This window comes from Malania oleifera, chromosome 3 (genome assembly GCF_029873635.1).
Source record: "Malania oleifera isolate guangnan ecotype guangnan chromosome 3, ASM2987363v1, whole genome shotgun sequence".
Classification (NCBI taxonomy): domain Eukaryota; kingdom Viridiplantae; phylum Streptophyta; class Magnoliopsida; order Santalales; family Ximeniaceae; genus Malania; species Malania oleifera.
The window spans coordinates 98630670-98702758 of NC_080419.1; the positions used below are offsets into that span (position 1 = coordinate 98630670).

The 72089-nt window shown below is 36.3% G+C and overlaps 1 protein-coding gene across 1 annotated transcript; it reads left to right on the forward strand.

Annotated features, from left to right (window-relative positions):
* Positions 1 to 7914: 7914 nt before the first annotated feature.
* On the forward strand, positions 7915 to 17225 carry LOC131151141 (probable 2-oxoglutarate-dependent dioxygenase AOP1). The gene is made up of 2 exons (XM_058102386.1): positions 7915 to 8373; positions 16842 to 17225. Exons 1-2 carry the CDS (start codon positions 7988 to 7990, stop codon positions 16885 to 16887), a joined length of 432 nt encoding a protein of 143 aa, XP_057958369.1. The 5' UTR covers positions 7915 to 7987; the 3' UTR covers positions 16888 to 17225.
* Positions 17226 to 72089: the final 54864 nt, after the last annotated feature.

The window sequence follows — 72089 nt, forward strand, 5'->3', positions numbered from 1 at the left end:
GTTAGCTGTCATCCAGTCTATACCCAATATTATATCGAATCCTTGCATATCCAACACTACAAGATCGGCTGGTAATATTTTCTCCTGAATGACCACTAAATAGTTTTTAAGTACCCTTCCCCATCTCACTACTAATCCAGTTGGCGTGGCTACTGACAAATCTATATCTAACAACTGTGTTTCAACTCCAGTCGATTTGACATACCCGAACAACACGAACAAATGGGTGGCACCTGAGTAAAATAAAACAACAACTTCATATGATAAAACAATAATCTTACCTATCACAACGTCACCAGTAACTTCAGCATCTCCCGGCATCAATGCATAGACTCTCGCCAAAACTGTGTTCCTCTCCTGGATGCCACCTCTGGGTGCCTGGATATTTCTTCCAAATGCTCTAGGAGCAGGAATAGTACTATACTACATACGATAGTCCCATACTCTATGACCTGGTCCAACAGATCGGTAGCAGACATTCCTCCCTACTCGGCATTCTCCTCTATGTCTCTTTCCACATGTAAGACAAACTAGATATGCCTACTCACCCTAAACATCCTGTCTCCCTATCTACTACCTCGAAGCTCTGTCGGATCTATCTCCCCTCCAAGGGCCTTAACTGGATCTTGCCTAGAATCTCGAAGGTGTGGGCCTCTTCCTCTGACTTGATGTCTCCACATCCCTCTAGCTGCTCTCCTATGCCACTGTGGCCCTATCCACTAATTCAGAGAAATCTTGTACCTTTAGTACTGCCGCCTATCTATGAATGTCATGTCTCAAACCCCTCTCAAACATTCTCACCCTTTTCACCTCATCTGGAATGATATAGAGAGCAAAGCGTGACAACTCGATAAACTTTGTTGCATATTACTGAACCGTAAGTTGCCCCTGTCTCAAATTCAAAAATTTTGCTATATTAGCTTCTTTAACAGTAGGAGGAAAATAACGGAACATTTCCTTGAATCGGCTCCATGACATGACCACTGGTACGGGTCTTTGTTCCTCAAGAAATTTCACAATTGTCCACCATCTCTGAGCTGCACCTATCAACTTATATGTGGCATATAGGATCCTCTATTCATTAGTGCAATGAAGGACCGCCAATATTTTTCTCAATCTCCTGCATCCAGTTTTCAATAACTGCAAGATCAAATCCTCCTAAAAACACCGGAGGATTCATTTTAGTGAACTTCTCTATAGTGTAGCCCTGGTCTATAGCTAGTCCTCCTTGCTCCATAGAGCTCCTTGTAATCTCAATCATACGCTGCTAAGTCACACTACGCAAAACTGCATCTGAATCACCACCACCCACACCAGAGGGGCCTGCACCATCATCACCACTAGCGTGTGCGCTATAACCCCCAAGGTCTATCTTAAAAGGAAGATAAATATAGTCTGAGGACCCTATTTGCGCAACATAACTAACATATTTATTTAACTAAAATCTTATATCATCAATTTAATCTAACTTCCTTATTCTTCAATTTAAGATTTAGTCCAACAATTGAGAAACACAACCTGACAATAGTTTACTATGACTTTCCTAAAATCGTCACCCCAGGAAAAAAATAGAAACCACTATGGAAATCCTGCTTCCCAATTATGGAAAAAAAAAACTCTAGATACTCATCTTAATTTCCCTAGCATTGACTCTCTAAATTCCTGATCTATTCTTATACTTTGGTTTTGTTTCCGCAACACACTAAAGTCTACAAAACCTAGAAAACTTGACTCTGATACTAAATGTAATGACCCTAATTTTCTACTATATTTTATCTTTTCTACACATCATTAATACTCTGATAATATTCTAATACCATAATACACAGTCAAGGTCAATCCGAACCCATAAGTACTGGGGATTTACCTGTTATACATACATATTACCTAAGTAGCGGAATCAAAATAAACTTTATATATATATACACAATACTAGAGTTTCACTGTTTCTACATGTACATATATACACCCCAAAAATCCATCATGAGTCTAACCCGACTACTCGCCCTGCAATTGGGTAGTACCTATGAACTCCTCTATCACGGAGCTCGTTCCCCTCGTCTATCGGGATTTCCTAAAATATTTGTAATGTTAGGGTGAGACACCTCTCGATAAGGGAAACAAACTAATATCAGTGTGTGGGAATGTGAGTATTATCATACTATAAACTTATACTACAAATAATGTAACTGTAATATATACATATCTTAAGCTATAATTGATATCATATGAAAATCTCTACTTTTAAACATACTATATCATAACGAATTTTTATATCTTAAAAATCATCTGTTAAATCTGTATTTTACTGAAATTATACCCTAGATGTAAATCTGTTTATCATGACTCCACCCCTCATGATCCGAGTTGTGCGACCCATAGGCTGGACTTAACGCTGGGTGGTCTACCAAGTTAAGTTAAACATAACATAACTATGCATGATTGCCCACCCAACCTGGCCTACCCAGCCTACTACACCGACAACCTCTAGGGTTCAGTAACGTAGTGGGTATACTACTATACTGGATACACTTCCGGGTAAATTGATCACTAACCTACACTTCCTGAACAGTGTGATTGTACTGTCGGCTATACCCAATCTGGTCCGCCCAGCCTACTCACCGACAACCTCTAGGGGTCAGCACTTAGTGCGTATCCTACTACACCGATCTGATTAACTAGCTATGGTAGCGTGCTCTAATATACACAACCATCCATGTTTTGGTACTAGATAATACATTTCACATAATATATTTCTTTTCGTAAATAACAATTTCATATTTCTGTAATAAAATTTGGCTTTTACATATCTTTTGAATAAAAACTGTCTTTTCATAATTTCTAAATAAATCATCATAATAAAACTAATCACACCATCTGAGCTGGTTATCATATCTAGGCATCTGCGCTAGCTATCATATCATAATATATTGGAAATTTCTTTAACATCTGTACTGTTTATGATCTTCTAAAAATTACTGAAAAACCATACATATTCTTTGAAATAATAACATTTCTAACATACTGATATTACATTAAATTTATACTCATGCCACACGAGTGAGTACTATTCTGTATTACACCATAATATGTTATAAAACTTGTTTCCTTTGTTCAACACTAGTATTCCCAAAAATACATTAAGTCATAAATAAATTTCTGAAAATGCGTGACTTAATCTATTCCCTTACCTGATTCTTGTGAAGCCTATTAAAAGCCCTAAATCATGCCTACGACGTTCCAAACTCCAATCCCTAAAATCACATTCACCCTAATTCACTCAACTCAAACCCCAATATATTAACATCTAACACATTTTATGGGTTTAGAAATTCCAAATAAGCACATAAACCCTAAAATTACTTTCTTAACCTGATTTTGGGATGGTGCCCAAGATACTCAAATCAACATTTTACTCTGACTCAGTTGTAGAGAATCTCCCTGGGATCATCGTAGCAACTTCTGATCATCAAAATGGGGAAATATCGGGACTGGAATCATAGAGAGAAGGTGGAGAAACTGAAATGTAGAGAGAGAAAGTGAAAAGAAAAGAAATTTCTTGCAGAAAACATGATTTTTGACTATATATAGGTAGCTGTCCATGTGGCTTCGTTAAGGACACACGTGAACTCGTTGACGAACGTATGAAGAGAGTTTGTCGATGAGGGTGATCAGTTTGTTGATAAGCCAAAGGGTCTGAATTCCCCCCCTCTCGGTATCTCTTCGTCGATAAGACACTGGAACTTGTCCATGAACCACATAAGGACGTTCGTCGACGAACCCTGCATTTGTCCCTTTTGGATTTTCCTTTTCCTCCCATTAATCTCCCTTTCTCTTTATTATGCAATTACTATTATTTTTAGGGTCTCTACAGCTTGCTTGGCCAATGAAGGAGTATTTATAGTGGATTGTGGAATCCTTGGTTTGGTGCTAAAGCGTGGACATAGGCTTGGTATCGAACCATGTTAAACCTCTAGTGTTAAGCTTTCTCTCCCTTCACTCTTTATTTTATCTTGTGCATGACTTATATTTATATTGTGATATAATTTCTTGTAACTTGCTAAGAGCTTTTGTTTTGTAGGAAAATACATATTTCGTGAAAAGAGTCCATTTACCCCCCTTTTGGACTATATACTCTCGGACTAGGACATCCAATATGTGTAATAACAAGGACCAAGTATTTAAAAGGGCAATATGACATGATCTGAACTGTCCAATTTATGTTTTCTCTAGACGGTTGGATTGCTGCCACATCAGCAATTCATGTCAAGTATTCCAAATCACTCAGGAGATGTCATGTGGCAGGGTGACGTTATGGATTGTTGCCATGTTAGCAATCCATGTCAAGTATCCCAAATCACTCAAGAGATGCCACATGGCAAGGTGACGTCAACATGACGTCACCCTGCTATAGTGATTTTTTTAAAATAATAATAATAATAATAATAAATAAAAATGCCACATGTCACCACTGTGGGTAGACATGTGGCCCACTAAACTGAATGAGTTGACCTAGTTCAAATGGGCTAAACCAGTTTGTTTTCCTGAGCCACTGGTTTTTATTTATTTATTTATTTTGTTTTAGTTTATTTTTAATTGATTTTTAACTTTTGAAAATTTATAAAAAATAAAAAAATAGAAAAAAGTTAGGAAAAAATATTTGAGTTATTTTGGCTCACATTAAAAAAATATAAAAATAAAAATACAAAAAAAAAAGGAAAAGTATTTAAAAAATCCTAGAAAATTTTAGAAAAATGTTGAAAAATTTTAGAAAATATTTACAAAACTTTTGAAAAATCTGGGAATTTTTTTAAAGAATCTTTTGCTTAAAATTTAATGATTTTTACTTGATTTTTTGTGTATGCATCCCGATGATTTAACAAAGGGTTAAAAGGTATTTCAGACCTCACTTATATCAGTCTGAGGGGTGTTTATGTAATAAGATCTCATTGTTTGGAGGTCTTATTAGACATTCCTAATCGCATTTTGATTTTAATTTTTCTTTTAAATTTTTTATTTACTTATTTATGGATTTATTTATTTATTTAACTATTTATTCTAAAGGGAACATTAAAGACCATTTGATTCATTTTAAGGCTAAGTCATGATTAATTAGGTAAAGAACGGGTGTGTAGGGGGTGCTGATATCTTCCCCTTGCATAATTGAACTTTCGATTCCAACTCTGGTGAAAGCAAACTAAAACTACTGGTTCTTTGGCCTAGGAATAGTCTAAAGATCAACCAATGAGTAGTAATTAGGCGATGTAACTCCACTGAGGTAAATAATATGTTAGTGGCGACTCCATCGAATTTCAATATAATTATTCCTCGCAATTTCAAGTCCTTCTTCGGGATGTTGCGACAATGTGTATTTATTTAAACAAAATTAGATCTTTTTTTTTTTTGTTTTTACACATGGAAAAATTATATTAGATCTATAAATAGGGCCGGCTCACTGTATAGGTCATTGAATATCTTGCCTAGGGCCCCAAAATTTTGGGGGCCCCATAATTATATATATTTTATATTAAATAGATTTGGATTATTTAATATATTTTATAAATCTTAAAAGATGTCAAATCTCTTAGTTATTTAATTTTCAAAAAGCATCCCATAAAAATCTCACATTCTCATGGTAGCTTACAAATTTCTCTCTCACATTTAATTCCCAACGCACCCAACCCATGCCCTCTTTATTCTCTCCTATTCCCCAATCCCCATGCATTTTCTCTCCTCTCTTTGACTCTTTCTCATTACTCTCCCCAATTTCCAATTATGTAACGAATTTCTCACCCCTCTCTCTCTCTCAAATGCAATAAAAATCTCAATAATTGCCACCTTAAACTTATAAAAATTTATTTGCGATCAACTATGTCACAAGAAATATTAAATGAATTGACTATGTTATCAATAGAAAAAGAAATACTTGAAAATCTTGAATATAAAGCTTTAATTAGTGATTTTGCATCCTAAAAAGTTAGAAAAATTATTTTTGAGTAAAAATAAAAATTAAACAAAATATTAATGACCCCTAATTAAACCATTAGCCTAGCGCCCCATATTGTGAAGAGCTGGCCCTGTCTATAAATTCAGTGGGCCTAATATTTTCTCCAATCAATGCAAAATTAATATGCACATTAAGGGCCCATTTAATTGTAGAAAATAATTTTTTCTTTCCTATTTTAATTTTTAACAATATTTATAAAAAACTATTTTTTTTTTTTCATTTTCACAACATTTGTATGAAATAAATGAACATTAATAAACAATTTTTACACTATTTGATGGTGGAAATATTTTTATTTTCTATTTTGATTTTGCAAATAATTATAAAAAATGCCACCTTATTTCTAATTTTTCCAATTTCTATGCAAAAGTTGAAAAACATCTATTATTTTTGTAGATTCTAATTCTTACTTAACGATAATTCAGATCTTGCACTCTAATTTATGTGGATTACTCATCATGTTTCTTCAAAGTATACACGATTTCAAGCCTCATAATTAATCCATGATCCCTAATATTACCTAATATAATTTTAAAAAAAAAATTAAAAAAAATAAGTTAGTTGCATTTGAAAATATGAATTTTGGGCTTAGATTTGTATTTGTGTGGATTTCGAAAAAACTCAATAAATTTTGTATTACATTTTTTTTTCCTAAATCCACACAAGTCCAAATCAATCCAAAGCCTGTTCAAACATAGGAATTGTTTGTTTTCATTTTTATTAATTATTTTAAAAGTTAGAAATAAAAATAAAAAGTTATTTTACACATTTGAACAAAATCTTCATTTTCTATCTTTTTAATATGAATAATTACAAATGAAAAAAATAAACTGAAAATTTTTATAATTTTTAAAAACTAAAAACACAAAAAATAAGAAAAAAATTATTCTTTATAACTGAACGGATGAAGTTATTTTTTTCGAAATCTGGCTTATATATATATATATATATATATATATATATATATATATATACATATATATTTGTATATTTACAGCAGGTATATACGCATGCAGCAAGCAATATGCATGCTGGCGTACGTAGTACAGCTTCTCAAAGAAGTAAAATAAAGAGCTGGCAATCGAATGAGTATGCGTGGCCTCCAGTGTTAACTGCTACTTACGTGAAAAACCATCAATTGTTTGCCAGGTTGTGTGTGTGTGTGTGTCTATATATATATATATATATATATATATATATATATATATATATATAAATTCATTTACTTTTTTTTTTTTTTGGTAAAAGAGGGCGGCACCTCCTAGTTTTACCAGAAAACACTTCACTCATTAACAAGTCAGGGGAATGATTCGATTAGATTTGTTAGGTGTTCCTTCTATGTTATCTTTTAGAGTTTTATTTGTTTTCCAACTACAGTTGTTTAGTTCTTAGCTTTAGTGGTTGTTGGTCTTTGATTTTTTTGGTTTGGTTTATGTTGGTTTAGTTAGTTTTAAGATCTTGGAGTTTGCTTTCGTTATCCTAACGTCTCAAGATTGTAAATTCATTTACTTACATCATCATTTACTTATTATTAAATAAGTATTATTTAAAAAAATTATTAGAACAAAAATACTAACTCGGCCTACATTTTGATAAAAGCCTTAAGAATTTTTCTTAAGATTCAAAAATTCCAGTAACCTAAGATTTAAAAAAAATATATCATAAGACCATCAACCTCTCTTAAAATTTATTGAAAAAGAACACAAATATTTTCTCAAACTTTATATATATATATATATATATATTGAATTTAACATTATATTACTTACCCCTTAAGCCTTTTTTGAATATTTTTATTTTTGAGGGAGTGGTCCTCCCATTGAACTATAGCTAGCTGCCTCGGTCCGACCTCTATGTATGTGTGTGTGTGTGTGTGTGTGTGTCTCTATATATATATATATGTTTATAGAGAGCACTAGCTGCAGCAACTTCCTCAAGAGTCAGAGAGAGAGAGAGAGAGAGAGAGAGAGAGAGAGAGAGATGGGTGGTACTGAGTCTGAAATTCCGTTTATTGATTTATCAATGAAGGGTTTAGGGGCAGATGAGGAAGGGGAAGAGTGGAAGGCGGTGTGCAGGAGAGTGAGGGAGGCGTCCGAGACGCAGGGATGCTTTCTGGTGGGATACGACAGGGAGAAGATAGGAGATGGGCTGAGGGAAGAGATGGTGGTGGGGATTACGGCTCTGTTCGATCTGCCGGAGGAAACGAAGAAGAAGCACCACAGCCGGCGAGCTTACTCCTCCTACCTGGGTCACTCCCCCGTCGTCCCCCTTCACCAGAGCTTCGGCATAGAAAATGCCATCGACCCCCATGTCGCCCAAGCCTTCACCTCCCTCATGTGGCCTCCCCATGGAAACCCCTCCTTCTGGTAATCCATCATTTTTACCTACTTACTTCTGCATGTATACGATCATTATTCATCGTTTCAAACCTCTCTCTCTCTCTCTCTCTCTCTCTCTAGAACTTGCTTTTTCACTCAAAAATTTTCAGCATCGTTTTGTCCTTTGGTTTTTTTCCCAGTGAATTAAGGAGATCGATGAGCTGAGTAGTGTTTTTTGAATTATATATTCATCTCTCTTTTTCTTTGAATGTCAATGCAATAACTTAATTATTGTTCGATATTTTGGATATATAGGATGGGATACGAGTGGAATAAAATAGTAATTATATAAAATTATGAAGACCAATTCTATTAAAGTTTATAATATTACTGCATATCAAATAATGACAATTAAACTTTCATATTAACACAAATTAAGTGTGAGCTGTAAACTCTTTAGTAAAAATTTTATCAACTTCAAAAATTCAATTTGAAGAAAAAATTTAACCGGCGAGTATTAAAATTTGAATTATGTATATTTTTTGTTGTCATTTCGAATAATATATGACCTTATATGCAAGGTACATCACTCCGACTATCGTGTGTGTGTGTGTGTGTATGTGTACATATTTAATTAATTAATTAATTAGGTTTTATTCATATATTTTGATTCTTCATAAAAATGCATTAACAAAAAAAAATTTATAACAAAAAAATAAATTAGTTTTTTAAGTGGCATCTCATTTTTTGAGAAATATTGCTGATAACCAGCACATAATAAGAACAGAGAAGTAAGATGATCACATGTCCACTTGTACATAATTTTTTTTTTTTTTCTATTTTTGGCATGCAATTAAAATAATCACAAGTTTGTAATGAATAATATTATTCTAATATTTGAATTAGTCCGTATGATGACAAATTTAGAAAATCCAAAAATATTAATGATCGCTGACATATAATAAGAACAGAGAACTAAGATGATCACAAGTCCACTTGTACGCATTTTTTTTTTTTCTAGTTTTGTATGATGACAAACTTAGAAAAGCTAACTCATTAAATGCAAGGGTGCATACAGTTTCAAAGTTACTGTTCTATATATGCAAATTGAAGGGCACATGTCTTTCCATGACATGGCCATGAGAATAGGATCATTGACTTATTAATGTGAATATATGAGTAATGGGTTCTTTAATTTGTTTGCGTGTTCTATTTCTAAGGGCATTAATTAGGGGTAGGCAACCCCCATACAAAGGGACAATTCACAATAATCCACACACAGCCAAATACAGCTCTACTCTCACATGGTGTGTGCTTGACCCACGACCTAATTCCCAAGTAGATCGTTGGACTTCATCCATCAATCCTCTTCAGTTCTGCCAGCTCATTCTAGCAATTTATCTTAAAATGATTTTCATCAAATTTAAGCTTCTCTTTTTTTTTTTTTGCTTAATGGAAATTAAAATTTCATTCTTCAAGAAAAATTTGTCTTTGTATTGTTGTATGTTTCGATTTAATAGATAACTTCTAACTAATATGTGTTATTATATGTCATTTTTTTCCTCTTTCTTCTTTCTCTCTCAATTCATGACAGTTCACAGATGATTTCCATGAGCTCCAAGATGTTAGAGCTAAACCTTCTCATTTTAAAAATGATTTTTGAGAGCTACGGTATGGAAAAGTATTACAATTCTCAAGTGAAGAATTCGTCAAGCATTTTTCGTCTAATGAAATACAAAGTTCCGCCAAACAGCAATGACTCTGCCCTTGGTCTAGTGGCTCACACAGACAAAAATTTGTTGACGATTCTATGTCAAAATGAAGTTAAAGGCCTCGAGATTTTCTCTAGAGAAGGCAATTGGGGGCACGTGACCGTTCCCGAGGGATCTTTCATAGTATTTATTGGTGATATGCTTAAGGTATGTATCTGTTTCTCTCACCTTCCTTAAAAATATTGCTCTAGAAAAGTATTATGATTAGCCAATAGTGTACCCTTTAAAAAAATTAAAGAACCATTTTTGACGCTTAATAGCGAGCAATCTGATAAAAATCAGAGCAAAATAGACTAGAAGAAAAAGAAATATAGAATCAAAGGAAGAAGGAGAATATAAAAAAAAAATAACTCTATTCGATTATATTTTTACAACAACTTACAACCCCTATTTATACTTGTAATTGGAGAATGATGGAGTAAATACAAAATCAATCCTAAATAAATTTCCACGCTCTTTTCTATAATAAGAAGATTTGCTGACTTTTCTCAAAGGAAATATCACGTAATTTGGGCCTCATGGTTGCTCCTTGATTTGTGGTCTTCTTCAACACTCCCCCTCAAGTTGGTGTGGATATTTACAACACCCAACTTGCATGCCGAGTAGGTAATTAAATTATGCAAGTCTAAGAGCTTTGATAAATAAATCAGTGGGTTGCTGACTTGTGTGCATACGAATTGTTTGAATGATCCCATTTTAGAGTTTTTCTCGAATCATATGACAATCTATCTCGATATGCTTGGTTCGTTCATGAAACACTGGATTTGAGGCTGTCTGTATAGCAGCTTTGTTATCATAGTACAGTCTGACTGGTTGAGAATATGTCATTGCAAGATTTGAGAGTAAAGATTTTAACCAAGTGACCTCACAACATGTAGAGGCCATAGATCTATACTCTGCTTCAGCTAAGGAGCGAGAGACCATTGTTTGCTTCTTGGACTTCCAAGAAATGAGTGATTTTTCGAGCAGGCTGCAATACCCGGTGACTGATTGTCTAGTGTCCCTGTAGCGTGCCCAATTTGCATCACATTATGCATGGAGTTGGATTTCACTAGAAGCCGACCAGAAAAGCCCCTGGCCTTGATATTTCTTAATGTACCGCAAGACTCTGTGTGTTATATCCAAGTGTGGTATACGTGACTTGTCCATAAACTGACTGAGTAGATGTACTGAATGGGCTAGGTCTGGTCTTGTAATAGCCAATAAATCAGTCTTCCAACAAGTTGTCTATACGATGAAGGATCTGTAATGAGTTCACCTTCACTCTCACTGAGTGCAAGGTTTTTGTTCCATGGGGAAGTTGCTAAGCTTAGCTCCAAGGAAGCCAGTGTCTTCCAATATCTCAAGGGCATACTTCCTATGAGATAGAAATATTCTCTTGGCTGAACAAGCCACTTCAATTCCCAAGAAATACTTGAGAATTCCCATATCTTTGAGCTTGAAGTGGTCACTTAGAAATTTCTTGACCGCATTGATCTACTCCAAACTGTTTCCTACAACGATAATGTCATCGACATATACTAAAATGGCAGTGAAATTGTTTTTATGGGATCGAGAGAAAAGTGAGTAATATGGCTTGGTCTGTGAATATCCTATATCAATAAGGGTGGATGAGAGCTTGGCATACCATTGCCTCAAAGCTTGTTTAAGGTCGTAGAGAGACTTAATGAGCTTGCATACTCTAGTCTCCCCCTTTCATCCGAATCCCGGTGGAAGTTGCATGTATACTTCTTCTTCTGGATCTCCATAGAGGAAAGCATTGTTGCCATCAAGCTGATGAATATGCTAGTTTTGCACGGAAGCAAAAGCCAAAATGGTGTAAATGGTGGTCATCTTGGTGACTAGAGCAAATGTATCGGTATAGTCAATGCCTTCTTATTGACTGTAACCCTTGGCAACGAGGCGAACCTTGTATCGATCAATGAATCCATCTAGATTGTATTTGATCTTGTAGACCCATTTAAATCCAATAGGTTTCTTACCAGGAGGGAGATGAGTGAGGATCTAGGTATTGTTGAGCTCGAGAGCATCAATCTCAACACGCATGGCAGTATGCCAATTTGGATCGGTCATGGCCTACAAGAAAGAATGTGGTTCTTTGGCAAGAGAGATAGTTATGGTGAAGGCACAGTGAGAAGGAGTTAAGCGAGAATAATAAAGGAAATCAATGAGAGGATAAGGAGTACCTGATGAACAGACCAACGCAAAGTCAAATGATTGAGTGGGCCGAGATGGTAGAACCTGTTCCACATGAAAATCCTTCAAGTATGTCGGTGGCTGAGTGGGACGACTAGATTCTCGGGGCACTGGAGAAGGAGATTTTGATGGTGATGGTGATGGTGACGGAATGGGAGATAGGTCATTTAGAATATAGTCAAGGGAAAATACAGGACAAGGTAGGATAGGGTCTGTAGGTTCAGGTTTAGAAGAGGCAAAAAGGAAAATATCTTCATGAAAAATGACATCTTGAGAAACAAAGACTTTGTGTGTGCTAAGATTAAAGAGTTGATATCCCTTTTGACCATACGGGTAACCAAGGAAGACACATTGGATGGCTCGTGGGTCGAATTTGGCTGGGTTCTAAGAGTGAGTGGAAGCAAAATACAAGCATCCAAATACTTTCAAGTGATTATATGTGGGTTTGACACCATGCACTATTTTATAAGGAGATAAACCTCCCAGAATAGGAGAAGGTGTGTGGTTAATGAGATAGGTGGCAGTAAGAATAGCATCCCCCCAGAAGTGTGTAGGCATATGTGCTTGAAAGAGTAAGGATCGGGCAACATTGAGAAGGTGACGATGTTTGCATTCAACCACTCTGTTTTGTTAAGGAGTGGAGACACAACTGATTTGGTGAACAATACCCTTAGGTGCATAAAATGTGGGCATGTGAAACTCTGGCCCATTATCACTTTGTATGATTTTTATGGTGGTGGAGAATTGGTTTTAATAAGATGTGTGAAAGATTGCAAGAGAGAACAGGTGTCAGATTTGTGGTGCATTAAGTAAACCCAAGTACTACGGGTAAAATCATCGACAATAGTGAGAAAGTAATGTGCACCAGTAGTAGAAGAGGTGCGATGAGCCCACCAAATGTCAACATGTAGTATTTCAAAAGGTTTGTGGGAAGAAATGGAACTTGTTGGAAATGGAGCACGAGTCATTTTAGCCAATGGGAAAATTAAACACGATTTCAAATTAGAACTACAAATTTCTAGTACTTTATTGGAAAGAACAGACAATTTTTTATTGGACAAATGTCCTTAACGTTGATGCCAAATATGGGAAGTCAAAGTGGACATGGCCACCTGACAACAAGCCTTTCTGGTGTTTGCAAAGTGGTAGAGGTCGTCCCGCTCAATTCCCATTCTAATCATCTTCATCGAGCATAGGTCTTGAATAAAACATAAATTAGAAGAAAAGATAATGAGACAACGGTGTATTTTGCATAACTTAAAAACAGAAATTAGGTTGAAATGAAAAGTTAGGACAAAAAGAACACTATCTAAAGTGAGAGTGGGAGAAAAGAAAACTAATCCAATATGAGCAACGGTGGCATGGGAGCCATCCGATAATTGGACTGTCTAACCATGAATTGAAAAAAATTGGGTCAGAATAGTGGGTGTGAAAACCATATGGTCTGTTACACCACTGTCGAGAATCCACAAATGATCATTATTGGGTGTACCTACCAACAAAGATTTGACACTACCTACTTGGTGTGCCATGGATTGCAGAGGGGTGGTACTGTTGAGAATAGCCAAGAGTCGCTGGCATTGCTCGGGGGTAAAAGAAAGACTGTTGGTAGTGGAGGAAACTTGATTGGCACTATGCTTGGAACCATGTCAGGCTTAGAGTTGCGAGGTCCCAGAGGGAAGCCATGGATGTGATAACAGCGATCAATAGTGTGCTTGTATTTCCCACAATGACTGCATTTGAGATACTTTTTAAGTGGACCTGGTAGACTATCTTTCCATGGTGGATAGTTGGAGGCCGCCAAAGCAATGACTTTAATGGATGGCGGAGTTAAGATGCTATGGTGACGTTCTTCTTGCATGACCTGGGCATAGGTACGACTTAAAGTTGGAAGCAGATGCATCAATAGTATTTTTCCACAAGTTGCAGCATAGGATTCGTTGAGGCCCATAAGGAAGGTCAACATATTGTTAGATTCTCGCTGGGCTAGATTGTTCTTACGGGCACCACAAGTGCAGGTACCACAGATGCAAATGTGCAGGGATTGAATTTCGACCAACTCATCCCATAAGCCCTTCAACTTTGCAAAATATGTTGTAACTAAAAGAGAACCTTGAACAAGATTATTGATATCATGTTTAAGTTTGTAAAGATGTGGCCCATTGACTTGAGAATACCAATCTTTTAAATCGGTCCAAATGACATAAGTAGATTTGCAATAGATTATGCTGGAGGAAATATCTTTAGAAAAGGAATTTAGAAGCCAGGATATAAACATGACGTTGCATCGTTTCCATTGTCGTGCCTCAGGTAAGGAACTAGAAGCTGTGGAAGAACCGTACCATTGATGAAGCTAAGCTTGTTTTTGGCCTCAAGAGCGAGAAGCATTGCTTGACTCCATGAGGCATAGTTGTCTTCAGTAAGTGGAGTGGTAACTAAGACCATGTCGAGGTGATCGGAAGGATGAAGGTACAAGTGATGGGTAGGGTTATCAAATTTCTCTTCCTTTTCAGCCATGAGGAAAAAATGGAACTTTTTTTCTTGAAGTACGGACTGGGTCAGGATCAAACCAGATCGGGGTGCGGTCTAGGTGCGGGTTAGCTTGGATGCGAGTTGGCCTGGGTGTGGATCACAAGGATCCGGGCTTCCTAGTGTGGGTCACCTGGGCTTAGATTTGTAGCACAAGCTTTGGGCTAGACATAGGTTTGGGCTCAAGTCAATAGAGCTGTGAAAAGAAAAAGGAATAAAACAACCCAAACTAAAACAACTAAGTAACCCAAAAAAAGTAAGGAGGTCGTCTTCAACCTTGGAACAGCAAAAGAATATGCAAAGTTTGCACCCCACTTGTTAGACAAAAAAAAAAAAACACCAAATGAGAGCAGAAATAAAAAAAAAAAAAAAAGAACAAAAGGAACAATTAATTGTTCAAAATGCTCCCAAAATCAAGAACACCGAGATTTTGTAAAATAAAAAAAACCACATTCAATGTTTGACAATAACATTGATGTGAGAAAGAAAAAAAAAACACCTCTGTTTGGACCTTTAAAGGATCGATTCGCTCTGATACCATGATAAAAATTAGAGCAAAATAAACCAGAGGAAAACAAATATAGAATTAGAGGAAGAAGAAGAATATAAAAAATATAACTCTATTCAATTATATTTTTACAACAACTTACAACCCCTATTTATACATGTAATTGGGAACGATGGAGTAAATACAAAACCTCCTAAATAAATTTCTATGCTCCTTTCTATAGTAAGAAGATTTGCTCACTTTTCTCAAAGGAAATATCACATAATTGGGGTCTCATGTTTGCTCCTTGATTTGTGGCCTTCCTCAACACAATCAAGAATAGTTAGTTAATTACACATTATTAACTACTTTCTTTTTAATGTTAGACTAAAATATTCTTAGTATATATCAATGTTTTAAAAAGCTTAATCATGGTTCACCTTGAGGCTTAATATATATCAATTTTTAAAAGGCTTAATCATGGCTCACCTTGAGGCAAGCCTCAAGGCAATACAAGTCAAACACACCTTTGGACATAATCTAAAATGCAAAATTCCAAAATGGTCAACACATTACATGTTGAAGCTTACGCATTTGTACCAAAGGTATGCCTTTTGCACCTTTTTGATTGTAACTTTTGCACTTTGGGTGTGTGATTCTCAAGTTAGATTTGACTATAAAAGTTTAACTCCATGCTAATATAGGAGGATTCTCATTAAAAATAAATTGAAGTTTGTGCAGCTATCACTTGTCATGATTTATGTAATTTAAGTTAGCAATTTTTCAATGGCCAACAAGTAATTTGCAAATTACATATAATTTTTTTTAACATTATACTTGTGAATTTAAAAAAAAAAAACTACATTATATTTGTGAATTTCTTAATTTTTTATATTTATTTTTAGCATGTATATAATTTATTTACATGTTTTTATCTTAAAATAAAATTCTCAAAAAACTTAAGCCCAAACTCCCTGAAGCTTTTGCCTTATCTCTCAAGGATTAAAACACCTCACATTATGCCTTCACCTTTTAAAACATTGGTATATATATTGATTGCACAAACTTAATTGCATTACTTTGATTAAAAAAAAAGTCAATTAAATTCAAACATCCCCACTATTATAAGTGCGTATTCTTGAATTAATGAGATGTAAGGTATTGCTTATTTCTATTTAGCCATGTAAATGCATTTCTATTCAAACATCAACTTTATTATTATTACTGTTACTACTATTTTGATTTTTGCAATTGATTTCTAATTATTTTGCTCCATGGAACTCCTAGCTACTTTTTTACAACAAAAGAACATATAATTATCATATAAGAAATTATTTTGTTTAGAGTATTTAATTCTTAATTTTTGTGCATGTGAAGTCAACATATACATAACTTAATAACCCAAAATTGGTTTCAAACTCAAGTGAAAATGAAAACATTTCCTATTGAGTGGAATTCCTAAGTTAATAATAAAAAAATTACACACATTTCTCAAGACATTGATGAATTGAATAACACTTAATTGTTGCTAGGCTTGGAGTAATGGGAGACTTCATCCAGCAAAGCACAGAGTTGTGATGAGTGGAGAAAAAGAAAGGTACTCCTATGGTATTTTCTTAATGCCAAAAGAAGGAGTGCATATTGAGGCTCCACAAGAACTCATTGACAAAGAGCATCCTCCCCTCTATCGACGCTTTACTTACGCAGATTTCATGTCCTATTATGTTTCTAATATTAGTGAAAATGCCCTTGAGATTTATGCTGGTTTTTAACTTAGAATATAACTTTGAAAAAGTCGTGATGTAATAAGATTTTGATTAACTTGTTTTGCACTATTGGCCTATTTGTTATGATGTAAGCATTGGGGGCTAGAGTCGTCAAATCGTGGCTTAAATAAATTAACATCAAATTTCAAAGATCTAGTTTTATCTATGTATTTCTCTATGATAACATGTGTCATGGGTCTACTTGTCGTTTGTTAGTAAACTTGAGCATTTTATGTTAAAAATATTAAGTACATGGATATATAGTAATTCTTGAGAAAATAATGTGTAGATGAGTAGATGTCTCATTTTGACCCACATCCTAAAAAATGTATTATATTTGGCATGTTTAAAATGGAATACTTTGAAATCTCTTTCTCTTTTATTTTTCTAGATGAATTAACCTTAGACAAGCATTTAGGGGATAAAATAAGTAAAATAGTCCATTCTAATAATTCTTGTGTGAGCTTAGGTAGGATATGAAAATCATTTTTGAATTAAATCAGAATCTAATAAAAATGAAGGGGGGAAAAATGGAGGAAGGGAAAGCTGTGGTTTTTGTTATTTTGTAGTTTTCTCTTTTCTTTGCTTATGAACAAATTAAATTCTTCGTCAGGTCCTCTTTTTCAAGACATGGGAGAGATAGAAAGAAATTGTAGATGAGAGCAGCACAAAGTACAAAATCTTTATCAAAGTTCTATTACAAAAGTTGCAAGATACACTACGAAAGGAAAGTTCTGCTGTAACTCTACATTTTTACAAAGATATTTCTTTTACTATAAGGTTTTTTCTATTAATTTGAGGCACATTATTGGGTGTTGTCATACATGTTGGTGCGTAGAAGCATGCTTATGCTTTAACTTCACACTAATTAGTGCAATTGAAGTATGGTGATAGTTATTAGATTTGATGAAATTGTTTGCATGTTGAGTGTGTGTTTTTAAATGATGTGTATGCATGTTTTTTGTTTTGGCCTTCTTGATAAAATATTATGGTTTTGATTCTCCATTCAAGATAACAACTTCTTTGAATGATCTCAATTAGGAGATATTTTTACTTATTTTTCTCAAATAAAATATTATGGTTCCTATTATTGAGTCATGTGGTTACATGACAATGATCTATGGAGGTTTATGTTGTGATTTGTGGCTCATATATTAAGTGGAATGCATGTACAATGAGAAAACATGGTAGAACATAAGAAGTTGGTTTGCAGCATCAAATCATCAACGGTTCCCTATAACTGTCGACGGTTTTCCCAAGTGCAATGAAACAGTTGACGATTCTAAGCTTGTTACTTCAATTGTTTGCTCTCAGTATTAAATCGTCGATGGTATGTCTGAAACTGTCTACGGTTTGGCTCGGGTTCCCAACGTTGGTTTTCAAATTTTAAATTTTGAGACATTGGATAGGTTGGGTTTCAGAGGAAAAACCTTCAAGAGGGTTATATATACATTGTATATGTTGTAACTCTAAATTTTCAAGAATTTGGAGACAAAATAGTAACAAAAACACTGTCGATTGCTCCTGTGGATTTAGACATTACCAAACCACGTAATTCTTCGTATCATTGTTATTGCTTTCATTATAATTTGTGTGATTGTTGTTCAATATATTTCACCGTTGATTTGTTCGTTATAAGATCAATTTATTTCGTTGTGCTTTTTTTTTTTTCACAACAAATTGGTATTAGAACATTGTTGTAATGGCCTTGGGAATTTCATTTGCAAAGCTTGATGCTGTTAAATTCGATGGAATGGGAAACTTCGGTTTATGGCAGAAAAGGGTTAAGGATCTATTAGTGCAGTAAGGTATGGTGAAGGCTTTATACGAAGTTCAACCAGAAAGCATGGATGAAACAAGTAGGAATGAATTGGAAGCAAAGGCGGTGTTGACTATCTGAATTTTTTTGGCCAATAACGTGTTGTATCACGTCATGGATGAGGATTCTCCGGCAACAGTTTGGCAGAAACTAGAAAGTCAGTATATGTCTAAGTCTTTATCGAACAAATTATTTCTTAAGCAAAAGTTGTATTGGCTTAAGACGGTGGAAGGTTCAGATTTGAACCAACACATCAATGCATTCAATTAAATTGTAAGTGATTTGATGCGGGTTGATGTGAAGTTTGACGAGGAATGCAAGGCATTGATGCTATTGAATTCCCTATCTGCGTCTCATAAGTATGAGAATTTGGTTACTACTCTTACATAGGGCAAAGAAACCCTGAATATGGAAGAGGTAACAAGCGCATTGATGGGTTTTCATCAAAGAAGATGGCCAGTGACAAAATTTCACATGGTAAAGGGCTTGTTGTAAAGGGTAACCAAGAACGTGAGAGAAGCAAGTTCCAGAGCGGATCGAGTGGTAATAAATCTCGGTTGTAGTCTGGGATGAAGAAGGATATAAGGCGTTTCGAGTATGGGAAAATTGGGCACAAAAAACCATAGTGTCTGGAGTGGAATAAGGGGAATGCTGAAAATCAAGAGGGTTCATCAAAATCTGAAAATACAGTGGAAAAGGAGACTCAAGCAGTAGTGATGGTAATATGATTTCTATTTTATTGAGTTCATAATGCCTCACGGATTCTTGAATGCTAGATTCAGGATGCACTTATCACATGACACCAAATAGAAATTGATTCAACACCTACAGGTCAGTTAATTCTGATTATGTTCTAATGGGAAATGATGCTTTATGCAAAATAGTTGGAATAGGAAATGTTTGAATTAAAATGTATGATGGTGTTGTGAGAAGTTTATATGATATTAGGCATGTATCGGATTTACGGAAGAATGTGATTTCATTGGCTTTAGATTGTAACAGGGATAGTTACTAGTCTAAAAGTGGAATAATGAAGGTGTGTGAAGGCAACTTAATGTTGATAAAGGGGCAGAAAATATTTATACTCTGCAAGGTACCACAGTTGTAGGTGGAGCTACAGCTATAGAATCTAAGTCATGTAATAATGTTTTGTGTAAAACAATCACACACAAATGGAGGGTGTTCTTAACTATATTTATTCAGATATTTGGGGACTAGTGATTATAGAATCACAGGTTAACATATGTACTTCATGAGTTTATCACAAAAGGTCTTGGTGTACTTCATGTGGAACAAGTCAGAGATGTTTGTCAGGTTTAACTTGTGGCTGAGGTGGAAAACCAAATTAGAAGAGAGATCCTTAAGTCAGACATTGGAATTGAGTATATAGGTTCAAATCAAGGAGTTTTGTGAGCAACATTTCAGGTTGTATGCAGGGCTTACAAGGAACTTCTTGGTAAAGTCAGTGAGTATGGTGCGTTTCTCGTTTAACCAATCACTAAGGGTATCACTAGATGGAAAAGTTGCAAGAGAAGTTTGGATAGGTTATGTGGTAGGCTACTCTGGCCTAAGAGTATTTAAATGTCCAGTCGTGCACGTTTCTAGTGAAGTGAGATTTAAGTTTGGTGCAATGTCTAGAAGATACATTTTTTTGGTACAGAGACTTGAAAATATAAAAATAAAATAAATAAGGAAAAGTGGATTTTTGGTTGAGGTAGGAGAAAAACCGGTGCTGGTTTTCTAAAGGGGGAAAGAAATCAGTGACAGGTTTGGTAATTTACCGCGGCTGGGTAATAGGTAAACAATAAATTTTGGGTTGGTTAATAGAAAACCGGCGACGATTTTCTGTGAGTTTGAGAAAACCAACGACGATTTTCTGAGAGTCTGAGAAAATCGGCAACGGTTTTCTAAGAGTCTGAGAAAATCGGCGACGGTTTCCTCGGCAGCACTGAAACTTATAAAGTCCTGCAAGCTATAATTTTTGAATCAAAATTATTTCTTCTTCTTCTTCTTCCTCTTCTTCTTCTTCTTCTTCTTCTTCTTCTTCTTCTTCTTCTTCTTCTTCTCTCTCTCTCTCTCTAAACCCACGAACCCTCTTCCCCTTCTCTCTAAAATTCTACTATGTTTTAAGCCCGAATCAACGATCAGGAACTACCATAAGGTTCTTGGGAAGATTCTCTACATCGTAGGCGGAGCGAAATTTCAATTTGGCATTCTAGGGCACCATCCCAAAAATGAGGTAAGGGTGTTATTTGAGTATTTATGGGTTGTTCATCTAAATTATAGGATGAATAGACTTAGAAATGTAAATATGAACATAGTTTAGGGGCTGAATTAAGGAATTGGAATTTTGTGAAATACAGGGTTTGGTGAGAATACCGCAAGCAGGCTAAGGATTTTAGCGGGTATTTTCTCAGAAACCTAGGCAAAAAGATTAATAATTTATAGTTTAGAAAAATGTGAATATGCAAATTTGGGAAAACATGAATACGATAGTTATTCTAGATATTTAGTTGATTGACAGGGATATATTCATATGTGTGTAATTTCAGGGTTTGGAATTATGAATGTCACAGAGGCGTGAGTTAGAAAATTAGTGAACAGAATTCAGTTAGTCAGGTAAGGGAAATATGTTATGCTAGTAAATTCAGAAATTTTATCAGTAAATTATAGTATTTGATTATGAGATACATAATATAAATTATACAGTTATACAAATTTCAGTGTATGAGTTCTATTTATTAATTGTGTGGCTTGAGTCAGTATTTGTTCAATATAGCATTTATATAGTTTTTATAATATCATGATCTACAGTATTTATGCACAAAAATATGTTTACCAAATTTATAGAATTATGATTTACAGTATATACATGACAAATATTTTACAGTATTCACAGAATACCATGATTACAAAACCATAACACTCAAATATTACAGTTTATTCAGTTCAGATATTACAGATCATACAGATAAGATATTATAGATATTTTAGCTCAGATAATATAGTTTATTCAAATCAGTTTTACAGTATTATGGTTATACGAAATCACGATGAAACCATATATATATATATATATATATATATATATATATATATAGTATTATACAGTATCAGGCCCTGATGAATCAAATCAGTTATGAGAGCACAGTACCGTAACTATTTCAGTTTAGAGTGCAACCATACATCTCAGATAGAGTATGGATCAGCTGATTGTGCCACAAGTAGTGTAGAGTGGCATCTGGACCAGGTGGAGCGGACCTTTCATGCTACAGGCATGTTTATGCATACAGTTTGACTAGCACTGGTAGGCCAACCAGTGTATAGTCCCATCTACAGGCCGCACAACCAGTCATGTGGGGTAAATCATGACATTCAATTTTTCAGGGAAGTTTTCACAATTATTTATATGTATACAGATTTACAGAATAACAGCAGATATACTATAATACTAGAAGTATGAATAATAAAAAGCTTAGATATTACAGTTGTATTTTAAGCCACATAGGAGTGAGTTATATTGTAAATTATTTTGCATGCTATCTCGGTTTCGGTTATTTATCAATATAATATTCATGCAAACTCAGTTGTCACACACTGGTAATAGCATATTTCTTCTTACTGAGAGTTGTTTCATCCCAGTAATTTAACATATTTCAAGTGATCCAACTAGACAAGTAGATCAAGCTTGGAGGTAGAGGGGTTAGTTATACTACCCTGTCATAAGGGTAAGTGGTTTTGGGGAAATGTATTTATCAGAAGCTTATAGGGGATCTGGTGGAGGATTTGTGGGTAGATATGTATGTATTAATGTTTGAGAAATGATTGAATTCTGGTATTGTAAATATGGGTGTATAACTTTATGTTTCCTACTGCATATGAATGCAATTTTGTATCATGAATTTCCTCGGAGCCCACCTAGGGCCTGAGATGTTATAATAGATAATACAAGAGTATAAGAGAAATTTACATTTAAAAAAAATGGTATGAACTTTCAGGTCGTTACAATTTGGTATCAGAACCAAGGTTGCAGGGTTCTGTAGACTCTAGAATATAGTGGAAAACAATACCAGAATATAGGAATGGAATTTTGAGGAAGATAGAAATTGGGATAGAATAGAATTTTAGTGAGTTAATATTGGGAAACTAAGAAGAGAATTTAGGGTTTTGTTTTGCAGTCTGGAAGTAGGAACTTCGAGGTGGTTCTGTGTTTTTCCTAGGGTGACGATTTCTGGAAAACGATAGTAAACTATCTTCGGTTTCTATTTCCATATGGTAGGACCAGACCTTAAATTAGTAATAGGTGGTATGAGGATATTTTAGCTAGATTACTGTAGGAATAGCATTATGGAGTTCGGATTCTCAGAATATTTTGGTATTGTTGTAGGATGGACCCTGGAGCTAGTAGTGCTCACGCTAGCGGCAATGATGGAGCAGGGTCTTCTAGCATGGGTGGCAGGGATTCAGATGTTGTATTACATAGTGTAACTCAACAGGGTATGGCTGAGATTGCACGGAGCTCCAGGGAGCAGGGAGGCCCATCTGCAATTCAGGGGTGTACGATAGAAAAGTTCACGAAGATGAATCCTCCAGCATTTTCAGGAGGAGCTGACCCCACAGATACAGAGTGTAAGAACCTGAACCGTGATAAATGGGTTTAAATAAATAAGAGAGGGGCAAATTGGGAATTTGAACAGGCTTCGTTGATGAAGCCAAAGTTTGTCGATGAAGTCCATGTATCTCTCGTCGACTAAGTTAAGAGGCTCGTCGACAAGGAGAAGCCGAAGAGTTTTGGGAAACCGATGATATCAGGATTCGTCGACAAATCCACTGTCTCGTCAATGAGAAGAATATAGAGCCTCGTCGATGAGGACATTATCTCATCAACGAGTTTGCCAGAGTCAAAGGGCTATAAATATCACTTTCATTGCTTAACCATTAAGAAACTTCAAATCCTATCTCTCTCTCTCTCTAGAACTCTCCTTACACTTTCTCTTTCTAGATTTCTTCAGCGTTCATCACAAGAATTGTAAATATGAAGTTACTACAGGGATCGTGGAAGGATTCTCTACAAGTTCTACAAATCGGAATCCCATTTCGGAGATTTTTTAGTTTTGGCAAAAAATCGAGGTAAGACTCGATTTTCAATTCTGATCTGGTAGTTTAGTAGGGAACTGTCTTGTGAGTATATTCTATACTGTTGATTGTAGGTTTTGGAACTCGGTTCGCTGTTTAGGGGCCTTAGAGTTCGGGATTTGCTATTCGGGGAAAAGGTAAGGGGAATTGTGTTTATATCGGTTATTTTTGAAATCGAACTCGGTGGAACTGTGGTCCACAGTCTTATGTGTGTTTTGGCTACTTATTTGGGGGGATTCAACAGGGAAAACTATGGGTTTTTCATTATTACAATTTTGGGAAAAAGGGGGTGATGGACTGCATCCCTAGTTTTGTTGAAAACTGAACGTATATGTTGATTTATACTGTGTTATAGGGATGGTCGTGCCTTGACTTGTTTTAAATTGTATGCATTTGAAAAACCATGATTTTAGATTACCAAATGGGTGTGGTTTGTTTGGTTATATGAGCATGCATGTGTGTGTGATTGTTTAAATGCTAGTAGGAACGCGATTCCGAATTGTTCCAAGTCCTAAGAGTGTCTGGCTCTATATCCGAGAGCGTATGAAATTGATGGCCATAGATTGGCAGAGGTTTAGCTCTATATCTGAGGGCGTGAGCTTATTCTTATAGATCAGGTCGAAGGGTGTGGATCAACCAGTTTCACGCCAGTACGATGCCATGGGAGTCGGGGACTAGCCATGTGCCGGTGGCACCACGTTCGCGGGTTGGCTACGGGCTAATGCAATATGTCGCGGGCCAACTTTGGGCCAATGGGTGTGACGACACCGGGATTGCTGATCATGTGTGTGTGTGTTTGTCTGCACCATTGTGAAATTAGTACTGGACTACATTTAACTACGTGTATGTTGCATCATGATAACACTCAAATGCCACACAACGATATAACTTGTGTTCTTCCTTACTGAAAGGTGTCTCACCCCTACTGTACGTACATTTTTATAGGTCCTTCGAGTAACCGGAACTAGCATCCTAGTGTAGGGAGCATAGTGGCCGATGTACTGTAGTTAGCGCTTGGGTAAGTGCTAGGACTGTGTTTTAACGGGTTACCATTTTGGGATGTGTTGGGCACCTAGTTGTACGTTGTATGATAGAGCCTGTTCTGCTCTTGTATAAACTCTGGTATGGTACTGCATATATATATATATATATATATATATATATATATGATGACCTTTTCCGCTGTGTATATGGTTGTATTTGGATGTGTATAGGGTGCCTGGGAACCCCACAGGGTCAGACCTTCATCCTTTGTACTATATCTTTGGATGATTTGTATGATACAGGGATAGGTTAGATTACATTTTCACCCCTAGGTCCCATTTCTGAGTTCGGGGTGTGAAAGCTTGGTATCAGAGCTAACTAGGTTGTTAGGTCTTGTAGACTTGGTTAGTCTTAGTTGGGAGTACATATCAAAGTATAGGATGTTGGATATGGGTGGAGTTAGTTGAGGGTTGTTCGGTTGCTAGACCGAGAATTGTCGACGGCATTTCGTGTTTTTCATGGGATGACGATTCCAGTAAAGCAGGGCAGATCATTGATGACTTTCGTGTCGGTGTGATAGGATAGACCTGGACCTGGCAGGAGTAGTTAACACGATTAGTGTAGATCATTGTGTGAACTGTATGTGTTATAGGGATACTAATAGATTCCTATTGTGCTGCAGAATGGAGCCCAAGGATAATGACCTGGGAAGTGGCTCCGAGGAGACTGCGAGTGATGAGTCTCCCTCTGTGTCTTGAGGTTTGACGAGGCAGGTGTTACGGGAGATCGAGTGGAGTGTGAGGAGACGTGAGCGCTCTCCTACTGTTGCGGGGTGCACCATGGAGAGGTTCACACGCATGCATCCTCCGACGTTCTCTGGAGGACCTGGCCTGACGATAGCAGAGGATTGGGTGGAGAAGACTGAGAGAATCTTGGAGGTCCTGCACTGCATGGATAGGCAGTGAGTCATTTATGCCACCTTCCAGCTATCTAAGGAGGCGAGTTGATGGTGGACTGTAGTGAATCTGCTGGAGAAGCAGAGAGGCAGTCCTGAGGAGATGTCATGGAGCCATTTCAAGGAGGTGTTCTTCGATAGATACTTCCCGGCTTCTTTACGTGATGCGAAGGTAGATGAGTTTTCTTCTTTGACTCAGGGGAGTTTGACGGTGCAAGGGTATGCGGCTCAGTATATAGAGCTGTCCCGATTTGTACCATGTTTGATCTCGAGCGAGTATGAGAAGACTCAGAGATTTGAGAAGGGCCTGAGGAAGGATATCTGTAGACTGGTGGGTATGCGTCAAATCCATGAGTTCTCGGTGTTGGTGGATAAAGCCACGGTGATTGAGACCGGTATCTGACAGGATGAGGTGGATCAAGGATCAAGGAAGTGGACAGTATCTCCTGGTTCTCAAACAGGATCTCGTCAGTGATAATGGAAAAAGAGGAACAAGGGCTCGGGCTACCGTTAGAATACCAAGCGCCAGGTTTCTCAGGGGAGCCAGACTAATGGATGTTGTACCAGATGCCACAAATGGCACGAGGGTGAGTGCCGGTCATTTGGGGGTAACTGCTACAATTGTGGCTAGCCAAGCCACATGTTTCATGATTGTCGTGCACCAAAGCGAGATGTGCCTGCAACCAATGTGAATTGAGGGAGCAACCAGATACCTCAGGGAACCGTTCAGATGAATATAGCTCTGGCTAGAGTTTATTCTCTTACTCCAGTGGATGCTGAGCATGCGGGAAATGTGGTGACAAGTACCTTATTATTGCTTTCAAATAATGCTTATGTGTTGTTTGATTCGAGTGCAACCCATTCTTTAATATTTGTGAATTTTGTTGGACGGTGTGGGGTTGAGACCTAAGTCATGAACAGGGTATTATCAATGACTACGCCATCTGAGAGTGTATCATTCTGTAGAAGGATGTTGGAAGATTGCCCAGTGGTAATCCAGGGGAAGCTACTACCAGTAAATCTTGTAGTATACAACATGTCGAGGTTCGATATCATTCTAAGGATGAATTGGTTGTTCTCTAGTTATGCTGTGATCGACTGTTGTAGGAAGGTAGTAGTGTTTAGTCCTCCTGAGGAGCAGGAGTATGAATTCGAGGGATCATATGTGCGTCCGGCGCCACAAATTCCATCAGCATTGCTGGTGAGGAGGCTACTCTTGGACGGATGTCAGGGGTACCTAGCTTGTGTGCAGGAACCGCCGCAGGGTGAGTTGAGACTCAAGGACATTTGGGTAGTCAGAGAGTTCTCGAATGTGTTTCCAGATGATTTACCCGGTTTACCTATGGATCGTGAGGTGGAGTTTGCGATAGAGTTGTTACCTGGTAAGGCACCGATCTCTAAGGCTCCGTACCGGATGACTCCAACAAAACTTCAAGAGTTGAAGGAGCAGTTGCAGGAATTACTCTACAGGGGATTCATTCAACCTAGTGTTTCGCCCTGGGGAGCTCCAGTATTGTTTGTGAAGAAGAAGGATGGGTTGATGAGGATGTGCATTAACTACCGTGAGATTAACAAGGTGACTGTGCAGAATCACTATCCTTTACCCCGTATAGATGATCTCTTTGACCAGTTGTAGGGGACGCGGGTCTTTTCAAAGATTGACTTGTGGTTAGGGTATCATCAGGTGAGGGTTAGAGCAGAGGATGTAGCAAAGACAGCTTTCCAAACTAGATATAATCACTACGAGTTTTTGGTCATGCCTTTTGGGTTGACGAATGATCTGGCAGTGTTTATGGATTTGATGAACAGGGTTTTCCATGAGTACCTAGATCGGGTCGTGGTGGTGTTCATTGATCAAATTTTGGTATACTTGAGGAGTACGAAAGAGCGTGAGGACCATTTGAGGTTAGTATTACAGATGCTGCAGGAGAAGAAGTTGTATGCTAAGCTAAAGAAGTGTGAACTATGGTTGAATCAGATTGTGTTCTTAGGCCATGTGGTGATTGGTGATGGTATCTCAGTTGATCCTAGCAAGATCGAAGTTGTGGTCGACTGGGTGAGGCCAAAGAATGTGCAAGAGGTTCGGAGTTTTCTAGGACTGGAGGGTTATTATCGTCGGTTCGTGGAGGGGTTCTCTAAACTATCTAGGCCTTTGACTCAATTGACCATGAAAGGAGTACAGTTTGACTGGACTAGTGATTACGAGCAGTGTTTTCAGGAATTGAAGCATCGACTGGTTACTACTCCACTGTTAACCATTCCTTCGGGGATAGTGGGTTTGTGATCTATAGCAACGCGTCTCTAAAAGATCTAGGATGTGTGCTTATACAGCAGGGTAAAGTAGTAGCGTATGCTTCTCAGTAATTGAAAGAGTATGAGAAGAATTACCCTATGAATGATCTAGAGTTAGCTGCTGTTGTATATGCACTGAAGATCTAATGACACTATCTGTATGGTGTGCAGTGTGAGATCTTCATTGACCATAAGAGTCTCAGGTATTTCTTCATGCAGAAGGAGTTGAATATAAGGTAGAGGCGATGGCTAGAGTTGATCAAGGACTACGATTACACGATCAGTTATCACCCAGGAAAAGCTAACGTGGTAGCTGATGCATTAAGTCGAAAGACAGAGCCTACGGCTGTATCTGCGATTGTAACTCAGTATCATATCAGATGGGATTTGGATAGTTCGGGTATAGAGTTGGTATCTGGTGATCATCAGGCTTTCATTGCTAGCTTGGTGGTCCAGCCGACCTTGTTTGAGCATATAAAAGCCGTGCAGGCTAGTGATCTAGAGTTGGCAGAGATTGGGGAAAAGGTATAACAGGGTATAGCTATAGAGTTTAACATCTCTGACAGGGGTGTGTTGAGGTTTGGGACCAGGCTATGTGTTATGAACGATGATGAGATCAGAAGGACGATTCTAGAGGAGGTGCATCGTTCTTTGTATACGGTACATCCTGGTAGCACAAAGATGTATCGAGACTTGCGGTGGTCGGGTATGAAGAGGCAGATTGCTCAATTCGTGAAGCAGTGTCTGACGTGTCAGTAGGTGAAAGATGAACATCAGAGGCTGAGAGGACCGTTACAGCCTTTACCTATTCCGATGTGGAAATAGGAGCATATTTCCATGGATTTTGTGACCAAATTGCCTCCAGCACTTCACGGGTAGAATGCTATTTGGGTTATCGTGGATAGATTGACGAAATTTACTCATTTTATACGGATGAAGGTTGACTATTCTTTGAGTAGGCTAGCTGATTTGTACATGCATTAGATTGTGAGAATACACGGAGTACTAATATCCATTGTGTCAGATTGAGATCTGAGATTTACTTCTCGATTCTAAACGAGCTTGCATGAGGCACTGGGGATGAAGCTTACTTTCAGTACAGCTTTCCACCCCCACACTGATGGATAATCGGAGAGGACGATACAAATCTTGGAAGATATGTTGCAAGCTTGTGTGTTAGACTTTGGTGGTAGCTGGATACAATTTATACCACTTGTAGAGTTCACGTATAACAACAGCTTCCAGGCTAGTATCGGGATGGCACCGTTTGAGGCTTTGTATGGTCGGAGGTGCCGATCTCCCTTGTGTTGGGATGAGGTTGGTGAACGTCAGGTGTTAGGATCTAAACTTGTGCAACAGGCATCTGAGAAGGTGGGTTTGATCCGGGAGAGGATTAAAACGGCTCAGAGTCGGCAGAAGAGTTATGCAAATGTTTGCCGCCGTGATTTAGAATTCGAGGTGGGGGGTAAGGTATTTCTGCGTATCGCTCCGATGAAAGGGGTGATGAGATTTGGAAGGAAGGGCAAGCTGAGCCCGAGGTGTATCGGACCATTCGAAATTCTTGAGCGAGTGGGTCCAGTAGCCTACAGGATTGCATTATCTCCAGCACTCTCGAGGGTCCACGATGTGTTTCACGTATCTATGTTGAGGAGGTACGTGTTGGATCCTTCACATGTTATCAGCTATGATGAGTTGGATATTGGGGATACTTTAGCGTATGAGGAGATACCTGTTCAGGTTCTGGACCGTAAAGTTCAGAAGCTTCATACTAAAGAGATACCGTTAGTGAAAGTATTGTGGCCAAACCATGAGATTGAGGAAGTTTCTTGGGGACTGGAAACATAAATATGTCGAAAGTATCCACATTTGTTTTGAGCACTTGTACATTATCCTACTTTGGGTTAGAATAGGTGGTTAGTTGTCGGGAGTGTGTGTATTGTGAACTCCTGAGACAAATGTATTTGTAACCACGGTATTCCTCCGCCATAAGTGAGGGTTTATATGTGTATGTGTATAATGGGGCTACGCTGTAGTGGTCGCCAGTTTTCTTTAGAGTTATGTGTATGCATTCAGTTATATTTGTTTGACTTTATGAATGAGGGATGATAAATTTCGAGTACGAAATTTTTGTAAGGAGGGGAGGTTGTAAGAACCTGAACCATGATAAATGGGTTTAAATAAATAAGAGAGGGGCAAATTGGGAATTTGAACAGGCTTCGTCGATGAAGCCAGAGTTCGTCGACGAAGTCCATGTATCTCTCGTCGACAAAGTTCAGAGGCTCGTCGATGAGGAGAAGCCGAGGAGTTTCGAGAAACCGGTGATATCAGGATTCGTCAACGAATCCACCGTCTCATAGATGAGAAGAATATAGAGCCTCGTCGACGAGGACGTCATCTCGTCGACGAGTTTGCCCGAGTCAAAGGGCTGTAAAAATCAGTTTCATTGCTTAACCTTTAAGAAACTTCAAATCCTATCTCTTTCTCTAGAACTCTCCCTACACTTCCTCTCTCTAGATTTCTTCATCGTTCGTTGCGACAATCGTAAATCTGAAGTTACCATGGGGATCGTGGAAGGATTCTCTACAAGTTCTACGGATCGGAATCCCGTTTTAAAGATTTTTGGGTTTTGGCGAAAAATCGAGTTAAGGCTCGATTTTCAATTCTGATCCGGAAGTTTTGTAAGGAACTGTCTTATGAGTATAATTTGTACTGTTGATTGTAGGTTTTGGAACTCAGTTCACTGTTTAGGGGCCTTAGAGTTCGGGATTTGCTATTTGGGGAAAAGGTAAGGGGAATTGTGTTTATATTAATTATTTTTGAAATCGGACTCGGTGGAACTGTGGTCCACGGTCCTGTGTATGTTTTGGCTACTCATTTGGGGGGATCTAACAGGGAAAACTATGGGTTTTTTATGATTACAGTTTTGGGAAAAAGGGGGCGACGAGCTGCATCCCTGGTTTTGTTGAAAACCGAATGTATATGTTGATTTATACTGTGTTATAGGGATGGTCGTGCCTTGACTTGCTTTAAACTGTATGCGTTTGAAAAACCAGGATTTTAGATTACCAAATAGGTGTGGTTTGTTTGGTTATATGAGCATGCATGTGTGTGTGATTGTTTAAATGCTAGTAGGAACACGGTTCTGAATTGTTTCAGGTACTGAGAGTGTCCGACTCTATATCCGAGAGCGTATGAAATCGCTGGCCATAGATTGGCAGAGGTTCGGCTCTATATCTGAGGGCATGAGCCTATTCCGGCAGATCAGGACGAAGGGTGTGGATCCACCAGTTTAGAGCTAGTACGATGCCATGGGAGTCGAGGACTAGCCATATGCCGGTGGCGCCATGTTTGCGGATTGGCTACAAGCTAACGCCGTATGTCACAAGTCGGCTTCGGGCCAAAGGGTGTGACGACATCGGGATTGCTGATCATATGTGTGTGTGTGCTTGTATGCACCATCATGAAATTAGTACTGGACTGCATTTAACTGCGTGTATGTTGCATCATGATAACACTCAAATACCACATACCGATATAACCTGTGTTCTTCCTTACTGAGAGGTGTCTCACCCCTACTGTACGTACATTTTTACAGGTCCTTTGAGTGACCAGAACTAGCGTCCTAGTGTAGGAGTGTAGTGGCCGGTGTACTGCGGTTAACACTTGGGTAAGTGCTAGGATTGTGTTTTGACGGGTTGCCATTTTGGGATATGTTGGGCACCCAGTTGTATGTTGTATAATAAAGCCTGTTCTGCTCTTGTATAAACTCTGGTATGGTACTGCATATATATATGATGACCTTTTCCGCTGCATATATGGCTGTGTTTGGATGTGAATAGGGTGCCTGGGAACCCCACGAGGTCGGAACCTAATCCTTTGTACTGTATCTTTGGATGATTTGTATGATACAGGGACAGGTTAGATTACATTTTCACCCCTAGGTCCCAATTCTGGGTTCGGGTGTGACACAGAGAACTGGATGCAAGAGATTGAGAAAATACTGATGATGCTCCACTGCACCAATGAGCGGAGGGTCCTCTATGCCAGATACAAGTTGACAGGTGAGGCCGAGAGATTGTGGACGGCTATGAGATTATTGGAGGAGCAGTGACCCATACTAGTGACTATGACTTGGAGCCAATTCAGGGAGGTATTCTTTGACAGATATTTTCCTGCCACCGTCAAAGAGGCTAAGGTAATGGAGTTTTTGAATTTGTCTTAGGGAAATCTCACAATTCAGCAATATATAGCAAAATTTATCGAATTTTCACGCTTCGCCCCCTATGTCATTCGAGACGAAGTTAAGAAGGCGAGGAAGTTTTAGAGAGGCTTGAGGCAAGAACTATATAAACAGGTGGCAGTACTGAAGATGCAAGATTTCTCTAAGTTAGTTGACAGAGCTAGAATAGCTTAAGAAAGCGAACAGAGAGATATGGGAGTACCGAGCCAGAGAAAGAGGCCCACGCCCCCAGGTTTTCAGGCGGGTTCCAGTCGGGGCTCATGGAGAGAAGATCAGTATGGAGGAAGCCAAGGGCAGATGGCAGGACACAGTGGTTCTTAAGGTGGGCAAACTTATCCTATCTGCCTTAGATGTGACCGGAGGCATCCGGAAGAATGTAGAGTATGAGAGAATGTCTGCTATCGTTGTAGGAGATTCGACCATATGGTATGATCATGTTGGGGACCGCCGACCCACGCATTAGCTTATAGATTATTCCGGGGTGGTTATCAAGGGCCTCGTGGAGGCCACTAGAGGAACACAACTTTGGCGAGGGTTTATGCACTGACATCAAGAGACACCGAGGCTGCCGGAGACGTTGTTAGAGGTATATTTACTGCTTTACCATATAAAGTTGTTGTTTTGTTTGACTCAGGTGCCACCCATTCCTTTGTACCGTCAGGATATGTTAAAATATCTGGGGTGGAGGCGCAATTGTTAGATAATGAATTGTCAATTGTCACGCCGACTGGGTCAATAATGAGGTGTAGGAGGGTACTTAAAAATTATCCAGTAAGTATTCAGGAAAAAGTGTTACCAGCCGACCTGATAGTATTAGATATGCAGGGGTTTGATATGATATTGGTTATGGAGTGGCTAGCAGCTAACTACACTAGCATTGACTGCTATAAAAAAGAAGTGATCTTCAAACCCTCGGGTGAATAAGAATTCATATTCGCGGGATCACGTGTACAGGCCTCACCACAATTAGTATCAATTATTCAAGCGAGAAGGCTGCTTCAGGGTGGTTGCCAAGGATATGTTGCCTATATAAAAGAAATGTCAAAGGAAGAATTGAAACAAGCTGATATTCCGGTAGTCAGAGAATTTCCATATGTGTTTTTGGAAGAATTACTTGGTATACCACCAGATCGAGAGATTGAATTTATCGTGAAACTACTACCATGATCGACACCAATATCTAAAGCGCCCTACAGAATGGCTCCAACTGAACTAAAAGAATTGAAAGATCAGTTGCAAGAATTTTTGGATAAAAGGTTTATTAGACCTAGCATGTCACCTTAGGGAACGCCAGTCCTGTTTGTAAAGAAGAAAGATGGGACTATGAGGATGTGTATTGATTATAGAGAGATAAACAAAGTGACAATCAAGAATAAATATCCTCTTCCCAGAATCGATGATTTATTTGATCAGCTCTTGCGGACCCAGGTCTACTCCAAGATTGATCTGCAGTCAGGATATCACAAGGTAAAATTTAAAGTAGAAGACATTTCGAAGACAGCTTTCCAAACCAAGTATGGGCATTACGAGTTCTTGGTGATGTCGTTCGGTCTGACTAATGCACCAGCAATGTTTATGGATCTAATGAGTCTGGTGTTCCATCAATACTTGCACCAATTTTTTGTGGTATTTATTAATGATATGCTAGCCTACTCGAAGAGTTTTGAAGAGCTCGAGGATCATCTAAGATTGGTATTGCAGGTATTGAGGGAAAAGAAACTGTTCTCTAAACTTGAGAAATGTGAATTTTGGTTGAGGCAAGTCATTTTCCTCGAGCATGTGATCTCTAGGGATGGCATATCTATAGACCCAAGCAAGATAGAAGTGGTGGTGAACTGGGTGAGACCAAGGAATGTTTAGGAGGTCAGAAGTTTCCTAGGTCTGGCAGGGTATTATAGGCATTTTGTGGAAGGCTTTTCCAGATTATCAGGTCCACTGACACGACTCACGAGGAAAAATGTGAAATTTTAATGGACTGATGAGTGTGAGCAGAACTTACAGGAGTTGAAGCAGTGACTTGTGTAATGACTTGAAAATTTAAAATAATTAGGTAATATAATAAATGAAATGGATCAATGGGTATAAGGGGAAAAGGAAGGATTTTTAGACGAAATAACATGCATCGTCGACGAATGTCCTATCTTCGTCGACGAGTGTCCTTCTAAGATCATCGAAAAAGTCAGTTCCTCGTCGATGAAGGAATCCTGAGAGAGAATTTTGGAACTCTGAATTTCGTCAACGAACGTATCTTCTCATCGACGAAGTCTCTACAATGCCTCATCGACGAGTAAAGGTAATAAATTTAGTTATATTATATGTATATTTTGGTATGAATTATAAAATGCCAACCATGTAAAATTACGTTTTTTGAGCCTAGGACTACTTATATAGCTATGTATATGTGAAAGTAAACGAATGAAAGTGAAAAGTAATTTCTGAGGAATTATGTAAGAAATGAAATGTATTTTCAGCATATAAATGTTAAATGTGAGCTGACCTATTTTATAGGAATGTATATGAATTTTACTGCTAAATTGTGTGGCATAAGTAAATGTAAAATCTGTGCAAATATATGTTAAATGCATGAGATGCAGGCTAAGTAAGTAAATCATTGAGAATAAAATATGATATGGACTATGTTGCTTGTGTATGCTAAATGCAACCATGTAAATGTAAGACAGCTGGAAAGAGCCATGTTAGTAGATTCTAACACATTTTTATGTAGACTAACAGATGATAGCTAAAAGGAGCAATAGACTAACTGATGATGGCTAAAGATCAGTTGTAGTACGAATGAAAGAAAATAAAATGCAATGAAATGACAAAGGAATGACAATAGAATTAAATGACAAATGTGAATGATGTAATGTTGAAGATTATGTAAAGTGAAATGCAATGCAATGTTTAAGCTATGAACATGAACAGATATGTATAATTGAATAATGACAAAAAGAATAATGTATTATGATATTATAAGTATATATGTATATAGAAAATGTTATGATTAGGCGGGGCGTACTCTTCTCCTGAGGGCTTGCTGAGTAAGGTGAGTGCACTAGTAACTTCAGATGTGGCAGTAGCTGCATAATGTACTAGGGCAGAGGGAACCTACTTGCATGGGCGGGTAGATTTCCCTATCCTTAGGGCCTTTGCTAGCAAACCATTGTTGAACTTTGTGAGTACGAGATCAATTTAATACTTGAGGGCTTACTGAGTAAGGTGAGTACCCTGGTATGCTTCAGTAATGACCTTCAAGTTGCCTATGTATCAGAGCAAAAGGGTGCTACTTATATGGGTGGGTAATCACCCCTATTCTTAGGTAATTTTGTGGGTTAAATCTTTGCTTGTGATTAATTAGGTTCAGAAAATGATTTCAGTGTTATGTTAATTGAAAAGCAAGGTGTAGTCCCAAGAGGGGGGTGAATTAGATTATAAAAATTTCTTTTAATTCCTTTTAAGAATCCTTAACCTTCTTTTATTTCTTTGAGCTAATTCTTGACTTGTTTATTTAATTCTTTAATCACTCAAGAACTTAGTTCTTTTAATTCAATCAATCAACACAATTAAACAACCAATCAATTAAGCACAATATTCAAACCAAACAACCAATTAATTTCCCAAGTATAAGTTATTAGATTAATAGAAGTATGCAAGATTCAACACTCTTTGAAATATAAACACATTCAAACTTTAAACCATCCAGTCACAATATATCAATATATTAAATTCAACTTTCAGCTTTTGTTGTTAGTCCTGGATATAAAATTGAATTAAACCCTGTAGTGAATGATAATTTGTGTTTACTGATGTGAAACCTTGTATTAATTTATTTGCTTAATATGATATGTAATATAAAATCCAATACAATATTCACACTCTTCCCAATATTCAAAATTAAAATAAACTCTCAGTTAATTTATCTTTGGGATGTTTAACCAAGTAACGTATTCCCATATGGCTTCCGCAAGATATGGTTTAACCAATGTACTCCCTTTCGGTTTTCGCAACCCAAAATAGAATCAGACTTCAAGTTTACTTGATTTCCAAATATACGTAGTATATATGATTTCCAATTTAAACCATCCATGCAATTTAAATATGCTAAAAATAAAGAGTAAGAGAAAGAGAGAGTGAGATAAAGATTTTTACAAGGTTCGGCTTATACCCAGCCTATGTCCTCGCCTTTGGCAAACCGCCAAAGGATTCACTAAACATGTTCTTTTACTAGGCGGAACAAACCTTTACACACTCCTTCAATATGCTAGAGCCCACCTCTCCAAACGATGTACCCTCGTTCGGTCACTCCTTCAAATAGGCTAGAGCCCGCCTCTCTAAACGATGTACCCTCGTTCGGTCACTCCTTCAAATAGGTTAGAGTCCGCCTCTCTAAGCAATATCTCTTTACTTAGCTAATGATCCAAACAATCCTTAGAATCATCAATCTACAAGAAATATAACCAAAAGATGTGTTCAAAGAATGCTCACACAAAGAGCTGATTAGTACAAGTTAAATCTATATACTTCAATCAAATTCACAATATGGAAATATGAAGCTCAAGAAGATATCACCGTAAGTCTTCTTTCTAGGTTGAAAGAATTAATAGTAGACTCAGAATTTTCTTGATAAATTCACAGCAAATCTTAGTAGTGAAACTCAAAAATTGATTGCACAAGGGAGCTTATGAGAGAGTTAAGAGATTTGAGAGCAAGAAAGCTTGTTTGTTGTATTTTCTTGGTATATTTAATCCTTAGCCTTGGGAGGTTATTTATAGATGATAAATCAACTCTATTTCATGTTCCCCAAGTGTCTTGAAGTGTCCCTCAAGTTTACATAAAGTTTGGAGCAAAGGAATTATAAGTTTGAATTTAAAAACTTTTCAAAAATATGACCGTTAACAGTGTTCAGACTTCTGAACGTTCGAGTTCAGTTGTCTGAGGTGGTTCTGCCTCTTTAGAAAACCTTCAGAAAAATCTTCAGATGACTGAACTTAATCTTCAGTCATCTGAAGATATTCTTCAAATGACCGAGGTTGAGGGTCAGATGACCGAAGTGTCCAGTTCAGTCTTCTGATGTTTTGCCGTGAACAGTATTCAGTTAGTTGATAGCTTTGACTCCGCTTCAGTATTTTAGTCATAAATTTTTCTATAAAGCTCCAAATTAGGTTTTCTTGGTGCCAAAAGAAATCTAAGAGAAAATACTACAACTTCCGTGTTGAACACATTTTAAAATAAGGAGCTTTTTATAAAGAAAAATGCACCTCAATGTGGACATATAAAAAATGACAGCAATTGTGAAATCCTCTTTTTGGTGCTTTTCATTTCAAAAATGATTCTAACCTTTTTGAAATAATTTTTGACCTTAAAAAAATATTTTCCAAGTATGTCAAAAGGTTTCTAGGTCTAATAAATTAACCTAAGAGTTTCTTGTATCCATATTGAAATCGAATGAAATACTTACATAAAGCTTTCTTAAGATTCCTTCAACTCTTGAAGTCTTCATGCTTTTTCTTTGCTTTGAGTCCATCTTTTCTTCAAGCTTTCAATGTTCTTTAGGCTTTTAGCAAGTTCACTTTAATATGCAGGCTCTCATAATCTTCAAACTTTATTTAAATCATCTTTAAATCCATGCTTTGACTCTTTTAAGCTTCATTTGATCCTTGTGAGCACTTTGACCTTGCTTTCTCATATATGAGCCATGAAATCATTACTCACACAAATATGTTAAGTTCCACTTGTTTGTTAGCATCAAAACAAGATAACAAAATTTTAAATCTTGTAAAGCTGACATTAATGATTTGCAAATGTTATTAAGATGATATCTATATACCTCATGCTAGCCACACACCGTTTTAATATGTATATTTCTTCCTTTACTGAGATGTGTCTCACCCGAACATGATTATTTCTTTTTCAGGACATCCTCGAGGTCGGGCTTAGGGAGCTCGAGGGTTTATAGTCTTGTGAGGATTGTAAAAGAGAAAGGTTATATTTTTGATATACTGTGGGATTGTATTAAGTTTAAGTATATGTTTTATGTTTTATGTTGTTATATTTTAAGGATGTTGAGTAAGGAATGGTTGTGAAAATACTGAACTGTTTTGGGAGTTATATAGATTTATGGAAATGCAGGTGATGGATGAATTAGATGGAATTTAGATAGGAATAGTAAACTCTGGTATTACGGTATTATGGTATTATATATGGAGATTATGTTTATGTTTTCTACTGCGTATATTATGGATTATGTATTATCAAGATTTTATCAGGTTTAACGCACCGAACCCGGGTTTAAGGGTTCGGGGTGTTACATTTTGGTATCAGAGCAATGATTTTGGGATTTTGAGAACTTATGAATGATTTATACCAGAGTATAGGAATGAGTTAGGATGAAAACAGGAGATGAATAGGTTAGGTACTGAGAAATAGGTTTGGTGTAGGGAAGCATAGGATTTTGTTCAGTAATTTAGAGGAGAAAATACGTCGACGATTTCCTACAATTTTTCTGAAGCAGTCGACGGCCTCAGAAAAGTCACGGTAAACCTTAGATGTTTTTGTTTCTGAATTGTGAGACTGGTCCTTACATGGAGATTTTGGATTTTTATTGGATTTAATTTAATGATTATATTGTTTGAGGCTATGATATGGAATTCTTATCTCTTCTCTGTCCTATTTTCAGGATGGATTCTACAGATGAGAACGTAGAGGTTAAAGGAAGGGAGGATTCATTGACCTCTCATGAAGAAGAAATAGATACCTCTAAAGTGTTGCGAGGTATTGCCCGTCAGGTTAAAGCAGAGATGAAGAAGGAACCTAAAGAACAGAACTGATCAATGATATTATAAGGATGAACCCTCTAGCCTTTACAAGAGGACCTGGTCTAGTGGTTGTAGAAAATTGGGTATAGGAGATAGAGGAGATTATGGCTATACTCGACTAAACGGACGAGCAGAACGTCTGTTATGCCGCTTTCAAAATGACAAGAGAGGCAAAGCACTGGTGACTTTCTGCGAAGCTGCTAGAGGATTAGAAGGCCGTAAAGATAGCTCTTACCTAGGAGAGATTCAAGGAGTTATTCTTTGACAGGTATTTTCCTTCATCTTTCAGAGAGGAAAAGATTGAGGAGTTCACTAATCTGACCCAGGGGGATATGACGGTTGCGGAGTATGCGGCAAAATTTGTGGAACTGTCGCGTTTCGCTCCATTTCTGATCCCAAATGAGGTAAGGAAGGTTAGAAAATTTGAGAAAGGTCTGAGGCTCAGGATTTTCAAACTAGTGGTCGAGTTTCAGGTCTAGAGTTTTTCAAAATTAGTTCATAAGGCCTCGGTGTTAGAGAAGAGTATCCAGAACAGCACTAAGTCTTCAGAGCAGAAGAAGAGACTTGCACCATCTAGGTTTTAGTCTAAGGCTAGTCAGGGATCAGCGAAGAAAGGGAAACAAGCAGTGGGCTTTATATGCCTGAAGTGTAATAAGAGGCATAGGGTCGAATGCTAGTTTGGCACTCTGAATTGCTACAGGTGCAGTAAGTCAGGGCACATCAAGAAAGATTGTCAAGAATCATTGCCTATGGTATCTGTTCAGAACTAGGATTGGGAAAAATAGCAAGTACAACTTGGAAGAGGTGCTCCACCCCGACTGTACACACTTCGAACTGAGGAGGATGCCATCAAAGAAGCAGGTATGAGATTATATTCAAGATAACGATGATTTAACTTAATGGAAAATGACTGAATGATTTATATGCTGGTATGTATGTTGAGTTCCTATGATGGTAATTAGCAAATGAATTTGAGTAATGTAAAAGGATGATTAGTTAGTAAAATTTCGAGGACGAAATTTTTTAAGGATGAGAGAATGTAATGACCTGAAATTTAAAATAATTAGGAAATACAATAAATGAAATGGATTAATGGGTAATAAGGGAAAAAAGAAGGATTTTTAGAAGAAATAATAGGCCTCATCAACAAATGTCCTGTCTTCGTCGATGAGTGTCCTTCTAAGATCATCGATAAAGTTAGTTCCTCTTCGATGAAGGTTATTGAAGATTTGGTTAAAGCTCAAAAGGATATTGAGAGCTTCATGACATGAAGACTTAGAAACTTAGATAGATTCATCTTGTTAAAGTCTCATGTAAGTACTTCAAATTTCAATATTGATAATTGAAACTCCTAGGAATGGTTATGGACTTAGAGACCTATTTTTATACATGAAAAATATTTTCATAAAGTCTCAAATAAGTTTTCCAAGGTACAAGTTTAAGTTTTGGAACCGAACTTTGAAAAACAAAGTGTAGCCAAGTGGTCAGGCGACTGATATGCTATTGACTTTGGTAATAAATGAACAAAACAGGAACAGGCGACTGAACTACTAACTTTCAGAATGCGCTATTTTTAAAAGAGCTCAGATGAATGACCCTATAGCTTAGTCGATTGATGTCCGTGTTTAAACTTTTAACAAGCACTAATTTTGTTCCCAAAATTGAAGAATTGGTTTCCAAACTCAGAGAAAACTTGGGGAAAACGGTAAGAAACCTTTTTGCACTATATATACATTATATTTTTGCAAATTAGGTTAACTCACACACACATACAAATTCAAAATCTTGTGTTATACTGCTGAAAGTTTTCTGAAAGCACTACTCTGTGTTCTTGTTGATTTCTTATGAAAATTTGATTTGTTCTTCTACAATGCTCATTCTTTAATCAGATTCCTGGTGATTTATTTTCGAGCTTCATATCTATATTGATTTTATTGAAGTATATATTGATTCTAATGTGTACAAATCTACTTTAGCTGAGAGTATTCTCTTGTACAAATAAACTTGTTGTTCTTGTTTTGTTATTGACGATTCACGGTTGTTGAATCATTGCCTAGAGAGAGGGTTGTTCTCAATAAAGAGGCATCTCCACCTTGAACGGAGAGATGGATACTTCACCTGGTAATGAAGTGGAAAAGAAAATCCTCAAAACGGATTGCTTAAGGTAAGGACGTAGGCTGCTGGCCAAACCTTGTAAAAATCCAATGTTCAGCTCTTTTTCCCTTACTCTTTAAATTATTGCAAGATTATAACATGTGTGTATGTTTTATACTTATTGAAAACTTGCTGAATATCGAGAATGTTGACTTTTTGAGTCTGATCCCTATTTTGATGCTGACAAAACACTTGGAACTTATGTATGTACTTAGTACATGAGTAGGTTTACATTCTAGCATACACATAAGGTACAGGGGAAGTAGAAGCCAAGACAGAACTTAAAGTTCACACAACTTGGCAAATTCCATGTCGTATCTGAGTAGCAAAAAAAGAAGATCAAGAAGAGTATTTTTAATTGTAAATGCATTTTGATTTTGTATTTGGTCTGTAATAATGCAATACAAAATCAAAATGCATGGCATGCATGATGTGGATGAGAGCTCAGATTGACCATAGACTGACCATAGGGAACCCAACACTTGCACCAAAAACCTTTTTCTTAACAACTAAAATCATACAAGGCTTTTGGAATTGCATTAGGATAAAAAACAGGGCCAAATTTTATTTTACAAAGACTTCGGTCGACCTTCAGTCTATTGATGTTGGATTTTTTTGGCTTAATTAAAGCCTCAATCGACTGAACTCTTCCAGTTCAAATCTGCTCAATCAACCGACCACACTTAAGACCGAAAGTCAAATGTTTGACCAATCCTCGAGCGACTGACCTAAATTGAACGTATCTTCCATGGTCAACCGACCTTCAAACTTTGACTTTTTCTGCCTACCTCGGCCGACTGAACTTTCAGTTCAAAAATTCCCTCGGCCGATCGAACCTCATGAACCAACAGACCGACCTTAAGGCCAAGCGACTAAACCTATGAAGGTTTGGAATATCGCCTTGGATCGGCCGACTGACCCTTTAAGACGGTCAAACGAACCTCTCGGGAAAATGAATTTTCACAATGCTAAACATGGCTAATTTTCAATTAAAATTTTTGTATTATTCCCGTTATGTCCCTAACGGTCAAAAATCTACTTGAGTCTATCTATACCCCCTCATAACTCAAAATTAAGGAGGATATTACATTAGAAAATCCTCCCAAAATTTTTGTGTTTTAAATTTTTCTAGTCTTATACTTATCATTTTTCATAAATCTTTTCAAGAGAGCATTCACTTTGGGCATAAATTTTTCATATCAAAAATCATTTATTCTCTCATATATTTTATTTCAAATCTTTTGAGAGTTGATCTTTATTTTTCTCCCATTATTTTCTTGATAAATTTTCATGAAGAAAGCTTGTCTCAACTTAAGAATCTTGCACATCCATTCAAGATTCCAATAGCTCACTTCTCGTTTATTGCATAAATAATTTTTAAGCATAAACTCTATATCTCCAGCACATAGCTCCTCAAGATTTTTTTTTTTTTTTTGAGATTTCATTTGAAGGTTTTCTTGAGATCTTTGAATTGCATTCATTTCATATTTCATCTTTATCAAAGATCACATTTATTTTTGTTTGGGAAAAATCATTTGGAAAATTAAAAACCATAGGTTCTCCTATTATTCTTTGAAATATATTTTTGGAAGAAAATTTTTGGTAGGGTTACATCTTTGAAGTGCTTATCATAAATATTTTTATTCAAAGTTGAAAACAAAATATTTTTGGGAAAACACACATGCTCACATTGAGCTTTCATTTCATAGCATACGTGAGTGCATCTGTACTTCAACTTGTACACATCTACTTGTATTAAAACATCTCCTTGTACACAAAATATTTTTTATTGTTTTATTCCCGACATGTAGCCAGAAGAGGATTACACTAGCCTCTAACATGCACTGGATTTGCTCAGACTCGATTAGGAGAGCACCAGATAGACTTAAACCCAATTAAGAAAGTCCCGAATTGGTTCAAACCCGATTAGGAGAACTAGGTACTCCATCTTCTAAAGGAGAGGTTGTAAAGGTTGGGGTCAACCCTGTAATCTAACTTGAGGTATTCCCTTGTTCAATAAGGAGAGGGTATTATAATCGGTGACACTCCACCCATTAGAGTTTAAGAATAATTTTTAACAAAGTATATGTATGAATTATGACGAGAGTATAAATGAGTAAGTTAGGATATTTTTTAAACTTATTATTTTGTTATGTATTAACAATAGATTTTAATTAGATTTATATTTAACAAATTTCGAGAATGAAATTTTTATAAGAATGGGAGAATGTAACGACCCCAAAAATAATATACATGTAAGTGTAAAAAAAATATTATTATTAAATTAAATTAAATTATTAATTAATTAATTAAATAATATAATATAATATTTTTTATATAAATAAGGATAAAAATAAAAAAATAATATAATATAATAATATAATAAGCATATATATATATGTAATGATTGATGGATGTGGCAGATATGTATGAATTGAGATTGAATTGAAATTCAATCTCAAATCTGATAGGCAATTCAATTTGCCTTTGTTTCTACCCACTTCACACGAATCACACATGCACGCAATCATGTCTTTATCTCTATCCTTTATCCTTTAATTAATTATTTATTTATTTATTTCATTATCCTTAAGAAATCTCTAAAATTACGAAATTACCTTTCCTCCAATTCTATAAGTGGGAAAGTTCTTAATTCATTTTTTCATAGAAAATTTCAAAAAAAAGTTGATTGAAAGGTAAATGGGCTTGATTATTTTAGCTTTTTATTTAAAATATTTTCAAGTTTATTTATCTTGGGATAATTTACAGAATTATTATATTCTGTTAAAAATACATACTTTTAGCATGAAAATCATGTGGCATGAGTTTATTTGTATTTAGTTACACTACATGTTAGATATGGTAAGAATATATGATGTTATATTTTATTACATATTTAAGGGATATGTTTGGTGATATCAAGGCAAAGGGGTACGGCGAAACGTAACACCCTGATCCTCGAGACTTTAGTTTGAGGGCTTGTTGAATTGGGGGGACTTACGGAGTAGGCCTATCGTACGGGGTAGGGTGCTAGATAAGTGCTTAATTTCAATAAGTGTTTGGATATGTACTAGATGTTGTCACCGAAAGATAGATTGCTATATATGTAACCATAACCTACAGTATTAAATGTTATTTATCGTAAAACTCATTTTTGCCACACACTGATAATAATTTAGCTTATACTTACTGAGCGTCATCTCACCCTAATCATTATTCCATATTACAGATAGGATTAAAGAGCGCGCCGGAAATCAGAGTGGCGCAGCAAAAGTGTGGGTGAGATTAGAAAGAGTTATTTGGATTAAATATATTAAATTCATTATATTTTAATATTTTGAAATTTTTTTAAGGATTACTTTGATATTGGAGATATTGTTATAATAAGGTTATTTAGCACTTTGGTCTAATATTCAAGGATTTTATATTTGCGTCCGATGTAGAATTATTTATAAGAACCGACAAAGGTTTGGGTCACTACAAAGTCTCCCTTTGTGATGACCTGCCACATATCCAAATCATGTGACTGAATGAAGATGGTCATTCGATTCTTCCATGCTGGATAGTTGTTGTCATTGAACCTTGGTGATCTATTTATGGATTGTCCTTGGGAAAAAATATTCACCCTGAACTCCATTGATCTTTTCACTCTAGAAATTACTCCGAAAAATTAAGCACCTTTCTTTGATACCACTTGTTGGCCCTAGAGTCGAGTCTACAAAGGGGTGAATAGGCTCTTTTGTGTATTTTCGCTTTTCTCTACAAAATATAAATCTTTGAAAGATATAAGCAATTATATCACAATATGTAAAATGTAAATCATGCACAAGACATAAAATAAAAGAGTAGGGAAGAAAAGCTCGACATATAATTTTAACGTGGTTCGACCTCTTGCCTATGTCCACGCCTTCAGACACACTCAACGATTCCATAATCCACTATAAGCCTCCTTCACCGGTAGAAAAACCTTTTACAAACGAGAACAAATCCCTATCGCTCACCAATAGCCGCAAGGTTCACTAAGAACCTTCAATCACGGTTGACCAATTTCGCAACTCGGTTCACCAAGAACCCTTTGCAACAAAAAGATGAATTACAAACAAAGCTCCTTGAGTGAGCGGATATTTCATATAGTACAAACCTCACACAAATCTCTCAAGTAATGAATCAACACAAGATTAGAGAGCAAGAGAGAGATTGAGCATAAAAATGATGAACTAAAATGTAGTTTGTTTGGAAATGATAATCACTAAATGTTAATCACTAAGAATCAATGTTTAAACAAGCCTTTGGACTTCTATTTATAGGCAAATTGGGTTACTAGTCGTTTTATGGTTGTGGGCTAATATATTAATTTTTTTACTTTGAAAACTAACCGTTTATAGCCGTTGGGGCTGGAATCCAGACACAAATCGTCGACTGTTTACCCCAAACCGTCGACTGTTTATCCCAAACCATCAACTATTTTATCTAGGCAGAATCCATATCTAAACCTTCTCATTTATGAAAGTCTTCAACACAAAAGTTGTGGGATTTTTTCCTATCTTTTCGTAGATACCAATATTGCCATTTTTGGAGTTCTCTAGAATAAGTTATGCTCCAAATTCTGAAAGGTGTTTTAGGAAATTCAAGAGAGGAATTCGAGTAGTGCATAAATGATGTTTTAAGCCCAACCAGGACCAAGTTTTTAAAATATTATAACACTAATATGATTTAAAACTTGTTCCATATAAAAATACATTTGAGTAAAGGATATATTTATAAAACCATTGTTTTGACTTTGAAAACTCATAAGTACTGAACTTATGACTCGGTGATATCCTATGTACTCTTACGAACTAGTATGCACATGCAATTTGCTCAACTCTAGCTAAATAAACTTGTTTGAATCTAAACTGTAAGAGTTACATTGAACACTACCTCAGACACTCCCTATTATACATATGACTTTACAATTGTTTTGATGGTTGTGCTTGAGTTCTTCTGATTGAGTGTCCTTTTGATCTTTGCCTATTTGAGTGTCCACTCGATCTTTGCCTGTGAGAATGTTCACTTGATCTTTGCACTAAAACCAGTATCTGTGTGATTTCGCCACTTAAACCTGACATAGCTTAGTATGCAAAGATTAATTAACTAAGAACCACTAATGGATTGTCATCATCAAAATATGACAATTAGGATCATGTAGCCTCTTAGGCTAACAAGGTATATGAGATTTTAATATGACCTTGGTATCTGCTAATGAATCTGATAACTAATTTGCAATCCCTTGCAAATGTATAATCTTTTGAACTCTAAGTTCACTTTGATTTGTGCAAGAGTCTAAATGAGATAAACACATGACATTCACGTTATTTCGTGTTGTGCTTTAGGTACTAATTTTTCTCCCCCTAATGTAGGGAATATTTTTTCATTAAAATAACAATTAACTTCCATTGAGAACAAGCAGTACACATGAAATTAGTTGATAAAAGAATCTTTTGGTTCTTTAATGGATGATCATGTGAATTTTCAATAATTCTTCGCATTGTTACATCTCTAGGATGTCCAAAATGATCATGCCAAAGTGTAAATAACTTTGGGTCATTGCACTTCTAGTGCACAGCATTATATGATTCAACTATTTTAATATTTGTATAATACAAATTAGAAAATAAAGTTGACAATTTTTCTAATATTTGTTTCTTCCAGAAACAATAGAAGTAATATAAAGAAATTCTTTACTGAAATTAGGATGTATTCATAAGAGGGGGGTGAATTGGATAATTTAAAAATTATTTGCGAAATTTTAATTACTTCAACCCTTAACTATTCAACCTTCCTATATATATATGTAGATATGTAGATATACATCAATCAGAACTATGTTAATTACAAGCCTTTAGATATGAATATGGATATACAAATTGAATTTACATTATGAGATAACACATTCAGTTGAGCACTTCTTCGTATTATGACTTTCAACTTAATTCAAGAAGATTCACAATAATGTACTCAAGAATAAATTCAGTGATTGATTTATGCCTTAATAAAAATCAGCATTAAGATCTAACTTTCAGTACATGTATTTTCTTTCAAAACAAATTTTGTAAAATGCTTGTTTAGCTTCAGCACATATACTTTATTCAGAAAATATGTTCACAAACAATAATCCTCGAACTATATATATTTTCAAACTCAATTGTAAACTTTTCTGAATGGTCAAATCAATGCTTCGCTCATACAACTGATATATATTTGATCTCAAACAAAATATGTTCGGCAAGTTCACTATGTTTGACAAGATTCCTGTTTTCAACAGATTTTCAAATATTTAGTCAACCTCAAATATTCAACAAGATTTAATATTGAGCACGAGATAATATTCAGTAAGTTATTATAAAACTAAAATTATGCATGCAGTTTATAACTTGTAGAAAATAAAAAGAGTTGGGAAGAGGAAGCTGAACACCGTTGTTTTTACAAGGTTCGACCACAACCTACGTCCTTGCCTCCAACAACACATTGCGAGGATTTCCTTTACCAACTTTGTTACTAGGAGAAGTTACACCCTCTCTCCCTCAAAGGTGGAGTTCTCCTCTCTAACGAGAATCCCCTCCCGCTAGGCAACGATTCAATCCCCTGAACCATCAAATATACAAGAAACAACAAATACTTGCTTGTACAAGAAAAGGCTCCTTAACTAAGCAGATTAGTAACAAGTTAGATTTAAAAATAATATAAAAATTGAAACTTGAAGTATATCACTAGAACTAATTGAAAGATGTGAGTTTTGAAGATCAAATTAGTCTTTTCCAAGATAAAGAATCAAGAACACAATAGTAGCCTTTCAGCAAAGAGAATACAAGAGAGTTGTGCATGCCATCGCTTTTCAATTCATGTTCATGCCCAAATGTGTGAGAATAATATGTTTAAATAGAGCACTAGGGTTTCAAAAACTTTCCCTTGAATTTTATCTTAATTTGGAAACTATTCACACAAGATTTGGAAATAAGATCAGTGTTGTTTAACGTTTAAACACTCACATCAGTTGCATGTGTAACGCCCCGAACCCTTAATCCCGAGTCTGGCGCGTTATACCTGATAAAATCCCTGATAATCCATAATCAACATATACGCAACGGAAACATAAATATAATCTCCACAAAGATAATACCAGAGTTTACTAATTCTAACTATAATTCATAATAAATCATCCATCACCTGCATTCTCATATATACACATATCTCCCAAAAATATTCAGTATTTTCACAATCCATCATTTCTCAACAAACTTAAAACGTAAAGGCATAAAACATAAAATATAAATTTTATACATCCCAAAATTAACATAGAAATATATCATTTTCTTTTTCTATTTCCCAATAATGCTATAAAACTTCGAGCTTTCTAAGCTCAACCTCGCGGAGGTCTTGAAAAAAAAATACATTTATATTCGGGTGAGACACATCTCAGTAAGGAAAAAAAACCATATATTAAACACAGCATGTGGCTAACATGAGGTATATAACAACATAATATTTAACATTTAAAAATCGTTAACACAATTTTTAAAATCATTCTCTGATCCTAACCAAACATATGCAAAAGATTTAACCCACGAGATTACCCAAGGATAGGGGTGATTACCCGCCCATATAAGTAGTACCCCTCTACTCTGATATTTAGGTAATCCTAAGGTCACTAATAAAGTATACCAGGGCACTCACCTTACTCAATAAGCCCTCAAGTGTTAGATTGATCTCGTACTCACACCGTTCAATAGTAGTTTACTGGCAAAGGCCCTAAGGATAGGGAAATCTACCTGCCTATACAAGTAGGATCCCTTTGCCCTAGTACATTATGCAGCTACTGCCACATCTGAAGCTACTAGTGAACTCGCCTTACTAAGCAAGCCCTCAGGCGAAGAGTGCGCCCCGCCCAAACGTAACATGTTCTACATACATAAATACTTCTAATATCATAATACATTATTCTTTTCTATCATTATTCAATCATACACATCCGTTCATTTTCATAACTTAAACATTGTATTTCATTTCACTTTAAGTGACTCTTTCTCATTTTACATTGTTCACATTTCACATTTCATTTCCATTTTATTCATTTCCCTTTTTCATTTCATATCCAGCATCTTTCATCTATTTTACCCAGCATCTTTCAACTGTTTTATCCAGCATTTTTCAACTATCATACATTTACCTAACATCTTTCAGCTGTTTTACCCAACATTTTTCAGTTGTTACATATTTACCTAACATCTTTCAACTGTTTTGTCCAACATCTTTTAGTTGTTTTACCCAACATTTTTCACCTGTTTACCCAACATTTTTCAACTGTTTACATGGTTACGTTAACATACACAAACAACGTAGTTCATATCATGTTTTATTCATAATGCATTACTTACTTAATATGCATCTCATACATTTAACATATATTTGCACACAACATTCCTATTTATTCATGCCACACAATTTAGTATTAAAATTTATACACTGCCTGTAAAATAAGCCAACCAACATTTAATATTTATATACTGAAAATACTTTTCATTTCTTACATAATTACCCTGAAAATAGTTTTTCACTTTCATCAGTTCATTTTCGCATATACGTATCTAATAAACAGCCTGAAATTCGAAAAAACATAATTTAAACAGTTAGTATTTTAAACCCATACTGAAACCTATACACGTCGTATAACATAATTTATTTTTCATTAAATTCATAAAAAATCTGCTTTAATATATATTTTTCCCCTTACCTAATTTCTTGAACTACGCCAACAGGGATCTTAAAAAATACCTGCGGTACTCACCCGAACCTTGAATCAAAAATCCTAATTCCATTAAATCAACCCTAAAAAAAATATTATTTTAATATTTCCTAGGGTCATAAATTCTAAATAAATAAATATACCCTTAAATTTAACCAAATTATCAAATTTCTCAAATCTCACTCTAGCTTGGAGTAGGGCCTAGAAAACCCCAATTGGAACTTTACTTATGTCAAAATGACGACGATCACGACTAGGACCCCATGGTGGTGCCTGATCATCGATTTAATAGCAAATTTAACAAGAAATTGAGAAATTAGGGGAATTATACCTTTCCCCATGAGTGGTGCCTATGCCGCTCCCACGACAAATCCGCTCTAGTAGAAATGTCGGTGGCGGAGTTAGGAACCCAACGACACCTTCCGTTTCCCAATCAGTCGAATATCCATCGAGAAATGAGAGGAGAGAGAGAAACGGAGACGGAGAGTGGACGAGTGAGACAGAGAAAGAAGGAGAGAGTTCAGAGAGAGGCGCAAGAGAATGTCTGTTTTGAGGGCTTCCAATTTCAAATTGAAATTGGATTCTAGCTTACATGTTAAGCTTATATATATCATTAAATATTATATACTTATATATATATATATATATATATCATTATTCTAATTAGTTTTTTTTTTCCTTTACTTACTTTAACTTAACTTCATATCATATACTTATATTTATATATATACTTTCAATAAATCAAATTTAACAATACTTAATTAATTAATTGATTAATAATAAATAATTTTAATTTAATTGATTAATAGTTTTAATTTATTAATTAATAATTTTTTTATTTTTTTTTCGGGTTATTACAGCATGTCCCCGAAGGGTCAGTCGCTTGTGCTCCTTTAAAGTCAGCGTATTATGAAAGTCAAAATGAGGTTAGTTGATTGTGTCTAATAGGCCAGTCACCTGCGTCTATTCGGTTTGAATATTTTCAAACACAAAAACACTGTAGTCGCCTGTCCTTTCATCAAACTTGTTTTTCAATGATTTTTGGTTCCGAACTTAATTCATATATTTGAAAACTCATTTTGGACTTTGAGAAAATATTTTCCATGAATAAAATCAGGTATCTAAGTCCAATGTCATTTCCTAGGAGCTTCAATCAATCAGTATTGGGTTTTGAAGTACTTATATAAGACTTTCATATGATTTTCCTATCTTAGTGTCCATGTCTTCTTGTTGTGAAGCTTCCAATATGTCTTCTGAGCTTTATGCAATGCTTCAACGAGTTTCATGTCTCACATGACTTGAACCTTCATGTTTATCATGTCTCATTGCCTTAAGTGTAATTTTCCATTCAAATTGTTCAAGTATATCCACTTGAAATCATAAGATCACTTAAGTCCTGAAACTCAAACTTGCATAGACATGTTAAATAACTTTGATTTGTTATCATCAAAACGAAATTAAGCCTTGTTAAGCCAACATTTATTGCCTTTATTTGTAGTTTTAATGTGATATCGATTAAATCTTTAAAACTTAACAGATTTCTTCTAGATTTGCTAAAATATAAAGTTTTATTAATTTGTAATAAAGTATCATTAGGTAACTTTATATTGGCTCTTCCAAAGCCTTCAATCAAATTTGTAAAACCAGATATTGTATTAACATTTGTTGAAAATATTCAAATAATGGAAATATTTTCTATCGCGAATAATTTTGTGTGTTGTAGCACTATCATCTAAACAAACTTTTTTCCATAGACATCTTAGAATCGATCAAAGTTTTAGGACAATAGCAATAATAAATACGATAATAAATCCAAATATACTATTGCTTACTTTATATCTTAAAATATTGCATCATTATTTTGATTTGTAAGAAATCGGAAAAATTTATACTTCTTTACTATTTTCCTGTATAGAGGCTTGGTATAGATCTACCAAATGTCTGGACGTACGATAGGTACATGACTAATGATTTTTTTCTCTACATCTGTAGTATTCATTTTCATGATGCCTAGGTCATTGATTTTGATCATTATCCCACTTTTGGGGCTCATCTCTCTACTAGGTGTTATCCCTCTTTTGGGGAATTGTAACCTCACATCGATGCCAGTGTTATTTTAACCACGACCATGACCATACCTGCGACCTCGTCCTCGACCATGAAATGTTTTCATATTCACTTCAGAAATGGAGTCGAACCAGTTAGATGAGTTTGATGATATTTTATCAAAAGCTCGTTATTTTACTTAGCAAAAAGAAGACATGATATGAGTTCAAAATATTCACTTCAGTGAAATTTAGTAAAAAAAATTTCAAGCATGTCTTCGTTAGTAATATTTTCACTACATAACTTTAGCTTCGAGCTAATCTTATGTAGAGTTGAGTTATATTTACTGATTGTTTTAAAATCTTACAACTTTAGGTGCAACCATTCATATCGTTTTTTTGGTAAAATCACACTCTTTTGATAGTCAAATCTATCATTTAAAATTTTTCATAGGATAAGTGGGTCTTTGACAGTGACGTATTCAGTCTTTAATTCTTCGTCTGTAAATACAAGGATAATAACAATGATAATAATAATAAAAATATATGAGAGAGAATGTCACACCCTGAAAATTTCTAGCAATATATATATACTAGAACCTCACACTCAAATAATACACATATGCAGCAGAAACATAACATCCAAGCCAGAATACAATACCAGAGTTCTAGTGCTATCGTATATACATAATTTGCTCTCCAAAATATTACTACAAATCCAGGTGTACAGAACATCTCTACATACAAAAATAACCCTCACTAGTACGGTAATAACCCAAGAAATTAATCAGGGCCTTGTCGACGAACACAGGGGATTCTTCGATGAGGATACATAAGGATCTCGTCGACGAAGGCACGTCTCGTTGACGAAGACACGTCTCGTCGATGAGAAGATACTAAGAGGGGATTTTTGGAAGTCTGAAATTCGTCGACGATGGGTGCGAGTTCATCGACGAACTTTTTTCAGGACTCGTCGACGAGATGACGTGTCTCGTCAACGAATCTAGGCCAATAAGTACTTCTAAAATCGGATTTTGATAGAATTTTCAACGCTAAACCACTCTCTCTCTCTCTCTCTCTCTCTCTCTCTCTCTCTCTCTCTCTCTCTCTCTCTCTCTCTTTCTCTCTCCCTAAAATGCTCCCCCCTACTCTCTTCGATCCTGGCTTCATTTCTTGTCGGATCAAAGATCTAAGGCCACCACGATGCTCCTGGTAAAGTTCTCTACAAGTTTATCGGAGCAAATCATTGGTGGAGTTAGTTTGAAATTCATCTCAATTTTAGGGTAAGGCAATTTATTCATTATTAGTCTTCCCTACAGTTATAAGAAATGTTGTATGCAAAGAAGTGCTGATATTTTGTTTTAGGGGATGTTGTTTTCAAGATGTTGAGCAAGGAACCCTGTGGGTATAGGGCCAAAGTACAGTAGGGGTTTTTCAGAATTTAAGTAAGGGAAATATACTATGCTAGAGATTTTTAATATGTATAATAGAAGATTATGAATGTATATTTATGAGCATGTGGATCAGATTATTTTTCCAGAATATCATGATTATTATTTTTACAGTGAAATTTCAAAAATAGATCATGAGTTTTCACTTACGTAGTTGTGTGGCTTGAGTTTATTATAGTATAGCATGATTGATTATGCAACTTTACAGATATTCAGTTACACAGTTTATTAGCAAAAAATGAGACTTATAGTATTTCTCAGAATAACATGATTTCTAAACCATAACACTCAGACAGAAATTACAAATGTTACAGATAGTACAGAGATTACAAACAGAAATTACAGATATTACAGATAGACATTATAGATATTACAGACAAAGATTATAGATATTATAGATAGACAATACAGATATTATAGACAGACATTACAGATATTTCAGATTTATAGTACTATGGTTGTTTTTGAAATCATGTTAAAAGCAGCAAGATAAATATATATTTACATATGTATACAGTATTACACGATATTAGAAATCCCTGTGAAAATTTCAAATAGAGATAAACAGCAGAGCACGGTACCATTTCTATTATAGATAGAGTGCAACCACATTCCTTAGCTAGTATATGGATTCTGTCTAACCGTGCCAGGAGAGATTGCAATCTCCCCAGCAAGCTGGTTTGAGGTGGTCGGCTAGGTGATGATAGAGATGGAGACTGCCCAGAGAGATTGCAGTGGGCTAGATTGGTGGATGTTACATTTATAGATTGACTTGCCTTGTAACGACATTGCATTTTGCAAGGCATAATTTCGAGGAATTTTTCAACTCCTCGTCGAAGAAGGGGAGAGTTCGTCGATGAATTTTCTATTGACCTCATTGACGAGGTGACGTGGCTCATCGACGAAGGCCACAGTTTAAATAGGCCTAAATTCATTTTTTGGCTGAAATTTCCTGCGCAGAACATCTCTCTCTCTTACCTTTCGGTCTCTCCTCCTTCTCTCTTCGATTTCGAGCCGGATTTTAGCCGGATCAACGATTTGAAGCCACCACGAAGCTCTTGGGAAAGTTCTCTACAAATCTACTAGAGCAAATCGTCGATGAGGCTGAGTTGGAAACCATCCCAAATCCAGGATAAGGCTTTCAACTCAATATTTGGATTTTTGGTAGTTGTAGAAAGTGTTATACACTTGGAAATACTGAATTTTAGTTCTTGAAAATTCTGTTTTCAGGGTGTTGAACGGGGAACCCTGTGGGTGCGGGACAGATTTTCTTAGGGGCTTTTCAGGAATCAGGTAAGGGGATAAACTAAGCTTCTTTTAAGAAAATGTATGTATATGTAGCATTTGATTTCAAGAAAATAAATATGTCTATATATATATATATATATATGATTTATATTTGAGAAAACACTATTGAAAATGATGGTATGTTGAATATATGAAAAACCTGTTAGTGTGGCATGAGTAGAAATTGTTATGAATTACTGTTTTCTAGGAATGTGTTAATGATATGGATTTTTATAATGGAAAACTGGCGTACGGGCCGAGATTTTTATATGTTTTGTCGGTGTACGGGCCGTGCTATAGATGTGATTTACTAGCGTACGGGCTGAGCTATGTACATGACTTGCCGACATATGGGCCAAGCTATGGAAATGATTTACCAGCATACGAGCTGTGCTATGATTTGCTGGCGTACGGGCCAAGCTATGGTAAAATGTGTAATACCGGCGTACAGGCCGATGATTTTCATGATATACGTATATATGCAAAATGACATGATTGATTTGATAATTAATGATATGAAATATCCATGTATCACAGTTTAGTATATATTATATGATATCAAAACCTGAATAGTTTGGTCTAGGCTAGCACTTGTACGGTACCGTTGCTATGTGTCCATGGTCTTCGTGATCATGATATTTGTGTTAATGCCACTGTATGGAGTGGTGTGAGATTAGATGGTCAATGTGATTTTTTAAGTAGTGTGTGAGCGCCCTTAGTGTACAGACCTAGTCAGGCAGACCCATCAAACTTACAGACTGTATTTTTGATTTGGCAGTGGTCGGCCAACCATTGTCAGGTCTCGCCTTCGGGCCACACAACCCAGTCATGTGGGGGTAATACATGACAATAGTCAGCTAACCTACCATGACTGTTTTTTATTATTATTATATGAGATGAAATATGTTTATGAAAATGCAGTATGTTTTGCCATGTTTTGATGATATATATGTTTTCCTAGATTTGACAAAACAGTTACTGAATATATTCTGTATGGTATATGTATAACACAGAATACTCATATTGCCACACACTAGTATTATTTCCCTTACTTAGAGGTGTCTCACCCCTAAATTTTATAAAAGTTTTAAGAGCCCCTGATAGGGGAGTGGGTAAAGCCCCGCTGATCTAATACGATAAATCTGCCTTTCCAGAAGGGTAAGTTTTATGATAAGGTCAGATGTAATTTGTGGAAATGGCCCTAAGACATCTTTTTGGGTTGAGTATTGTGTATATATATAGTGATTGTAGTAACTCTGGTATTGTGATGTATGGTATAATGAGATGTATGTGATTGTATGTTTCCAGCTACTTAGGCTTTCGTTATATGTTTTGATGTATCCCTAGTACCTACGGGTCTAGGTGGATTATGATCTGCTGAGTTGGGATTTGTGATATTGATTTTATTGTAAAAAAAAATGTGCGGAAATTAAGCAGGTCGTCACATGCCTGGTAGGCTAAACAGAGTAAGTCCAGCCTACGGGTTGCACAACCCTATCATGAAGGGTTATATCATGATACACAGATCCCAAGGTATAGCAGAAGTTCCTATGTACAGATATATCACACAGTAGTAGTTTATATTATTATATTAGCAGCATGATCAGATAGCACAGAGACACAGATATGCTTTAAATTACATTCAATATATCTTGTACAGTTTATCAGTTTAATCATATTACACTATCAGTATTTTAAATGAATAATTCAGCCGCCACACACTAGTAATAACATATTTCCTCTTACTGAACATCGTTTCATCCCAATAACTTATTATTTTTCAGGAGATCCAACTAGGCAAGCAGATCAGGCTCGCAGGTAGAGGTTGTTTTGGTGCTGCCCTTGCTAAGAGGGTAGGTGTATTTTGGTGCCAGTGAGTTGGGGTAGATCCCAGGTTTTTTATGTTGTCACTAGGTATTTTGTGTTGTAAATATACTTCAAAATATTATAGTTTTTTTGGTATTGTATATAGTAGTTCCCAGTTTTTGCATATCGTTGCGTAGATATGTACGGGTTTTATCAGTGCTCCTTTGAGCCTAGAGTATTATCAATAGTACTTCAGACAAATGATATTTGTGTTATATGTAAATAAAATAAAATAAAAAATATTAAATAAATAGCAGGTCGTTACAGTTTGGTATCAGAGCCTAGGTTGCTAGGTTCTGTAGACTCTAGAATGCAGCGGGAACAATACTAGAAAATAAGAAAAGAATTTGAGGTTTTTTTTTATGGTCTGAATACGAGATTTTCTTGGTGGTTTCTATGTTTTTATTGGGGTGACAATTTTAGGAAAATCATAGTAAACTATCGACGATTCATATGTTTGAGTTGCAGGATTGGATTTTGGGGTAAAGAATAAGGGAGTGGTTAATAGAGAATCTAAAGTTTTAGTTGAATGAGTAGATTAGATATGTATGGGGGATAGGATACTGAAATGATGTTTTATGTATTTCAGGATGGATCTAGGGAGCAGTGGTACAAATACTGGAGGTGATAGACCAGGATCCTCTAGCATGGGAGGTGGTAATATAGATGTCGTTTTACGCAGCGTCACTTAGCAGGTGATGGTTGAGATGGCTAGGAGTAGAGAAGAGCATGGCTGTATGATTGAGCAGTTTACGAGGATGAAGTCTCCTTCTTTTGCTGGAGGACCTAACCCGATTGTAGCTGAGAATTGGGTTCAGGATATTGAGGAGATTCTAGCAGTACTGGCATGTATAGATGAGTAGAAAGTGGCATTTGCGTCGTTTAAGTTAATAGGAGAGGTGAAGTGCTGGTGGAGATCAGCGCGGTTAATTGAGGAGGAGAGGCAAGATCTAGTATTAGTTTCATGGAGTAAGTTCAAGGAATTATTCTTCGAGCGATATTTCCCTACTATAGTTCGAAGCGCAAAGGCAGCTAAATTCCTACATTTGGCTCAGGGGCAGATGACAGTATCTTAGTATGCTACACGATTTATCGAGTTGTCACATTTCACTCCACATTTAGCACCAGATGAAGAAAATAAAGTAAGAAAGTTTGAAGAAGGCCTGAGACAGAATTTATTTAAGCAAGTCATTGGCTTCTGGGCTCAAACGTTCGCGGATGTAGTAGATAGAGCTGCTATTATTGAGAGTGGTATACAGAGAGGTGCTACAACTCAGAGTCAGAGAAAGAGGTCCATGACTCAGGATCTACAGGTGAGTTCCAGCCCAGGGCCATGGAGAGGAGATCATTATGGAGGTGGTCAAAGATGGATGGCGAGCCGCGGAGGTTCTTAGGGTTAACGAGTAGTTCCTACTTGTCCTAGATGTGGCCGTAGACATCCAGGTGAATATAGGATGGGAGAGGATGTCTGCTACCGATGTAGGAGACTCGGGCACAAATCTTGGTCATGTTAGGGATTGCCAGCTCAGGCACCAGCTCCTAGATTGTTCCGAGATGGTTATCAGGCGCCCCGTGGAGGACAGCAAAGGAATACAGCACCAGCAAAAGTGTACGCATTGATGTCGGGTGATTCCGATGCAGCTGGAGATGTAGTTACAGATACCCTTACTGCTTTCTCATATACAACTGTTGTTTTATTTGATACAGGTGCCACCCACTCTTTTATTTTGTCGGTATATGCTAAATTAACGGGGTATGAGGCATAGTCGTTGGATGTTGGGTTAGCTATAGCTATGCCGACTGGATCAATAGTGAGATGTAGGAGGGTACTTAAGAGCTTTCCAGTGATTATTCAGGAAAAGGTGTTGCCAGCCGATCTTGTGATGTTAGATATGTAGGGGTTTGTATAATTTTGGACATGGATTGGTTGGCAGTTAACCATGCTAGTATTGACTATCATTTGAAAGAAGTGATTTTCAGACCTCCAAGTGAGCAAGAATAAAGATTTCTTGGTTCACGGGTACGTTCTTCGCCGCAGCTTGCATCATCTACTCTGGTAAGAAAACTAATTCAAGAAGGCTTCCAGGGATTTGTTGCCTATATTAAAGAATTTCCAAAAGAAGAACCGAAACAAGTTGATATCCTTGTGGTTAGAGAATTTTCAAACGTATTTCCAAAAGAATTACCTGGCTTGCCATCAGACCGTGAAGTTGAGTTTACTTTGGATCTTCTATCAGGGTCAACACCAATGTCTAAAGCTCCTTACTGAATGGCCCCAGACGAGTTAAAAGAATTAAAAGATCAATTGCAAGAATTACTGGATAAAGGATTTATTAGACCTAGTGTGTCGCCCTGGGGAGCACCAGTTTTATTTGTGAAGAAGAAAGATAGGACTATGAGGATGTGTATAGATTATAAGGAGATAAATAAACTGATAGTTAAGAATAAGTATCCTCTTCCCAGGATCGATGACTTGTTTGACCAGCTCCAGGAGACCTAGGTCTATTCTAAAATCAACTTGCGGTCAGGTTATCATCAGGTGAGAGTAAGGGCAGAAGAAGTCTCGAAAATGGCATTTCGAACGAGATATAGGCGTTACGAGTTCTTAGTAATGCCATTTGGGTTGATTAACGCACCAGTGGTGTTCATGGATTTAATGAACCGAGTGTTCCATCAGTGTTTCAGTTTGTAGTTGTATTTATTGATGATATACTAGTCTACTCGAGGATTTTGAGGAGCACGAGCATCATTTGAGGCTGATATTACAAACATTGAGAGAGAGAAAGTTGTACGTAAAGTTCAAGAAGTGTGAATTCTGGCTGAGGCAGGTTTCCTTTCTTTGCCATGTGATCTCTGAGGCTGGTGTGTCTATTGACCCAAGTAAGATAGAGGCAGTGGTAAATTGGGTAAGGCCTGAAAATGTTCAAGAGGTTAGAAGTTTTCTGGGTTTAGCAGGTTATTATCGATGCTTTGTGGATGGTTTCTTTAGTTTTTCAGGTCCATTGATGCGACTAACGAGAAAAAATATAAGATTTCAATGGACTAATGACTGTGAACAAAGCTTTCAGGAATTAAAATAAAGGTTGGTTATTGCCCCAATGTTAGCTATCCCATCAAGAAAGGATAGGTTTGTGATATACAGTGATGCATCCCTGAAGGGACTTAGGTGCGTATTTATGCAACACGACAAGGTCAATTGCATATGCTTCTAGACAGCTTAAAGAATATGAGAAGAATTACCCTGTGCATGATCTAGAGTTAGCTACAATAGTGTACGCTCTTAAAATCTTGAGACATTATCTGTATGGTGGAAAGTGCGAAATATTCATGGATCACAAGAGTCTGAAATATTTCTTCACCTAGAGAGGATTGAATATAAGGCAAAGAAGGTGGCTAGAACTTATTAAAGATTATGACTGTACTAATAATTACCACCCGAGGAAAGGGAATACGGTAGTAGATGCTCTGAGCAGGAAATCAGTGGAACCAGCACTGACAGCTATAGAGATTTAGCACCCGATCTTGATGGATTTGGAGAAACTTAGCATAGAATTAGTAGAAGATAGTCCTCAGGCATTTGTTACCAGCCTGGTTGTACAACCTACACTATATGAGAAGATAAAGCTCGCTTAGGGTGATGACACAGAATTGGTAGAGGTAATGGTTAGAGTACGGGATAGTCAGGGAGTGGAGTTCAGCATATCAGATGATGAAGCCCTGCGGTTCCGTACTAAGCTATGTGTTCCTACTGATACCAAGATCAGGAGAACTATTTTAAAGGAGGCTCACAGATCCCTATACACAGTTCATCCTGGTAGTACTAAAATGTATCGGGATCTGCGAGAGTATTTCTAAAGAAGTGGGATGAAAAAGGAAATTGCTAAATTTATACAGCAGTGTTTGATGTGCTAGCAGATTCAGGCTAAGCACTAGAGACCAATAGGACAGTTGCAGCCACTCTTCATTCCAAAGTGGAAGTGGGATCACATTTCCATGGATTTTTTTACGGGATTACCACCAATGCAATAGGGATTGAATGCAATTTGGGTGATTATTGATCGTCTGACGAAGACTACCTATTTCATCCCAATTAAAGTCGGTTATTCCATGGAAATACTGACAGAAATATATGTTCAGGAGATAGTTTGAGTCCATGGTGTACTGGTATCCATAGTCTCAGACCGAGATCCTCGGTTTATATCGTGATTTTGGAAAAGTTTTCAAGAGGCTATGGGTACACAATTAGAATTTAGCACAGCATTCCATCCCCAGACAGATGGTCAGATTGAGAGGACGATCCAAACATTAGAAGATATGCTTCGTGCATGCGTGCTAGATTTTGGAGGTAGTTGGACTCAGTTTATGCCACTAGTTGAATTTGCTTATAATAACAGCTATTAGGCTAGTATTGGTATGGCACCCTACGAGGCATTGTGTGGTAGGAGATGTCGTTCTCCTCTTTTCTAGGATGAAGTAGGTTAAAGGCGAGTTTTGGGTCCAGAGATTGTTCAGCAGGCGTATGAAAAAGTCTGACTAATTAAAGAAAGAATCAGTACCGCACAGAGTCGGCAGAAAAGCTACGCAGACACTCGCCGACAGGAGTTAGAGTTTGACATGGGAGACCGAGTATTCTTGAAGGTAGCTCCTCTGAGAGGGTTTATGAGGTTTAGAAATAAGGGCAAGTTGAGCCCTAGATATATTGGCCCTTTTGAGATATTAGAAAGAGTAGGGTCAGTTGCCTACAGGCTAGCTCTGCCGCCAGTTTTATCTAGAATACACAACGTGTTTCATGTTGCTATATTGAGAAAATAAGTCTTAGATCCATCCCATATAATTAGCTATGCAAAAATAGAGCTGAAGGATTCAATTGCTTATGAAGAAGCACCAGTACAGATATTAGATAGAAAGACACAAACATTGCACACTAAAGAAATTCAGCTAGTAAAAGTTTTGTGGAGTAATCACGCTATAAAGGAAGCTTCTTGGGAGCTCGAGGAGCAGATAAGACAGAGATACCCGCAATTGTTCCACGAGGTTTAGTAGTAAACAGGTAAAGTATAGTAGTTAGATAATGTTTCTTTTGCAGGTACATGTATTAATTCAGTTAATAGGTAGTCTTTTAGTTTTATACGTGTAATCTCCCAGAACATAGAATGTAACCACGGTATTCCTCCGCCATAAGTGAGGGTAAGTAATAAAATAAGTAGATCACTTGCCTCTATGGGATGATAGATTGTATGAATAGTGTTCTACACATATAGTAAATTTTGAGGACGAAATTTTATAAGGAGGGTAGAATGTAATAACTCGAGAAATTAATCAGGGCCTCGTCGACGAACACAGGTGATTCGTCGACGAGGATACATGAGGATCTCATTGACGAAGACACGTCTTGTCGACGAGAAGATACCAAGAGGGGATTTTTGGAAGTCTGAAATTCATAGACGATGGGTGCAGGTTCGTCGACGAACTTTCTTCAAGACTCGTCAATGAGATGATGTGTCTCATCGACGAATCCGGACCTATAAGTATTTTTAAAATCGGATTTTGACAGAAATTTCAGCGCTAAACCACCCTCTCTCTCTCTCTCTCTCTCTCTCTTTCTAAAACTCTTCCCTCCCCTTCTCTCTTCGATCTCAGCTCCTTTTCTCGTCGGATCGAAAATCTGAGGCCACCACGACGCTCCTGGTGAAGTTCTCTGTAAGTCTGCCAGAGCTGATCGTTGGTGGAGTTGGTTTGAAATTCATCCCAATTTCAGGGTAAGGCAATTTATTCAGTATTAGCCTTCCCTATAGTTATAAGAAATGTTGTATGCAAAAAAATACTGATATTTTGTTCTGGGGGATGCTATTTTCTGGATGTTGAGTAAGGAACCTTGTGGGTATAAGGTTAGAGTAAAATAGGAGTTTTTCAAAATTTAAGTAAGGGAAATATGTTATGCTAGAGATTTTTAATATGTATAATAGAAGATTATGAATGTATATTTACGAGCATGTGGATCAGATTATTTTTCCAGAATATCATGATTATTATTTTTACAATGAAATTTCATAAATAGATCATGAGTTTTCACTTACGTAGTTGTGTGGCCTGAGTTTATTATAGTATACTAGGATTGATTATGCAACTTTACAGATATTCAGTTATACAGTTTATTAGTAGAAAATGAGACTTATAGTATTTCTCAGAATAACATGATTTCTAAACCGTAACACTCAGACAAAAATTATAGATATTACAGATAGTACAGATATTATAGATAGACATTATAGATATTACAGACAAAGATTATAGATATTGCATATAGACAATACATATATTATAGACAGACATTACAGATATTTCAGATTTATAGTGTTATGGTTATTTTTGAAATCATGTTAAAAGCAGCAAAATAAATATATATTTACATATGTATATAGTATTACACGATATCAAAAATCCCTGTAAAAATTTCAAATAGAGATAAACAGTAGAGCACGGTACCGTTGCTATTACAGATAGAGTGAAACCACATTACTCAGCTAGTATGTGGATTCTGTCTAATCATGTCACGAGAGATTGCAGTCTCCCCAGTGAGCTAGGTTGAGGTGGCCGACTAAATGATGATAGAGATGGAGATTTCCCAGAGAGATTGCAGTGGGTTAGATTAGTGGATGTTACAGATATAGATTGACTTGCCTGGTAGGCCAAACAGAGTAAGTCCAGCCTACGGGCCGCACAACCCTATCATGAGGGGTTATATCATGATACACAGATCTTAGGGTACAATAGAAGTTCCTATGTACAGGTATATCACACAATAGTAGTTTATATTGTTATATTAGCATTATGTTCAGATAGCAAACTCAGAGACACATATATGCTTTAAATTACATTACATATATCTTGTACAGTTTATCAGTTTAATCATATTACAGTATCAGTATTTTAAATGAATAACTCAGCAACCACACACTAGTAATAGCATATTTCCTCTTACTGTGCGTCGTCTCATCCCGGTGACTTATTATTTTTCAGGAGATCTAGCTAGGCGAGCAGATTAGGCTCGCAGGTAGAGGTTGCTTTGGTGCTACCCTTACTGAGAGGGTAGGTGTATTTTGGTGCCAGTGAGTTGGGATAGATCCCAGGTTTTTGATGTTGTCACTGGGTATTTTGTGTTGTAAATATATTTCAAAATATTATAGTTTTTCTGGTATTGTATATAGTAGTTCCCAGTTTTTGCATATCGCTGCGTAGATATGTACAAATACAAGGTCTAATCGGTGCTCCTTTAAGCCTAGAGTATTATCAGTAGTACTTCAGACAGATGATATTTGTATTATATGTATCTAAATTTTTTAAAATATATATATTAAATAAATAGTAGGTCATTATAAGTACTTACTTTCAAAACTATCTACGCCCCTCCCTGGAGCACTAGGCACGATCCTTCCAAGGTCCTGAAATGTTAGAATAAATATCGGGGTGAGACACCTCTTAGTAAGACAGGATAGGTTAGTGTCAGTGTGTGGCAACATGAGTTTTAATATAATAAAACACATTTATTTAATCATTAATTCAACTGAGAAAATGTATAAAATTGTACTCACGCATTTATATATATATATATGTGTGTGTGTGTGTGTGTGTGTGTGTGTGTGTGCATGTTTTATAAAACAGTCTTTTCTCAAAACATGTTTAAGTTCAGTAAGATGTCTCCATGTAAATGAAACAACATATACTCCATCAAGAACCTCCCTTGTAGGATTTCACTGGCTAACGTCATGCTTCCCCCCATGTCAGGGTTGTGCGGCCCGAAGGTTGGACTTAACCGAGGCTGGCTACCACTAGGTTAAGTCAACTTCCATATATGTTTATAGTGCAATTGGCCTACCGCAATTGGTCCAGACCCAGGTTGGTCAACAACTCTATGCAAGCCCAATCGACTGTCAATACCTACACTACCATCCCAGGTCAGTGTGGTTGCACTCACTCCTTTAATACTGTAGCTACGGTACTGTGCTCTTCATATCAATCGTCCACTAGGGTTCTTAATTCATATATATTGTCATTTACATAGTGTTATATAATATCAATATAACAAACTCCTCATATCTTGCCAATGTTATATTGGTATATATATATATATATATATATATATATATATATGTTGACCCCATAGGTCATACCCTGTTTTGATTATGACAAATACTCAAGCATTTAATGGTTGCCAAGTTTGTGTGTAGGCTCTTATTGGCAAATACTCATATAATGGCATGTGGCAACCTAAAGTGAAGCCTGGAGACCCTAAAGAATATTTTCATGGTGTAATTCATTACACTATTATTGGATATGTAATATTTAAGTAGGAACGGTTTGTAATAATCTCTGAATGTCATGCATATAGTTTTTGTAAGCTCAAAAATGCCATAGATTGATCATAGAGACCGAATAACCTTAGTGCACCCTTCGGTCGATTAACGCCAGGTTTTTGGGCGTACTTGAAAAGACCCTAGGTTCCTACACACTATGCACAAAGTCCCCATAATCACTTAACATATCAGGGGAATTAATTGAAATGAAAATAAATTTAATAGGCATAAAATGAGTGAGGTCGGGCGACCGAACCCTAGGTGAACAAATCACCTCGGGCGCCTGAACTGTTGAGAAGTCAACAGTTTGACCTTTGTTCGAGCTACCGAACAAGAATAAACGTATCGCTCTCAGGCAACCGAACCTCTGTCAGGGTGCTTTTCACCAATTCGGGCTGTCGAACTTTTCAATTCAAAAAGGGCTTGAGCGACCGAACTTGTGTTCGGTTAACCGAACTTTGTTTTGAGCACCTAAATAGCCCAACAAATGTTTCTGACTTTTGTTCAGGCAACTGAACCTGGACTTAGGTGACCAAACTGTTTGAAAATGCTTTTTAACTGAGTCTATTCGGGCACCCGAACCACAGACCGGGCACCCGAACTTATCAGGTTAAATTAATTTTTACCGAGGTTAAAATTAAGTAAACAAGGTTAATTTTTGCTAAACATTTTTAACAAATTTGAGATTACCCTATGTGTCCCCCAACGGTCATAATTTACCCATTCTCTATATATAGGGGTTCATTTGCAAAAATTAGTGATGATTAGCAAATATGATTAGACAAAGATTCTCTCAAATTTCCTGAACCCTTTTTTTCATTCCAACCCTATAACACTCAAACACCTTCACTCCCTTGAGAAATCTTACTTTGTGAGTGTTTATTTATTGCTTAGTATTGCTCATACTCCCATTACTTTACTTGATTGATTGATATTGATTTTGGGGAGTTAAGTAAGGTTTTCCCACAGATTTCATTTAATAAATCTTGTGTTGGGAAAAACCTAGTAGCATAAGGATCTTTGCATTGTCATTTCAAAGATTCATATAGTTTGATTTTGTTGTGCAAAATATTTTTAACAAGCTATATTATTCTTTCAAGCAATTCTTGAGCATATTGCATTAAAGAAAATATTTTAAGTTGTTTTGAATACTTGCACAGCATCTTTGAAACCATGGTTTATTATTGAGATTTGATATTTAATGTTTCAAAGAAATAGGTTGATTAGAACACTTTTGAACATATTAGTGATCATATCTTGTTGAGTATAACTTGCACAAAAATACACATCACTGAGCTTACATTTACCTATATTGTTTATGTGTATGTGGTTACGCATATTGGGGTACATATCTGCTTTACATGAAAGTGTAATCACTGTACCATTTGATTAAGTGTATATTGTTGTATTTTCAGGCGTGGCCTGAGGGGGTTTGATCTAGCCCAGAAGGATCAGGTTGGGGTCAGCTCTGTGAATTTGACCTAGGGCCTTCTTCGCCCCGTAAGGAGAGTTTGTAAAGGTTGAGGTTAGTTTTGTGCTAATTGACCTAATTGTATTAGGTGCCACTCCACCCATTAAGTGAGCCATTAGTGGAATCCTCGAACTTGCAAGCTAGAGGCGAGGACATAGGCACAATTAGCTGAACCCCGATAACATATCTTGTGTGCACTGTTTATCTTTCTGCAATTTACATTCCAACACATGTATGTTATAGTTCGTGAAGGTTGCGCATGATTTTAATTTTTGCACATTATATTTATCTGTGCATTTGGAACTGCATAGACAGACCCTAGGTTATATACATACAACTGTTATTTAGGTCAAACCTAGGAAAAAGTTTTAAATTCCAATTCACCCCCCCTCTTGGGAATACACTAAAGCTAATAATATATATATATACACATATATATATATATATATATATAACGACGAATATAACGAACTCCTTATATCCTGCCAACGTTATATTCAACCAACAATATAACAAACTCCTCATATAACGAACATAAAAACTCTCCTTATATCCTACCAACATTATATTGTGGTTCCCATAAAAACTATAAACATACAATATAACGAACTCCTCATATCATAAACGACATTATCACCATCATATCGTAACTGGTAAAATCATCATATTTATTCAATCCCTAAAAACATTATCCTCATGCCACACAATTTTTGTCTAATAAATTATAAAAATATATCCACCCAAAAAATATAGATTTTGCTAAAATATCATTTCCCACATGCTTAGATAATCAAAAAAGCATTTATGTAATATTCCAAAAATCTTTGACATAACCTATTCCCCTTACCTGTTTACTGAGAGCGTGGCTGCAATTACTCTAAACCGATGCCCGCGGCGTTCCCACAAATCCCTACATTCACATGCCTAAGTTCAATCAACTCAACCTCGAAATCATAGTTAACTTGTCACGCCCCGAATATATACATACATCCAAGTTGGAATACAATACCAGAGTTATAGTGCTATCATATATACATAATTCGCTCTCCAAAATATTACTACAAATCCAGGTGTATAGAACATCTTTACATACAAAAATTACCCTCACCAGTACTTACTTTCAAAACTATTTACGCCCCTCCTTGTAGCACTAGGCACGATCCTCCCAAGGTCCTGAAATGTTAGAATAAATATCGGGGTGAGACACCTCTCAGTAAGATGGGATAGATTAGTGTCAGTGTGTGAACATATGAGTTTTAATATAATAAAACACATTTATTTAATCATTAATTCAACTGAGAAAATGTATAAAATTGTACTCACGCATATATATATATATATATATATATGTATGTATGTATTTTGATAAAACAGTCTTTTCGCAAAACATGTTTAAGTTCAATAAGATATCTCCATATAAATGAAACAACGTATACTCCATCAAGAACCTCCCCCATCGGGTTTCACTGGCTAACGTCATGCTTTCCCCCATGATAGGGTTGTGTGGCTTGAAGGCTGGACTTAACTGAGGCTGACCACCACTAGATTAAGTCAACTTCCATATATGTCTGTAGTATGGTTGTCCTACCGCAACTGGTCTGGACCCGGGGCGATCAACAACTCTACATAGGCCTAACCAACTATCAACACCTACACTACCATCCTAGGTCAATGTGGTTGCACTCACTTCTTTAATACTGTAGCTACGGTACCGTGCTCTTCACATCAATCGTCCACCAAGGTTCTTAATTCATATATATTTTCATTTACATAGTGTTACATAATATCAATATAATGAACTCCTCATATCCTGCCAACGTTATATTGTGGTTCCCATAAAAATCATAAACATACAATATAATGAACTCCTCATATCATAAACGACATTATCGCCATCATATTGTAACTGGTAAAATCATCATATTTATTTGTTGACTTTTTGAGTTCGATCCCTGGTTTTGATAATGACAAACTGCATGTTACTAATGTGTGCGCCTAAGTACTTGAACAGGTTAATCATTTAAGAATACACACATGAAAAAGGATTGATGAAAGCCTGAGGAACATAAAGATCATACCCTTTGGCGCATTCCATGATCTGAGGAGCAAAAGAAGAAGAAGAAGACATTTTTATTTTATTGTAAATGCATTATTGTTTTTAATTGGGTCTATAATAATGCATGATATGAATGAGCTCAAAGGTCATAGCCTGACCATAGGGAAATCAATATACTATAGGCAGACTTGGACGACCGATGTTGGATTTTTTGGGCTTAATTAAAAAGCCTAAGTCATAGAATGACAATAGGAATCATGACTCTTACACTTGAATGCCACATGCTCTTTCACTAGGGATGAAATTGTACGAGAGACCAAACAAGATATATTTGTGATGTTTCAGGCGACCGAACCTTGGCAATATAAAATGCAAATGCCTTGGTTGACCGAACTAGCTGGAGGTCAACAGTTAACCAAGCCTCGGGCGACCGAACCAAAATGAACGTAACTTCCATTGTCGATCGAACCCTGGTCTTAACTTTTTCCACCTTCCCCGGCTGCCCGATCTCTTAGTTCAAAATTACCCTGGGCGACCGAATTGTGAGGTTTGGTGAACCGAACAACTCACTAGGCGATCGAATCTCGAACGATTGGAAAGTTGCCTTGGCCCAGCCAACTGGACTCACCCTTGGGCACCCGAACTCAAAAATTAACCTTTTCTTTGTGTGTCTATTGGGGCAACTGAAACTCTCAGGTTGCCATAATTTAACCACGGTAATTTGGGTAAATTTTGAATTAAACATTTCTAAAAATCCCTAATATGTCCCTAATGATCAAAAATCATCTTGAGTCTATATATACAGCCTCCATTATTCATTTTCTAAATGAGATTAGGGAGAAAATTCTCCCAAAATTTTTTTTGTTCTTCATTCAATTTTTTTACTTTCTTTTTCACTATTCTTTTGAAAAATTCTTTATTAAAAGAGAGCATTCATATTTTGGGCATTTATCATTCAAGGCATTCACTCTCTCTTTGATCTTAATTTTGAAAAATATTTTTGAGAGTAGTTTGATTGTTTCTCCCACATACTTCAGTTGATAAACACTTTTGGGAGTAAAACATTTTTACTTGTGATTCTTGCATTCATTACAAGAATTCATAAGCTCATTTAGGCTTTATTACAAAATCCTTTTTGGGCTTGAACCCTAGATCTCTTGCATTTTGTTTCTAATATATATATATATATATATATATATATATATATATTGGAAATATCATTTGTGGGTTCTTGAGATCTTTGAAAAGCACATACTTTATATCCAATTTTCATCAAAGATCATACATATATTTTATCTTGGCTTATTTGAAAACAAAATCCTTTCTCCTATTACTCGTTGAAATATATTTTTGGGAGAAATGTTTTGTTTTGGTTATATCTTTGAAGTACTTTATCATATACATTAGTATTCAAAGATTTCAAAATATTTTTAGAAGTTATCACATACTCACACTGAACTTATTTTCATATCATACGTGAGGGCATTGTGCTTATTGTTGTTCATATCTGCTTGTTGTAGAAGCATTACATTTGTACACAATATTTGATTATCTGTTGTATTCCTAACGGGTTGTCGGAAGAGGGAGACTAGCCTTGTGAATAGTCCCAGACTTGCTCAAACCCGGTTAGGAGAGCGTCGGACTGGTTTAGACCCAGTTAGGAGAACTAGGTGCACCATCCTGGTAAAGTGTTGTAAACGGTGTTGTTCCACCTACAAGTGAGCAATTTAGTGGAATTCTCTTACTTGTGAGCTTGAGGCAGGGACGTAGGCAGTATTGGCCGAACCTCAATAACATATCGTGTGCCTGCTTTTAATTTTCTGCACTTTATATTCCTCCGCATGATTTAATTCCCGCATATTATATTTTTCTGCACAATTGGTATTTTCTTAGGAAGACCCTAGGTATTGTATTACTGTTGTTGGTTTAATTGAACCTAGGAGACATAAATTTTTAAATACCCAATTCACCCCCTCTTGGGAATACACCAATTCCAACATTATTCAATCCCTAAAAATATCATCCTCATGCCACACAATTTTTGTCTGATAAAGTATAATAATATATCCACCCAGATAATATAGATTTTGCTAAAATATCATTTCACATATGCTTAGATATTCAGATGATGGAGCTTTGAGCTTCCGTACTAGACTTTGTATGCCTACAGATGCTAAGATTAAAAGAGATATCCTGGAGGAGGCGCACCGATCAAGCATGACGTTAGCTAGTGAAACCCTATGGGGGAGGTTCTTGATGGAGTATACGTTGTTTCATTTACATGGAGACATCTTACTGAACTTAAACATATTTTAAGAAAAGATTGTTTTATAAAAAATACATATATATATATATATGCGTGAGTACATTTTTATACATTTTCTCAGTTGAATTAATGATTAAATAAATGTGTTTTATTATATTAAAACTCATATTGCCACACACTGACACTAACCTATCTCGTTTTACTAAGAGGTGTCTCACTTCGATATTTATTCTAACATTTTAGAACCTCGGGAGGATCGTGCCTAGTATTCCATGGAGGGGTGTAGATAGTTTTGAAAGTAAGTACTGGTGAGGGTTATTTTTGTATGTAGAGATGTTCTGTACACTTGAATTTGTAGTAATATTTTGGAGAGCAAATTATGTATATATGATAGCACTAGAACTCTGGTATTGTATTCCGGCTTAGATATTATGTTTCCATTGCATATGTGTATTATATGAGTGTGAGGTTCTGGTGTGTGTGTGTGTGTGTGTATATATATATATATATATATATATAAGAAAATGGTAGAAATTTTCGAGGCGTGACAAATAAAGCAATTAAAGAGAGATAACTGTTAGCCTAAGTGGCAACATGATCATAATTGTCATGTTTTGATGATAACAAATTAGTAGTTCTTAGTTAAACTAATCTTTACATACTAAGATGTTGCAGGTATAAGTGGAAAAATTACATAGATACGGATTTTGTGCAAAGATCAAGTGAACATCCTCATAGGCAAAGATTGAGTGGACAAACAAATGGGCAAAGATCAAGAGGACACTCAATCGAAAGGATTCAAGCACAACCATTAAAGCAAATGTAAAGTCATATGTATAATGGGGAGTGTTTGAGGTATGTTTATTGTAACTCTTGTAGTTCTGATTCAAGCAAGTTTATTTAGCAAGAGTTGAGCAAATTGCCTGTGCATACTAGTTCGTAAGAGTACATAGGATATCACCGAGTCTTAAGTTCAATACTCATGAGTTTTCAAAGTCAAAACAAGAGTTTTATAAAAATATCCTTTACTCAAATGTATTT

Coding starts and splice junctions, on each gene's coding strand:
- LOC131151141 (XM_058102386.1), top strand. CDS start 7,988: ATGGGTGGTACTGAGTCTGAAATTCCGTTTATTGATTTATCAATGAAG. Junction 8,374..16,841: donor CATGGAAACCCCTCCTTCTG/GTAATCCATCAT, acceptor AATTGTTGCTAG/GCTTGGAGTAATGGGAGACT.